The 72089-nt window shown below is 32.6% G+C and overlaps 3 protein-coding genes across 4 annotated transcripts; all 3 read left to right on the forward strand.

Moving 5' to 3' along the window:
* The first annotated feature begins 18385 nt into the window (after positions 1 to 18385).
* On the forward strand, positions 18386 to 18934 carry LOC137805524 (secreted RxLR effector protein 161-like). The gene has a single exon (XM_068605466.1). It carries the CDS (start codon positions 18386 to 18388, stop codon positions 18932 to 18934), a length of 549 nt encoding a protein of 182 aa, XP_068461567.1.
* Positions 18935 to 39088: 20154 nt separating this feature from the next.
* On the forward strand, positions 39089 to 45699 carry QQT2 (P-loop containing nucleoside triphosphate hydrolases superfamily protein). Of its 2 annotated transcripts, none has more exons than XM_068607447.2 (7): positions 39089 to 39428; positions 39907 to 40057; positions 42732 to 42867; positions 42978 to 43204; positions 43538 to 43828; positions 44874 to 45079; positions 45175 to 45699. In XM_068607447.2, exons 2-7 carry the CDS (start codon positions 39956 to 39958, stop codon positions 45458 to 45460), a joined length of 1248 nt encoding a protein of 415 aa, XP_068463548.1. In that variant the 5' UTR covers positions 39089 to 39428; positions 39907 to 39955; the 3' UTR covers positions 45461 to 45699. The 2 variants fall into 2 exon arrangements, with proteins under 2 accessions (XP_068463548.1, XP_068463549.1); XM_068607448.2 differs by having other exon boundaries at positions 39133 to 39428; positions 39914 to 40057.
* A 1780-nt stretch (positions 45700 to 47479) lies between these two features.
* Positions 47480 to 52682, forward strand: GALK (Mevalonate/galactokinase family protein). The gene is made up of 13 exons (XM_068607449.1): positions 47480 to 47855; positions 48012 to 48190; positions 48314 to 48360; positions 48761 to 48855; positions 49016 to 49098; positions 49668 to 49736; positions 50361 to 50546; positions 51018 to 51152; positions 51327 to 51461; positions 51667 to 51737; positions 51944 to 52021; positions 52226 to 52367; positions 52460 to 52682. Exons 1-13 carry the CDS (start codon positions 47693 to 47695, stop codon positions 52568 to 52570), a joined length of 1494 nt encoding a protein of 497 aa, XP_068463550.1. The 5' UTR covers positions 47480 to 47692; the 3' UTR covers positions 52571 to 52682.
* The last annotated feature ends 19407 nt before the right edge of the window (positions 52683 to 72089 follow it).

Below are 72089 nucleotides of genomic sequence, written 5' to 3' on the forward strand. Positions count from 1 at the left end.
TTCTTGCTTAATTTCTGCTCGGTCTTCTCTTTTTATAATTCCTTTGTTGATTCAATTTGACAATATTTGGTTCAACCAAATGAGTTTGGGATTTGGTACTTGTTATTGGTGAGTTCTTGACTTAGAACCATGATCCAACTTCTAAGAAAGTGCCTCTATATTTTCCAGCTCAAGGTGATTCCTCAAAGTGTCAAGAATCTTGTTCTATGTGGCTATTGGAATCACATCATGTGGTATCATGAGTCTTAGGTTCATTCTTGTTAAATTGTTGAGTTGTGTGCACTTTATTTCAAGAGCTCTTTAATTTCTTGCAATTTAAGTTTCTGTTTTAGAATTTTACTTGAGTATTCTTGCTGTTTTTCTTTTGCTCCAAGTGTTTGTGGAAAGGTTTATGGCACTCATAATTCTTATGAGTATGGTTGCTCTTTTGGAATGACATTATCCTTCCTAGAGTTTACCTTAAGCTTCCTTTCATTTGTTACAATTTGTGTTGTGTCTTTTAATTTTTGAATCATGTCAAGTTTTGTCTTAGTCATGTTATTCCATATATGTCATTACTTCTAGTAGTACTTTTATTGTTTTGATTGTTTCTTGCTTTGGTGTCATATATTTTCTGAATTGATGTTGATCCTTTGTGCATTTTCTTTTTAGAATTGAGTTCATACTTGTATTCTAGACCTATACAAGTTCCAATACATCATTTTCTATTATGTCTTTGCTAGTTCATCATCCTGTTTTTTTATTCCTATTAGGATTCCTCTGTTTCTGAAAAAAAGTGCTTACTGTTTTTCCTTATTGCAACTGATTTACGTACTGTAAAATTCTGAAATTCTGGATTTGAGATATTCAAAGTGTTAGAAAAGAATAGAAAAAAGAATCATTCAAAAATATGAAGTACACAAAAAATGATAAATAAAATAAAAAAAGTGTACATTCCTGCCGAAAAAAATACGGTAATCTGGCAGTGATTTTAAAAAATTTATTTCTCTCAATTGGCTTACTGTTTTTAATTGATTCCAGTGCCATTTTTGAGTTAACATCTTGAAGTTTCTGTGGTATAAATTTCATAATCCAGTTCGCTCTACAACGTTCCAGTTAAATCAGTGAATATCAAATACAGTTTGCATAAAAAAAAAAAATTTCCAGTAGCTAAATTTTTTGTTTTCTTCATCTACTCTAGTGCTTTTCCTTAGGTATTCTTTTGTGTGCCTACTTTTCTCATTGAGTTCTTTATTTTCTTGATTGTCTTTCATTCTTATTCTTTGAGTTTGTCTTACATATAGTATTCCTTTTGCAATTACCTTTTCCTTGCTTATACCTTTTCTTGTTTGTCTTTATTGTTTCTTTGGTTTTGTGGTGGTTTGCTCTTAAGATTGGTGTGCTTGCTTTGACATATTTCATTTGAGGATTCCAAGGCCTCAAGATCAGATTGGAGCAAGAACATTATTTCTTTGAGAGTGATATCTTTTTCAGCCTTAAATTCACTTCGGCAGTTTCAATTGCAAAGCTCACTGTTTTTGCTAATTTTTTAACTTGTTTGCTGTTTTGTGTGTTTGCTGTTTTTAATTACAAATGGCTGGATTTTCAAGTGATGCATCCTACAAGCAGAATTCTCCTTCCAAAGCTTCAATTCTTGGTGAATTACATGAAGCTCAAAGAACAATTAGAAGGTTGGAGGAGAAATTGCACAAGATGGAGGTCCAACAAACTAGACCATCTCCTTCTATCCATGATGAACATCATTCTCATAGACCATCTTCAAGAGCTTCTTCAAATGATGTTGGCCGTGAAGATGAGCATAGGAGAAAGAGACCTCCACCCCAAGTCCATGGACAAAGACATCATCACCAAGGGGAAAGAATTCACTATGGCAATGGCTTCTACCATGATGCAAAGTCCAAGCTTCCTTCGGTCAAACTACCTTGTTTTAATGGTTCTAGTGATCCAAATGTGTATTTAGATTGGGAGGCTAAGTGTGAACAAATTTTTGAGATCCATGAGATCCAAGATGAGCATAAGCTCAAGCTAGCCACCCTAGAGTTTAGTGATTATGCCATGAAATGGTGGCATGGAATTGTAAAGGACATTATCTATCACAAGGGTCCTCCCGTGGACTCTTGGAACTCTTTAAAGGATCATATGCGCGCTAGGTTTGTGCCCCCACATTTTAGGAAAGACCTCATGTTGAGACTCCAACGGTTTCAACAAGGCACGCTAAATGTGGATGAATATTATAAGGAGCTTGAGACGCTTGTGCTTAAAATTGAATTAGAAGAAAGTGAAGAAGCCATGGTTGCTAGGTTTGTGAGTGGTCTTAGGAAGGATATCCAAGACATTGTTGAGTTACAAGAGTATTCATCATTGGGCTCTTTAGTTCATCTTGCAATGAAGGTGGAAGCCCAACTTGCTAAGAAAAACTCTTTTAAAAATGCTTCCAATAATGGATACTACTCCAAGTCTTGGAGAAACAAAACTTCTTTTTCTAAACATCCTTCCAAAGATTCTTCTTTCAAACCCAAGGAATCTAAGCCATCAACATCTAGACCTAAGTCTCCCACTAGAACATCTAACACTAAATGCTTTAAATGTATGGGTTATGGTCATATTGCTGCAAATTGTCCTTCCAAACGAAGTATGTACATGCATGAGGGCATTGTAGTTAGTGAGCATGATTCGGATTCTTCAAAGCATTCATTGCATTCTCATGCATCTAGTGAGGAAGAGAGCGAATGTCCACTTGAAGGGGACTTGTTAGTTGTGAGAAGACTTCTTGGACAAGTTTCACAACCTTTTGATGAAAGTCAAAGGGAAAATATTTTCCATACAAGATGTCTTATTCAAAACAACATTTGTTCCTTGATAGTGGATGGGGGTAGTTGTGCAAATGTGGCTAGTGCAAGAGTAGTAGATAAACTTGGATTGCCTACTATCTCTCATACAAAGCCCTACAAGTTACAATGGCTTAGTGAAGTAGGAGAAATAATTGTTAATAAACAAGTCCTCATCCATTTCTCCATTGGAAAATACAAAGATGAGGTATTATGTGATGTTGTGTCCATGGAAGCCACTCATGTTCTTTTGGGAAGGCCTTGGCAATTTGATAGAAAAGTTTTACATGATGGCTTCACCAACAAATTATCTTTTGAATTCCATGGTCACAAGGTTACTTTAAAATCTCTCTCTCCAAGAGAAGTCCATGAGGACCAAGTTATCATGAAGAAAAAGAGGGAGAGTGAAAAAGATAAAAAAGATAAAAAAGATAAGAGTTCTAAGCCTACACTCCTTGTGTCTAGGCGTGACATTGAAAGGGAAATAGTGGCTCATCATCCTCTTTTTTTAGCCATCCCTAGAACTCTTAGCATAGAATCACTTGTTGATAGTCCTCATTGCTTGGAAAATTTGGTAGAAGAGTTCAAAGATGTGTTTCAAGATCATCCAAATGGACTTCCACCTTTGAGAGGGATTGAGCACCAAATTGATTTGATACCGGGCTCTTCTTTACCAAATCGTCCCGCATATAGGACCAATCCAAGTGAAACCAAGGAAATTCGCCAACAAGTTGAGGCTTTGATTGAGAAAGGGTGGGTGCAAGATAGCATGAGTCCTTGTGCTATGCCTATCATCTTAGTGCCAAAAAAGGATGGCACATGGCGAATGTGTTCGGATTGTAGGGCCATAAATAACATAACCATTAAGTATAGGCATCCCATACCTAGACTAGATGATTTGTTGGATGAATTACATGGTTCTAAAATCTTTTCAAAGATTGATCTTAAAAGCGGCTACAATCAAATCCGTATCAAACCGGGTGATGAATGGAAGACGGCTTTTAAGACCAACTTTGGTTTATATGAGTGGTTAGTTATGCCTTTTGGTTTAACTAATGCACCAAGTACCTTCATGCGCCTCATGCATCATGTTCTTAGACCTTTCATTGGTAAGTTTGTTGTGGTTTACTTTGATGACATTCTCATTTATAGCTTATCTTTGAATGATCATAGGTTGCATGTTAGGCAAGTTTTGGAAACCCTTAGGAAGGAACATTTGTATGCTAACCTTGCTAAATGTATGTTTGCTCTTGATCATATAGAATTCCTAGGGTTTGTTGTGAGTTGTAAAGGGGTCCATGTGGACAAAACAAAGGTGGTGGCCATTCAAAATTGGCCTACACCGAAATCTTTGAATGAGGTCCGAAGTTTTCACGGGCTTGCTTCTTTCTATAGAAGATTTGTCCCAAACTTTGGTACCATTGCCGCACCACTCAATGACATAGTGAAAAAGGATGTGGTCTTTCATTGGGGAGAAGCACAACAAAATGCTTTTGATACTTTGAAAGAAAAATTGACTAATGCTCCCATCTTGGCCCTTCCTAATTTCACTAAGACATTTGAGATTGAGTGTGATGCTTCAAGCATAGGTATTGGGGCTGTTCTCCTTCAAGAGGGCCACCCCATAGCCTATTTTAGTGAGAAATTGAAGGGAAGTCATCTCAACTATTCCACCTATGATAAGGAATTATATGCACTTGTTAGGGCTTTGTTTACTTGGCAACACTATCTTTTTCCCAAAGAGTTTGTGATACATAGTGATCATGAATCTCTTAAATATTTGAAAAGCCAAAACAAACTTAACAAGAGGCATGCTAAGTGGGTGGAATTCATTGAGCAATTTCCTTATGTGATCAAACACAAGCAAGGCAAAATAAATATTGTGGCGGATGCTCTTTCTAGAAGATACACCTTGCTAAATCTTTTAACCTCTCAATATCTTGGTTTTGATCACATTAAGGAACTTTATCATGATGACCTTGATTTTTCTCTCCTCTATCAAGAGTGTCTTAAGGGAGGACACAAAGACTTTTTTATTCAAGATGGCTTTCTTTTTAAGGGAAAACGTCTTTGTGTTCCCCAATGCTCTATTAGATTATCTCTTGTTAGAGAAGCTCATGAGGGGGGCTTAATGGGACATTTTGGGGTTGCTAAAACTTTGGATGTGTTGCATGAACATTTCTTTTGGCCTCATATGCATAAACATGTTCATAGTTTGTGTGATAAATGCATAGCTTGCCGCAAAGCTAAATCTAAAATGCATCCCCATGGTCTTTATACTCCTCTTCCTATCCCTTCAATGCCTTGGGTAGATATATCTATGGATTTCATCTTAGGCTTACCCAAGACATCAAAGGGCAAGGACTCCATTTTTGTGGTAGTGGATCGTTTTTCAAAGATGGCTCACTTTATTCCTTGCCACAAAGTGGATGATGCATGCCACATTGCAAACCTCTTCTTCCAAGAAGTGGTTCGCTTGCATGGGATTCCTAGGTCTATAGTGTCCGATAGAGATCCTAAGTTCTTGAGTCACTTTTGGAAGACCTTGTGGGGCAAGCTTGGAACTAAGCTTTTATTTTCTACCACTTGCCACCCACAAACTGATGGTCAAACCGAGGTGGTGAATAGAACTTTAGGACAACTATTGAGATGCTTTATTTCGGGGAATCCTAGAGTGTGGGAGAATTTACTACCCCATGTTGAGTTTGCATATAACCGAGTAGTAAATTCTACCACCTCCCATTCTCCTTTTGAGGTGGTCTATGGGTTTAATCCCCTAACACCTCTTGATCTTCTTCCTATTCCCCTTCTTGACGATGTCTTGTGCAAAGATGGGGATGAAAAGGCTTCTTTTGTGAAAACTTTGCATAAAGACATCAAGAAGAGAATTGAGAAGAAGGTTGGCAAGTATGCTGAACTTGCCAATAAGAGGAGAAAAGCATTGTTGTTTGATGAGGGCGATTGGGTTTGGCTTCACTTGAGGAAGGATCGTTTTCCTACTCAAAGGAAGTCCAAACTAATGCCTCGAGGGGATGGACCTTTCCAAGTCCTCAAGAGGATTAATGACAATGCTTATGAGTTAGATATGCCTGATACATTCTTAGGTAGTCATACTTTTAATGTCAGCGATCTAACTCCTTTTTCTGTAGGTCTCCAGAATTCGTGGTCGAATTCTCTCCAACTCGGGGAGTATGATGGAGATCAAGCCCAAGAGAACATGGAGGCCACTCATCAAGCTCAAGAAGAGGTGGAGGCACAAATGGAGGACGCCCATGGAGGTCAAAGTCCACCTCAAAGGATTACAAGAAGCATGTTCAAAGCCTTGGGAGCTAGAGGACATTTATTTTCTCTTTTTGTAGTGTCTTTAGTTGAAGGTGCTTAGAGGGAAACCTTAGAAACCTCTTTTGTTATAGCATCTTTTAGGTTTTAGTTAGGAGCTTTAGGGGGGTGTATTAGTAGATAGGTGTAGGAGTAGAATAGGGGGTGCCAAAAGTGAAGGAAAGGATCACACCTTCCTTGCTTTGCTTTTTAGCGCCGGTTCTAGCTTGTTTTGGAGGGAATTTTGATTTGTTTTAGCTTTCAATTTTCAGCACCTTAGGCTATAAATAGAGGTGCCTTCCTTGTAAATTTCAGATTTGAATTCATCTAAAGAAACTATACTCAAAATTGGAGTGAGCATTTGGAGAGCTTTTGAGCTTCTACTCTAGTCTTATCTTGAAGGACCATGGTTTCCTCAAGTGGCGGCTTCCACACTCATCTAGGAGCATCCATACTTCTAGTGGCGTGATCATCCAACCTATCTTCCATCTTCATGAGCATTCTCTTCTCCTTCCTTTCTTCACTTTCAATTACTCTTGTTGTCTTGTGTTCTTGAGCATGTTTTGGTTCGGCTATTCCATTTTCCAGCACATGTGTTCTGTTTTTGTTTTCAATTCCTTTTATGTTCGGTTCTTATGTGTTCTTGCTTAATTTCTGTTCGGTCTTCTCTTTTTATAATTCCTTTGTTGATTCAATTTGACAATATTTGGTTCAACCAAATGAGTTTGGGATTTGGTACTTGTTATTGGTGAGTTCTTGACTTAGAACCATGATCCAACTTCTAAGAAAGTGCCTCTATATTTTCCAGCTCAAGGTGATTCCTCAAAGTGTCAAGAATCTTGTTCTATGTGGCTATTGGAATCACATCAAGTTGGAAGATTCAAAATTGAAGAACTTCATGGGCTTATTAAATACTGACAAAGCTAAAGACTTCTCTTTAGGAGTGGATGGTATTTTGAGATTCAAAAATAGAATATGTATACCAGAGGATAATGAACTAAAGCAAATAGTGTTATCTGGAGGTCATAAAAGCAAACTCAGTTTGCATCCAGGAATGACCAAGATGTATCAAGATCTCAAGAAGGCTTATTGGTGGCATGGCATGAAGAATGATGTGGCCAAGTTTGTAGCTGCTTGCTTGACTTGTCAGAAATCAAAGATTGAACATCAACGACCTGAAGGCATGTTAACTCAGTTAGACATTCCAGTGTAGAAGTGGGACAGTATCTCAATGGATTTTGTTACCCACTTACCACGTACTTTGAGGAAGTATGACTCTGTTTGGGTCATAGTGGACAGGTTGACAAAGACGGCACACTTCCTACCTATAGACTTGAGAATCTCTATGCGAAAGTTGGCCCAAATTTACATAGATGAAATAGTCAGATTGCATGGTGTACCCTCCAGCATAGTTTCAGATAGAGATCCCAGATTCACCTCTAGATTCTGGCAAACACTTCAAGAAGCTTTGGGGACTAAACTCAGACTTAGTTCAGTGTACCATCCTCAAACTGATGGACAATCAGAGAGAACTATCCAGTCCTTAGAGGATTTGCTTAGGACTTGTGTGTTAGATCATTTGGGTAGTTGGGATGAAATTCTACCTTTGGTAGAGTTCACTTACAATAACAGTTACCAAGCTAGCATAGGAATGGCTCCTTTCGAGGCATTGTATGGGAGAAAGTGCAGGACACCTTTGTGTTGGTTTCAGGATGGTGAAAGTGTGTTAATTGGACCAGAATTAATACAAAAAACCAATGAGAAAGTCAAAATGATTCAAGAAAGATTGAAAACATCTCTCAGCAGGCAAAAATCTTATGTAGATCAAAGAAGAAGACCTTTAGAATTCTCGGCGAATGAGCATGTTTTTTTGAGAGTTACACCGTTCACTGGTGTAGGAAGAGCACTAAAATCCAAGAAATTGACTCCTAAGTTCATAGGACCTTATCAAGTTCTCAGGAGAATAGGCCCCGTGGCTTATGAAATTGCTTTGCCTCCTCCTTTAGCTAGCCTTCACAATATTTTCGATGTATCTCAGCTAAGAAAGTACGTACCTGATCCCAGTCACATTCTAGAGTCTGATTCTATCCAGGTGAAAGAAAATTTGTCGTTTGAAGTGAAGCCAATCAGAATTTTAGATTCGCAAGTTAAACTACTTCGTGGAAGAAGTATTCCCTTGGTGAAAGTATTGTGGGATCTCATATCTGGAGACTCCACTTGGGAAATTGAAGGGAAGATACAAGCATCATACCCTAATCTCTTTCTTGGTAAGTTCATTTTCGAGGACGAAAATTTTTGTAGTTGGAGATAATGTAAGAACGTTAAAAAAATAAAAATTAAAAAAAAATAATAAAAGAATGAAAAATAAAGGTGCAGAGAAGTTGTTTTGCCCAACACCACGGTTTTTTTTCCTTCTTCTTTCTTTTCTCTCTCTCTTCATATTCTCTTCTCTCCCTCTCTCTTATTTTTCTCTCCTAATCTTCATCTATTTTAGAATCTGATCATACCACGTTGTAGCAGAGGAGTTAAGGAACATTTCTACCCGATCAGATTTTCAAATAGAGTAAGTTCATTTTTACTCTAAATATCCTTTGTTCTCTATTTTTCCTTAGGATTTAGTCATCAATCTTTGTGGGGTCAGTTGAGAAGTTTAATCCTCTCAACTTATTCTATTATATACTGAATTTTTGTTCTGTTTGGATAACTTTAATGTTGGGATTTGAAGAAGATTGTATAATTTGAGAAATTGATCATGTAACTTGGTTTTTCCCTTTTGATTTAATTGCGTATATTATAAAATTCTATTTTCACTAGCTTACCCTTGCTTTTCTTGCTGTGTTTGAACTGCGATGACTGTACTACGTACACGAGCAGATGATCTTACAGGTGTCTGAGAATCAGAAGAGTTTTAAGGCGTTGATTTTGAAACTTATATTGTAAATATTTTTATTTCTATATGTCCTAATCATGTATTAGGAATGTCTTGAAAAACTTTGTGCTTGTATAGAAATAAGTAGAATCTGTATTGTAATAGTTAGAGGTATTTTTCCGAGGTGTTACAAAACATACAATTCCTAAATATGTAATAATAATAATAATAAAATATAATACAATAAAACAATTAAATATTATAAATGAGTAATTGATGTAAAATATTTTAAAAAAATAATATTGATTAAATTTAAATATTGGAACATATCTCAATGATAAAAAAATATAAATAAATTTAATTTACTGATAACTTAGTGAGTTATCATTTAACAAAATGCATTAAAATTTTCAATTTTTAATAAAACCAAAGATAAATAATTTTACCCTTTATTTTAAAAGTATAATATATTTATTATATAGATTTAGTTTGATAAAAAAATTGAATATAATAATAAAAAACTTTAGTTGGCATGTTATTATTCGAAAAACACTATATCCAAACAAATATTATGAGCATTTACAATTGGTTTCTCAAGTCATTTTGATAATAAATTTAATATTTATTAATAAAAATAAATTTTATATTATAAAATAAACTAATTTTGATAACTAATTTAAACTATAATAATAATATCATAAAATAATTATAATAAAAAATACTGTTAAAAAATTGTATATATTTATTTGAATTATATTTTTTAAAATGATTTGATATAATATAATAGGTAGATTTTAGAACATATTAAATAAATATACTGTGTAAATAAAACATTACATATTAGTTATAACAAATAATTTAATAATTTCAAAATATAAATAATTCAAAATTTCAAATAAATAAATAAACAAATTATTAATATAATAAGTTCTAGTCATTATTAGCACTGTTTAGTGTTGCAACCATCTTTATTTTATTAGTAATGAGTTTTTATGTTTTTTTTATGTAGAGTTTGTAGAAGTAGAATTAAAATTTAATTTGTGACTTTATTTGAACATTTATTAACATATTTTAAGAAATTCTTTGTTAAATTATACCTATTTGTAATATTTTGTATTAATGTAAGCTTGATTAGATAAATAAATCAAAAGATAATGATAAAATTATTTTGTTCCAAATAATGTGAGATACTAAAAATAAGTAACTAAGATTTTTAATTTATTGAGATTGATTTTTGTTAAAGAAAAATGAGAAATATTCGCAATAGATTAAGAAAGATATTTGTAATATTTATTTGAAGAAATTTATTTAGGAAAAAATGAATTTAATTGATAAACAGAAACGATGACAAATAAAGTATTCCATAAACCTAAATTTAATTCTTTTCATTTTCGGATACAATATATTTCGTTTAATGGTTATGACTAAATATTTTTAATAAATAGTAAGAACTGTATAATTATTTATAGACATTTAAAAAACTAAAAGTCAGTGATTTAAATACTTTTTATTACTAATTAGGTTTTAAAAAAATTTAGAAAAAAATTTATGGTAAAGTAAATTTAAATTTTCTTATTTTATTTCATATAAATATTTTTTATATTTGTGTATTGCAAGTAGTATATTTTGTTTCATAAATTAAATATTAATTTAATTTTATAATTTCGTAAAGTTTAGTTATTCATTTTAAAATAATGTTGAAAAAAATCGTATAAATTATACAAAATTTACATATTTTTTTATGAAAATAGAGAAATCAATTAAATAATTACAATTTTTTTTATATGAATGTTAGGTTCAGTGTATTCACAATTTAAATCTTCAAGATTATATTTTTATATCTTCCAGATATATTCTAAATGAAAAAAAATAAAAATTTCAACAGTCATAATACACTTTAGTTTCATACAATCCATGAGTTCAAGCTTTACCTGCATAACTCTTATCATTTCAATAAAAAGTGGTCTCACTATATTTTAGATTTATGTAATTAAGTTTTTTTTTTATGTTTCAAAATTGGAGTTGCAAAGGAAATCGAATTTTACCTACAAATATTCTACAAAATAAATGATTATTTCTTTGCTTAACATTATTACAAGAAAATAAAGAATTAGCTGTTAAATATTTGTGTGGACCAATTGATGTGATTCCAATAGCCACATAGAACAAGATTCTTGACACTTTGAGGAATCACCTTGAGCTGGAAAATATAGAGGCACTTTCTTAGAAGTTGGATCATGGTTCTAAATCAAGAACTCACCAATAACAAGTACCAAATCCCAAACTCATTTGGTTGAACCAAATATTGTCAAATTGAATCAACAAAGGAATTATAAAAAGAGAAGACCGAACAGAAATTAGGCAAGAACACATAAGAACCGAACATAAAAGGAATTGAAAACAAAAACAGAACACATGTGCTGGAAAATGGAATAGCCGAACCAAAACATGCTCAAGAACACAAGACAACAAGAGTAATTGAAAGAGAAGAAAGGAAGGAGAAGAGAATGCTCATGAAGATGGAAGATAGGTTGGATGATCACGCCACTAGAAGTATGGATGCTCCTAGATGAGTGTGGAAGCCGCCACTTGAGGAAACCATGGTCCTTCAAGATAAGACTAGAGTAGAAGCTCAAAAGCTCTCCAAATGCTCACTCCAATTTTGAGTATAGTTTCTTTAGATGAATTCAAATCTGAAATTTACAAGGAAGGCACCTCTATTTATAGCCTAGGGTGCTGAAAATTGAAAGCTAAAACAAAACAAAATTCCCTCCAAAACAAGCTAGAACCGGCGCTAAAATGCAAGGCAAGGAAGGTGTGATCCTTTCCTTCACTTTGGCACCCCCTATTCTACTCCTACACCTATCTACTAATACACCCCCCTAAAGCTCCTAACTAAAACCTAAAAGATGCTATAACAAAAGAGGTTTCTAAGGTTTCCCTCTAAGCACCTTCAACTAAAGACACTACAAAAAGAGAAAATAAATGTCCTCTAGCTCCCAAGGCTTTGAACATGCTTCTTGTAATCCTTTGAGGTGGACTTTGACCTCCATGGGCGTCCTCCATTTGTGCCTCCACCTCTTCTTGAGCTTGATGAGTGGCCTCCATGTTCTCTTGGGCTTGATCTCCATCACCAATTATAGATGCGATTTTCATCACGGATGCAAAACCCACACAAAGACTATGGGACGCAAAACGGACGCAACTACATTTTAGTTTTATAAAAAAAAATTATTTTAAATTTATTTAATGTATAACATTATAAGAAATATTTTAATATTTAATTGTTTATTTTATTTATTTTAAATTTAACTTTTTAATATTATAATAAATTATTTAATTTTAAATTTTTTAATATAAGTTAGTTAAATTAAATTTATTAAATTAATCAAGTGTTTGATTTTAAAATTAGTTAAAGAAATTTTCTTAGAAATTTTAGGAAGAATTAAAAAAAATATAGAAAAATAATAATTGAGTAAAAGAAAAGACGTATTTAAATTATTTAATGTTATAAAATATTTTATTATTTTAAATATTATTTATTTTAAATTTATTTGATTTATATATTTTCATAAATATTTTATTTTTAAAATTTTTGATATAAATTAGTTAAATTAAATTTATTAAATCCATGAAGTGTTTAATTTTGAAATTATTTAAAGAAGTTATCATAAAAAGTTTATAAAAATTTAAAAACATGTAGAAAAATAATAATTGAGTAAAAAATAGTAAAAAAAATTATGTATTTGAATTTTGTAAATATTATATAAAATATACATAAATTTAAGAATATAAATTTAAGATGAAGTAATTAATTAATGTAAAATGTAATGGATGTATTTAAAAATAGAGAGCCAATTTTATCTAAAAATGTTTTATTTGCCTTAAGAAAAAAAAAGTTAGATAAATTTTTTTATTAGTAACTTAAATAAATTTAAATTTTATGAATGAATGAACTAGGGATTTTGCTTTGATATCCATTATAATTTTAAAGATGTTACTTCTCATAAATGAAAGATAAGAGCATATTAAAGAATTAACGAAAATGTATATGATACAAACATATTAAGACTAAGTGCGTGGGTAAGTAACTTATTCTTAATTGTTAGATTGCTATAATATCCAAAGTGTCCCAAAGTTGACCACATGCTCTATAAATGCCATTTTTATAGTTACTGAGCATGATCTCGAAAAGAAATTGATGTTTTTCAACTGAAGCACATAATAATGTAGTAAGTTTTAAGCGATGAAATGACACATATGCAATATTCCTTATAAGTGTGTTAATACAGTTTCCTAATGCACTAAATAATATGTCTTTGACATAGTAATTTTAGTAGACTTAGTTCTTAATAAATGTAACATAAATAAGTAAATTTCGACTGGGTTCGATATAGAATGAACTTAAAATCATGGAATAGAGTTCATGATTAGATTTTGGATTATAAGTTCATTACCCTAGTCCATTGTCATTTTGGGTGAAACATATGTACTTGTTTTTTTTATTGCAGTTAGTAAGGTAAGAGTTGAACTAAGAAGTGTATAGTAAAGGCGGAAAGAGGGTATCATGAGCAATTTGATTAATATGACTCATTGATATTCGTGATAGTATATAGAATTAACTTGGAGTCATGGAATAGAGTTGATGATTAGATTTTGGATTATAAGTTCATAACCCTAGTCCATTGCAATTTTGGGTGAAACATTTGTACTTGTTTTTTTATTACACTTAGAAAGGTAAGAGTTGAAGTAAGAAGTGGATTATAAAGGTTAAAAGAGGGTATCATGAGCAATTTCAATAATAGGGTTCATTGATATTCGTGGTGTTGAAGATGGGAGCTTTGATGTATCAAATCCACATGAAGCTTGAAGTCGTGCTGCTTTCTAGGTTAGGGTTTAAGAGTAAGGTGTTTAGAATCTTTGTAAGATTAGTTCTTAAAGCCTGCACAAAGATTGATTAAAACTGTTTCAAGAAACTAAGTGTTTTTCCAAGCAAAGAGAAAACAATCGATTGATTTATCGAAATAACCGGTTGTTTGTCACTTAGCTGACTGGAAGTTGTGAAACTGTTTTTTGAATCAGTTGTGTAACTGTTTGACTCATTCAACTGATTGAATCGTGGTTTCAACCAGTTAAATGTGTGTTTTCATAACAGTATTTTGAAAACCTGTTTTAACTGATTTAGTTGTTCAAATCTGCCTTAAACGGTAGCTTTTCAAAGGCTATAAATATAGTTTTGTTTTCAAATCATATATACAAGAGAAATTCAACAAGTGTTGTTTCAGATTTGAGAAAGAGATTTGATTTTAAGAAAGGATTTTAAAAAAGAAAGGTTGCTATCAAGCTTTGTTGTGTGGTAACAAGTGCTGATCATAGGATCTCTGGTTCTATAAATCCAGGTGTTTTCTATCTTGGTTAGTATCTTGTAATTGTTCATATTACATACTGTTTGTGTTTGAAAAACCTGTAAAGACAGATGGTGTTCTGTCTAGAGGTGTAGTGTGTGCAAAGGGGGTGAGTAAGCTTTGTGGGATTCAAAGTCACCTCTTTGTGGTGTGGTTTTTATAATCTGTGATTATTTACATAGTGGAATACTCAGTGGTTTGATTGAGGACTGGATGTAGCTCAGTGATTGAGTGAACCAGTATAACTCTTGTGTGTAAATCTCTCTTTCCCTCAGACTCTCTAACTGTTTGATATTTTGCTGCTATAAACAACCGATTAAACCGTAACTTTAACCGGTTGAAATTCTGATACCTATTTCTGTTAGATTGTTTGATTGCCTTCCTTAAGTGCTTATATGAGTTGTTTGTTAAGAATTCATTATGAAGCTAGTATTTGCGAAAATCTTTGATAAAACAATTCACCCCCCTCTTGTTTAAGCCATCATTTCTAACAATTGGTATCAGAGCTAGGTTCTTGAAAATGACTCAAGTCCTTGTTTCTATTTTCTGGAAAAAAAAAATTGATGGTTGATAAAAGGCTTTTTGGGGAAGGTGCTTCTTTGAATAAACCACCTTTGTTTTGTAATCAAAATTATCCAATTTGGTGTATAAGAATGAAATTCTTTATTCAATCCTTAGATAAGAACATTTGGAATGTTATTTCAAATAATACCTATATGCATATGTCTGAAATTAATTCTGCATCATCTAAAGAACATCTTGACTGTATAACACATCATATTATTGTTTCTGCTTTAGATTCTGATGAATTACTTAAGATTTCATAATGTACATCAGCTAAGGAAATGTGGGATACACTTGAGAAATGACACCAGAATTGAATGAGTGACTTAATGGATGAAGAAGAATTCTCTGCTGATTCAATCTCATCTGAAAACAAGATGGAAGTCTACTTAATGACCAAGGGAGAATCAGAAAAAAGTCACGTAAGTACAACCTCTTCTAGCAAGTGTGAAAGTTATTTTCAATTACTTGATGCTTTCCAAGAAATCCATGAAAAAGCTAAGAGATTAACTTTTTCAAATAACCGATTGAAATGTGAAAACAATAAGTTGAAAAAGAGAATCACAGTTCTGGAAAATTATTTGAATCAATCAAAAGCTGTTTTAGAAAATTCTGAACTGATTTATGAAAATCCCTCATGCAAATGTGATCCAAGTCTTTGCAAAAACTGTGAATCCCTTCAAGAGAAAGTTTTATATCTTGTGAAAACAAGTGATATCATTTCAAAAGGAAAATCAAACTTTGAAAATGTGTTGGCATCTCAAACATGTGTTTTTGGGAAATCTGGCTTGGGTTTTAACCCTCAAAGTAAACAAAGTGGATGTACAAAACCGTTTTCAACTTTCCCCCAAAAAACAATTGGTTAAAAAGTTGAAACAACCAGTTGTTTGTTGTTTCTACTGCATGAAAAAGGGACACTTTGTTAGGTTCTGTAGAATCATAAGGTTTTCTGTTCCTAAGGGCATTCTGAAATGGGTTCCTAAGGATCCTAATGTTCCTTGGAAACATATTAACACTCATGGACCCAAATGCATAAGGGGACCAAATCTAACAACTTGATTTTGTTCTTTTTGTAGGATTGTTTGGGGAGAAAATAGCACCTATGGTATCTACATAGTGGTTGTTCTAAGCATATGACTGGTGATGCATTCAGATTCATCAACATCTCTCTCAACCAAGATGGGCATGTAACCTATGGTGACAATAACAAAGGAAAAATCCTTTGCAAAGGTACTATAGGTAATGAAGATAGCTTGCTTATTCATGATGTGCTTTATGTTGAAGGTTTGAAGCACAACTTGCTCAACATTAGTCAACTTTGTGACAGAGGATATCAAGTTACCTTTAGAACTAATTCATGTGAGATTCGTTTGCCAAATTCAAAAGATGTTTTGCTCATTGGTAAGAGTTCTAACAACATTTATTTGTTTGACATATCTAGCTTTACATCAATAGGTTGTCTTCTATCAAAACATGAGGAATCATGGCTTTGGCATAGAAGAATTGCACACATTCATATGAATCATTTAAATAAACTGGTTTCAAATGAACTTGTTCATGGCTTACCCAAACTCAAGTTCGAGAAGAAAGATGTGTGTGAAGCATGTCAAAAGGGGAAACAAACAAGAAAATCTTTTAATTTGAAAAATTGTGTTTCAACTTCAAAACCCCTTGAGCTTTTGCACATGGATCTTTTTGGTCCTTTTAGACTATGAGCCTTGGAGGAAATCTGTATGCTTTTGTAGTTGTAGATGACTTTTCCAGGTTTACTTGGACTCTTTTCCTACACTCAAAGAAGGAAGCATATCCAGAATTCAAGAAGCTTGCAAAGAGACTACAGAATACATGTTGCAACAATATAGGAGCTATTAGAGGTGATCATGGAGGGGAATTTCAAAATGAGAAGTTCATCAGCTTTTGCAAACAAGCTAGGAATCTTTCATAACTTCTCTGCACCAAGAACTCCTCAACAAAATGGAGTTGTGGAGAGAAAGAACAGATCTCTAGAAGAGCTTGCAAGGACCATTTTGAATGATTCTGCCCTACCCAAATGCTTTTGGGTTGATGTTGTGAGTACTTCCTGCTACGTGATGAACCGTGTGCTAATTTGGCCTATCCTAAAGAAAACATCTTATGAGTTACTGCATGGAAGAAAGCTAAATGTAAGTCATCTGAAGGTCTTTGGTTGTAAGTGCTACATTTTGAACAATGACAAAGACAACTTAGGTAAGTTTGATGCTAAATCCGACAAAGGTATCTTTCTTGGCTACTCTTTAACTAGCCATGCTTATAGGGTTTATAATAAAAAGCTTATGACTGTTGAGGAATCTATACATGCTGTTTTTTATGAAACTAACAAGTGTGAACAAGGTTTAGCAAAGATCAATGCTGATGAAGATGATCAAAACATCTTCTTAAAGAATCTTGACAACAACACAGAAATTCAACCGGTTGATTATGCAAAACAACCGATTGAAAATCTGCAGCTGGATGATCTGCCAAAGGATTGAAAGATCCCAAGAGACCTGTCTGTTGATAACATCATTAACCAAATTCAAAAAAGAAGTTTCCACAAGAAGGAGTATGGCAAATTTCTGCAACCATACAACTTTTATTTCCAATTTTGAACCAAAATCAATCTGTAAAACACTCAAAGATGAGCACTGGACAACAACAATGCACGGGGAGCTTAATCAATTTGTGAGAAGTGATGTGTGGATTCTTGTTCCAAAAACTTCTCAAATGAATGTCATAGGTACAAAGTGGGTGTTCAGGAACAAATCGGATGACTCAAGCATCATCACAAGGAACAAAGCAAGGCTTGTTGCCAAAGGGTACAACCAAGCTGAAGGAATCGATTATGATAAAACCTTCGCACCTGTAGCAAGGTTAGAAGCTGTAATACTTTTATTAGCTTTTGCTTGCATGAGTGGTTTCAAATTGTTTCAGATGGACGTGAAAAGTGCATTTCTCAATGGAATCGTGAATAAAGAGATCCATGTTTCACAACCACCTAGTTTCGAAGATCACAAGCATCCCGAGCACGTTTACAAGCTAAAGAAAGCCTTGTATGGCCTCAAACAAGCTCCACGACAATGGTATGAAAGGCTAAGTAACTTTCTTTTATCTCATGATTATGAAAGAGGAAAGGTTGATAAAACTTTGTTCATTAAGAAAGCTGATTTTGATATTATCTTAGTACAAATATATGTGGATGACATTATATTTGGCTCTTCTAATGCAAAACTTTGTGAAGATTTTGTCAAAGCAATGCAGGGGAGTTCGAAATGTCCATGATGGGAGAACTTTCTTTCTTTCTTGGACTGCAAGTTAAACAATCCAAAGTGGGTATCTTTGTATGTTAATCCAAGTACTACAAAGGCATTCTTAAGAAGTTTGAAATGGAAGCATGTAAAGCTGCAACAACGCCTATGTCAACAAACTGCTACTTAGGTGCTGATGCAGCTGGACCAGAAGTTGATCAAACCATGTATAGGGGTTTAATAGGTTATCTTCTTTACATAACTGCAAGTAGACCAGCTATTATGTTTGTTGTCTGCCTCTGTGCAAGATTCCAGTCTTGTCCTAAGGAATCACATCTAAAAGTTGTGAAGAGGATTCTGAAGTATCTCAAAGGCACAATATCCATGGGTTTATGGTATCCCTCTCATTCCCCTATTCATTTAGTAGGATATTCTGACTATGATTTTGCAGATTGCAAATTAGACAGGAAAAGTACGAGTGGAACATGTCACGTACTTGGATCTAGCCTCATTTCATGGCACAGTAAAAAACAAGCATGTGTAGCTTTATCAAAACTGAAGCTGAATATATTGCAGCTGGAAGCTGCTGTGCACAGATTTTGTGGATCAAGCAACAGCTTGAAGACTTTGGATTACAGATTAACAAAGTACCTCTACTTTGTGACAACACAAATGCCATCAACTTGATAAAGAATCAAGTTCAACACTCAAGGACAAAGCATATTGAAATAAGGAATCATTTCATCCGTGATCATATCAACAATGGAGATTGTGAAATCAAGTTTGTTTCAATAGAAAGTCTGCTTGTTGACATCTTCACCAAACCTTTATCAAAGGACAGGTTCAATTCCTTAAGAAATTAATTGGGAATAATTGATATGCATGCCTTATCTTAAACTGTTTTTTATCCTACCTTTTGTCTATTTGATGAGACAAATAGGGGGAGAAGTTTGGTTTGTAATGTTCTTAATAACTGCTTTCTTTATTACTTTGAACATTGTTGTGATGAACTGCTTAACTGGTTTAAATTTGAAGTTTTAAACTGCTGAAAACTCTGGTTTACAGAATTTTAACCGGTTATCTCTATGAAATAATCGACTGTTCTTATGCATTCTTGTATGATTACTGGTTTCTCATCTGATTGTGGCTAATGTTCCTTCTGGAAATCACCTAGTGAGAACTGGTGTATGGTGCATATCTGTTTTGGATTAGATTACCCTGTGTTTGTTCAATGAATGTAGGATTCAATAGATTCTAAACAAAGAACATTCCTAAAAGCATTCCAAGGATTTGTCTCCATCAAAGAGGGGGAGATTGTTGAAGATGGTAGCTTTGATGTATCAAATCCACATGAAGCCTGAAGCTGTGCTGCTTTCTAGGTTTGGGTTTAAGAGTAGGGTCTTTAGAAAGATCAGTTCTTAAAGCCTGCACAAAGCTTGATTAAAACTGTTTTAGGAAACTAAGTGTTTTTCCAAGCAAAGGGAAAACAACCGATTGATTTATCGAAATAATCGGTTGTTTGTCACTTAGCTGGCTGGAAGTTGTGAAATTGTTTTTTAAATCAGTTCTGTAACTGTTTGACTCATTCAACCGATTGAATTGTGATTTTAACCTGTTAAATGTGTGTTTTCATAATAGTATTTTGAAAACATGTTTTAACTGATTCAGTTGTTCAAATTTGCCTTAAACGGTAGCTTTTCAAAGGCTATAAATATAGCTTTGTTTTCAAATCATATATACAAGAGAAATTCAACAAGTATTGATTCAGATTTTAGAAAGAGATTTGATTTTAAGAAAGGATTTTTAAAAAGCAAGATTGTTGTCAAGCTTTGTTGTGTGGTAACAAGTATTGATCATAGGATCTATGGTTCTGTAAATCCAGGTGCTTTCTATCATGTTTAGTATCTTGTAATTGTTCATATTACATACTTTTGTGTTTGAAAAACCTATAAAGACAGAGGGTGTTCTGTCTAGAGGTGTGGTGTGTGCAAAATGGATGAGTAGGCTTTGTGGGATTCAAAGTCACCTCTTTGTGGTGTGGTTTTGGTAATCTGTGATTGGTTACATAATGGAATACTCAGTGGTTTGACTGAGGACTGGATGTAGCAAAATGATTGAGTGAACCAGCATAACTCTTGTGTGTAAATCTTTCTTTCCCTCAAACTCTCTAATTGTTTGATATTTCGCTACTATAAACAACCAATTAAATCGTAACCTTAACCGGTTGAAATTGTGATACCTATTTTTGTTAGATTGTTTGATTGCCTTCCTTAAGTGCTTATATGAGTTCTTTGTTAAGAATTCATTATGAAGTAAGTATTTGCGAAAATCTTTGATAAAACAATTCACCCCCCTCTTGTTTAAGCCATCATTTCTAACACGTGAGCCAGAAAATTTGAAATATTTATGTAGGGTGTGTAAATTAAATAAGGGCTGCACAGAGTAAAAAATTTGGGCAGCATATGGGGTCAGAAAATTAAAAATACTGATGTGGGGTATGTAAATTAAATAAAGGTTGGAGAGAGTAAAAACTGTTGTGCAGTCCACCCCTGGTACTTTTGTGCATCCCACCCTTGGTACAATTGTGCAAATTACCCCTAGTATATTTTTGCATACTACTCCTTATCCCATTGTTCACACCACAACTTCTTCATCTGTCTCGACAACTGCTACCTCTATGCAAGGACTCTCTGACCATGTTAACCATGGTGTTGCTGCTTCTTCAGAGCACGACCTCCACCCTAAGGATGTCAAGCGTGACCCTACTGTTAGGGTCATCATCTGACTTCTTGGTAGAGGGTAAGTCATCCAAAATTTATATTTAATTTATCGTTGTATTACTATGTCTTTAATTCATTTGTTTGTATTGTAGGTGGACGCCAAATAATTTTGCTAGTGGGGTCATTGGACATTGCATTTAGTTTCATTGCCACCCCGAGCATTCTCTGCTGCTCAATTTTCGCTCACCTCCGCAACGTCGTAGTGTAAACTTTCCTGCACCGTGTCTTTTGTCATTCACCATCGCGATTTAGCTCTAGCTGTTATTCCATTGTTCTTGCCGAAAGTAAATATTTAAAGGTTTAGAATTTTTTGATACAATGTTTTGCATTATAGGGATGCAATGTGTTGGTGTTATGTGTTGGTTGTTACTGTTGTTGTTATGTCATTTAAACCGAATGAGTTGACACTGTGATGATTAACAATTGTATGTCTGTGGTTTGACTTTGCATTTTTTTGATAAAAATGAATCTCGATTATGTAGGATTTTGGAATATAAATGTAGGATTTTGGAATATAAATGTAGGATTTTGAATTGAAAGAGGTTGTGAATGTTGAAAATTGTTGAAAATGTAGAAGTGTTGAAATAGGTAGATAAGCGTTTTCATAAATTCACATGTTTGTTCTTATTATTAGTAATATGATAGTGCAAAGAATAAACTGTTTCATTTTTTCATTCGTTATTTAAAATAAATCATGGATGAACAAAATAAATATGTTATGCGTAATGGGAAAATTTATGGGCAAGATTGGGAAAACTTTATGCAGAAATTTTTTTAGTGACCTAGAGATGTTTAAATGAAATAGAGGATGCATAAAGTAAAAAATAAAGAGAGGAGATTGGGGTAGAAAATTTGAAATAGTTATGTAAGGTATGTAAATTAAATAAGGGTTGCAGAGATAAGAAATTTACGTAGCATATTGGGCCAAAAAATTAAAAATACTGATTTGAGGTGTGCAAATTAAATTAAGGTTGCAGAGAGCAAAAAATGTTGTGCAATCCATCCCTTGTACTTTTGTGCAGCCTACCCCTGGTACATTTGTGCATAGAGTAAAAAAATTTGGCAACATATGGCATCAGAAAATTAAAAATACTGATGTGGGGTGTGTAAATTAAATAAGGGTTGTAGAGAGTAAAAATTGTTGTGCAGTCCACCCCTGGTATTTTTGTGTAGCCCACCCTTGGTACATTTGTGCAAATTACCCCTTGTACATTTATGCAGACTACTCCTTATCTCATAGTCCACACCACAATTTCTCTATCTATCCTGACTACTATTGCCTCTGTGCAAGGTCTCTCTGACCATGTTGACCATGGTGTCGCTACTGCTTCAGAGCACGACCTCCTTCTAAGGAGGTCAAGCGTGACTCTACTATTAGGGTCATCATCTGACTTCTTGGTAAAGGGTAAGTCATTCAAAATGTATATTTAATTTAACTTTGTATTTTTATGTCTTTAATTTATTTGTTTGTATTGTAGGTGCACACCAAATAATTTTGCTAGTGAGGCCATTGGACATTGCATTTAGTTTCACTGCCTCCACGAGCCTTCTCCACGTCATTGCCTCTGCGAGCCTCCTCCGCCTCACTACCTCCACGAGCCTTTTCTGCGACATTGTCTCCTCCGCGTCGTGTCGCTTAGCCTCCTTTGCGTTCAGTTTTCCTCCACGTCATTGCTGCTCAGTTTTCGCTCACCTCCGCGATGTCGTAGTGTGAACTTCCCTACACCGTGTCTTTGGTCATTCACCGTCGCGGTTTAGCTCCAACTGCTACTTCATTGTTGCTGCTGAGAGTAAATGTTTGAAGGTTTGGAATTTTTTTTTATTTTTTTATTTTTTGCATTATAGAGCTGCAATGTGTTGGTGTTATGTGTTGGTTGTTGTTGTTGCTATTATGTCATTTAAACCAAATGAGTTGAAACTGTGATGATTAAAAATTTAATGTCTAGGGTTTGACTTTGCATTTTCTGGATAAAGATGAATCTCGATTATGTAGGATTTTGGACTATAAATGTAAGATTTTGCGGTGAAAGAGGTTGTGAATGTTGAAAATTGTTGAAAATGTAGAAGTGTTGAAACAGGTAGATAAACTTTTTCGTAAATTCAAATGTTTATTCTTATTATCAGTAAGATGATTGTGCAAATAATAAACTTTTTCATTTTTTCATTCGTTATTTAAAAAAAGTCATGGATAAACAAAATAAATACGTCATGCGAATGGGAAAATTTATAGGCAAAATTGGTGGAACTTTATGAAGAATTTTTTTTTAATGACGTGGGGGTGTTTAAATGAAATAGCGGATAAGTAAAAAATAAAGACAACAAATTGGGCCAGAAAATTTGAAATAGTTATGTAAGATGAGTAAATTAAATAAGGGTTGTAGAAAGTAAAAAATTTGGGCAGCATATTGGGCCAGAAAATTAAAACTACTGATGTGGAGTGTGTAAATTAAATAAGGGCTGTAGAGAGTAAAAACTTTTGTGCAAACCACTCTGGGTACATTTGTGTAGACCACTTCGGGTACATTTGTGCAGACAACTCCTTATCCAATTGTCCACACCACATCTTCTCCATCTGTCTCGACTACTGTTGGCTCAAGTCTTTCTCACCATTTTGACCATGGTGTCGCTACTACTTCAGAGCACGACCTTCACCCTAAGGAGGTCCAGCGTGACCCTACTAGTACGGTCGTCATCCGACGTCTTGGTAAAGGGAAGTCATCATAAATGTATATTTAATTTTATCTTTATATTACTATGTTTGTAAATTGATTTGTTTGTATTGTAGGTGAACCCCAAATAATTTTGCTAGTGAGGCCATTGGACATTGCATTCGGTCTCACAGCCTTCGCGAGCCTCCTCCATGTCACTGCCTCCGCGAGCCTCCTTCGCGACACTGTCTCCTCCACACCGTGTCACTGAGCCTCCTCGGCATTCGCTGCTGCTCAGTCGTCGCTCACCTCTGCACTGTCGTAGTGTGAGCTCCCCTGCACCGTGTCTTTGGTCGTTCACAGTCGCGGTTCAACTCCAGCTCCTTCTCCATTGTTGTTGTCGCAGGTAAATGTTTAAAGGTTCATAAGTTTTTTATTCATTTTTTTTTTTGGATTATTGTGCTGCAATGTGTTGGTGTTTTGTGTTGGTTACTGCTATTGCTGGTATGTCATTTAAACTAGATGACTTGAAACTATGACGATAAAAAATTGCATGTCTAGGGTTTGACTTTGCATTTTTTGGATAAAGATGAATCTCGGTTATGTGCGATTTTGGACTTTAAATGTAGGATTTTGGAGTGCAAGAGGTTGTGAATGTTGAAAATTGTTGAAAGTGTACAAGTGTTCAAACAGGTAGATAAACGTTTTCATAAATTCACATGTTTGTTCTTATTATCAGTAATATGATAGTGTAAAAAATAAACTTTTTAATTTTTTCATTCGTTATTTAAAAAAATTCATGGATGAACAAAATAAATATGTCATGCGAAAGGGAAAATTTATGGGCAAGATTGGAAGAACTTTATGAATATTTTTTTTTTTTAATGACGTGGGGGTGTTTAACTGAAATAGCGGATGTAGAGAGTAAAAAATAAAGACAGCAGATTGGGCCAGAAAATTTGAAATAGTTATGTAGGGTGTGTAAATTAAATAAGGGCTGCAGAGAGTAAAAAACTTGGGCAGCATATTGGGCCAGAAAATTAAAAATACTGATGTGGGGTGTGTAAATTAAATAAGGGCTGCAGAGGGTTAAAACTTTTGTGCAGCCCACTCCTGGTGCATTTCTGCAGACCACCCCGGGTACATTTGTGCAGACTACTCTTTATCCCATTGTCCACACCATATCTTCTCCATTTGTCCCGACTACTGCTGGCTCTGCAAGGCCTCTCTGACCATGTTGACCATGGTGCTGCTGCTGCTTCAGAGCATAATCTCCACCCTGAGGATGTCCAGCGTGACCCTACTGGTAGGGTCATCATCCGACTTCTTGGTAGAGGGTAAGTCATCCTAAATGTATATTTAATTTTATCTTTATATTAGTATGTCTATAATTTGATTTGTTTGTATTGTAGGTGGACGTTAAATCATTTTGCTAGTGAGGCCATTTGACATTGCATTCGGTCTCAATTTAGAGGTCCATATCATCATTATGATGCCATGCCCGAAGAGGACAAACTAAAATGCTGGACTAACTTTCAGGTAATTTTAATTTTTAATTACAATTTCATATAGATCAACCAAAATGGGAAAATTGAAACAAACCATTTTCTTGTTTTTAACAGACTAGAGTCACTTAGGCACCTCAGGATGAATGCCAAATTAAAAAGGTCTACGAGTTTAAAGTCAGAAAAAGACTTTGTGACATGTTGACAAAAGTTAGGACAAATGATGTCTGACCTATTTGGATAGGTGAGCAAGCATGGGTTGAACCAATTCAAAGATAAATCAACTCAAAATAAAGCCAATAGGGGTTCAGCTCGTGGTGGAGCACTGCACTCCACAGGTCGAAAATCACACTCAGATATTGCAGTGGCCTTGGTAAGTACTTGTCACCGCCTTACATGAAAATCATTTTACATTTGCAACCTACACTGCTTTTACCTGTACAACATTATTAGGAACGTCAATATGGTCGTCCTTCAAAACTTGATGAACTATTTATGGTCACCCACACAAACAAAAAGGGTGAATCGACTTATGTAAGTTATTCTTTTAACTTTTTTTATATTTATATTTTAATTTCCTAACATTTTCATTTCCTAATGATCTATATAGGAAAACTATCATGAGCGCTTGAGGGCCCTTCAAGTAAATAGTTCTCTGGACTCTAGCACTAATGTCCACCAACTTGATCCTGCAACTAAGCTTCAAACTTGGAAGGAAGCTGCTAGAGGAAAGGGTAGAGGTCGGGTGTATGGTACGACAGACATGGCTGCTAACTTCCGCCAAGGAGTCTCTTCCCTCACTCAAACCTCTGTTTTCGGCACTTCACAATTTGAGCATGTGATTGAAAATCAAATGCTTCGTGCTGAACTTAGTATGTGGAGTAAGAAGTATGCACACTTGGAGGATGAGATGAAGGTTAAAAAGGAAAACTTATCTCAATGAAACGTGACAAAAATGCTACCAATAGCACAACTCAATTCAATCATGAGTATGATCCAAAGCAGGATGATTTGTTCCTTAAAGTGCATCCTATACTGTAAGTTTAACTATTTGACATTTTTATTATATACTAAGTATTTTAATTACTTCATTTATTTATTTATTTTGTTTGTATTTTTTACAGGTTTTCATAGATCACATCACTATGGGATTCATTTTAGTGCTTTTAGTTAAATTTGTAAAGTACAATTTTAATTTTAATATTTTTTTAAGTATTCATATCAATTTAGAATCTTTGAATGGATCAAAGACTTTGTTTAACTATTTGTATTATTTATGTACGTTGGATATGTTTGTGGATGTATTGTGAATGATAGTAATTTGTCTGAATGTGATTTGGTTGTTATTTATTGTTTACAGGGTAAACTAGCTAAAAAACAAAATAAATTGTTTTTTTTTCATCCCTTTATTGGCCCACGCCAACTTTTTTTTTATTAATTAATTTTTTCGTCGGCTTTTGCGTGGGCCATCTGATATTTTTTATTTTTTATTTTCATTCTGTTGTCCTAGCCGACGCATAGGCGATATTTTAATTTTGCGTCGGTTTGGCCCATGCATAAGCCACCGCAATTGCGTCTCTTGGACGTCCACTTAGGTGATGCAATTTGTGTCCGTTTTGCGTGGGTTTGGCCCACACAACATGCGTTGAACTCGCTGGCCCACACTAATTTCCATTTGCTTCCAATGATTTTTTGTGGGACTGTTGGCCAACGAAAATCCGACGCTTATGCGTTCCTTTTTGGTCTGTTGCGTCCGTTTTTTGCCCACGAAAGATTATATTTTTCTTGTAGTGCATATATTTGTTGACCAATGTCAAAAGAGCGATGTCTTCCTATCATTATTCTCATCCATTTATTTTCTAAACAATGTTTATAGTTTTCATATTCAACTATTGTTTATTAATAAAAAAATTTTGATTCAGTTGATTTCTCATTCTTAAAAATATAATTATTGAGAAAATTTGTATTAATGATATGTACCTCCAGTAATTTATGATTTGGTTACCATCAATCAATCTAATAATCCAGGAATAATTAGATGATGTTATAAATTAAATTGTAGCCTAATTACTATGACTAATTAGGTACTGGTATGCATAGTATTGTGCATGAACTTAAATATTTTAAGGCTAAAAAATCTTCACACAATTTTATTGATATTGACAATCTTTCCATACAATAGTTCCACCCATTAATCCGGAAACAAATAAAAAATAAAACTACTTATAAATTTCATAATCACCCATAATTTCTATAGCTAAAACTCATAATAGTATGAATTCTAATAATGCTATAATAAATTGTAATAAACAATATTTATACATTGCTTTAGATTCCCAATACTCCTTGTAGTAGTTGTTATTAACTCCGTGTTTTTGGAAGCACAAAGATGTTTGTCAATTAGTCTTCCATCTTGCAATATTCTAATAAATTATGACTTCCAACATCCACCTTGCCATGATAATCCAATGTGACAATGTCTGTGGAATTTGCTATGATTTGGTTGATTAGGAAAGCCTTGAAGAAGAGAATATGAAATGAAAAAAGAGAAACATAATAGAGGATTAGCGAAAAAGTGTGAATAAAAGAATAAATTGTGTAAACAATTATATTTATAGCACACTTTTAGTTTACACATATTAGTAATCCATTGTAAAAAGAGTTATGTCCTTACAAATATCATGATTCAAAAATAATAACTTCAAAAAAACATAACTTAATTCAATCTTATTAATTAATATACTACGAAAGAGTTGAAAAGACTTTCATTGGGGTATGGGAACAACAAAGTCAGAATACTTGTGTGAAATGACAAAAAAACAATAAATAATAATAAATGTGCAATGTACCTGACAACATTGAAAATGAAGAGTCATTTACCTCCACACAAACCTAAAGTGGACTTAAATATCAAGAAAACAACGAATTAATACAACTTATACAATGCATTAAACAATAAAACTAATCAAATATCTATTAATGTCATCACTACATAATACAAAAATATCCAAGATATCTTCAAGGGGTATCGAATAAAGAATCGAAAAGACTTTGGTTGGAGTATAGGAACGACATAGTCAGAGCATTTATTAGAAATGACTAACGCAATTCCAAAAGCACTAAACATGGAAAATGAAAAATATTTTACCTCATACACAAATGTATTTTGCCTTCTTTGTTTATTGTATTTTTCATATGCAGGAAATGAGAGAAAAAATGTTCATCAAACATAAATGGAACAAAAACAAACAATTCGTACCAAAAACAAAGAATAAAATTTTTTATCTTCCGCCTTCATCATTCCACTACTTTCTCTCTTAAAGTCTTCCACCGTCGAAGTTGCTTGGTTTAATGTTTTATCTTATGCTTCAAAGTTCAATTGCCAAACATTCCCCAAAAAGATGAAGTTTTTCCCTCAAACCCAAGATCTGTTATGAGAATTCAATAGAAAACCAATACCAGTAATCACATATACATTAGATTTCAAATTCAAAATTTCAAATTCAAAATAGAACAAATGTTTAGCATAAAAACAATACTTCACAGAACAAAAATAAAACATTTAAATAAGATGAACATCAATATGAAAAAAACACAAAACAAAACAAAACATTTAAATTGGATGAACATCAATATGAAAAAAAAAATGTAGATGAGAAATACGATGAAAAAACAAAGCATAACAAATGCTTGACATAAAATAAATCTGCACAAAACAAAACAAAAAAATTTAAATCAGAATAACATCATTATGAAATGTAGTAAACACAAAAGATAAGCTTACCAATAACTATTTATGACCTTTTGGGGGTTTTGAGAATGATAGGATTCAGGAATGCAATGCAGAATCCAATGAGAAGATGATGTAAATAGTAAAACAAGGTTACAAAAAAGTTTTAGAAATCAAATTTGAAATTTAAAAACCACTATCTTGAAATACGGTTAAGCAAAAGCTTACTTTACTGCAAAATATGATCATAAACAAAAAAATATCGACAACAATGTCAGAAAAAGAACCCATTTTGAAATTGGTAAATAGTTTTAGCAAAACATGAAAGAAGTTAACTTAATGATTCAGGAAACACTTAACAACACATTAACCATAATAAGTGAATCTTTTGCTACAAAACAAATCAAAATAAGATTAAATGGAAGATTACTTTATTGCAAAACATGTCCATAACACCAAAAACTCCAAAAAATAAGGATCACGAAAAAAAAAGATTTTTCAAAGAATTAAAATCTAGAAAAGGTCTAACAGAGTTTGGGATAAATACATAACCTAAGCATGACAATGTTTGTAAAAAACATACAACATAACCAAATATGAGTTTTGAAATTTTGAAATAATGGGAAACCCTAATGACTTCGTGAATACTATGTTAACTTAAGACTATGCATGTATCACCTAAGAAGCACATTACTTATTAAATCCAAAAAAAAAGGCAACAAAGTGTTACAAATAAAACACTTGTGTCTTCATAATTTATTGTGAAGAAAAAAACTTTCTTCTTACAAAAGAAATATGATTATCTTCTATGAATTGTTGTGTATATAATATTTAATCAAATGAACTTTGGACTTTTTTCTAAAACTTATTATCATGTTTGTTGCTTGGTGATGACTTATAATAAATAATAATAAATGTACTCTACACGAACAAGTTTAAGTACAAATTTTAAAAGTGGCATATAAAAGGGATTAGCAGCCTAATTAATATTGTATTTTCAAATATGTATATGAATATATTATGTTATTATTAAAGTTTATCTTGTATGATAAAAAAAATTTATAGAAATTTATTGAGTTACACACACTTGATGATAATTTTGTGAATATTTTCAATTTATAATACAAATTATTGAAACTACATTGATGTAAAAAAAATGTAAACTAAAAACTACACACATAATATATGCAATAAGTTGTAAGAGAATCCCTACATTAAAAAAAACACTACCCACACTCTACAACAAATTAAATTATAAATATTTATAATATTTGGTTTTCAATTCTTTATTGCAACATTAGTTCAATATAATATATAAAAAATAATATATTTAATTATTATTTTTATATAATAAGTAAAATCATATAAAATAAAAATTAATACACATATATACTATTTAAAAATTATAAAAATAACATAATAAAAAATAAAATGCACGACAGGTTGAACATCTATTTTTTATTAATACTTGAAAAGAGAAGTGATGTGACGCTTGTGTGTATTTTTTAATATTTTTTATATAACATTATTAAACTGTAAATTTTATAACAATATTGATAAATTTACAAATATCATTATAACTTTAAACATATATTTCTATATACATATCTTCTAATAAAAAATACTAATTTATAATTTTATGATTTTATAACAATAAATTTTTCTTTGGGTGAAAACCAACCAAACAAAGATTTGATTTTTAAATTTTAGTGTCATTCATAAAAAATAATTCTTTTATTAATGAATATATCTACATTTATTAGATTATAACAACAATTAACCTAGTTTATATTATTTAAATAAAAAACATAAATGAACCTTTTTAATTATGTGTAATGTAACAACACTGTCTTAAAAAAAATAAAAAGACAGAACCCTCCCCTGCACGCACCATTCTTTCTTCTTTCTCCCTCCATCTCTTTCTTTTATCTTCTCTCTTAATTTCTCACTTCATACCTCATCTATTTTAGAATATGATCATACCACGTTGTACCTGAGGAGTTAAGGAACATTTCTACCCGATTAGATTTTCAAACAGAATAAGTTCATTTTTGCTCTAGAGATCCTTTGTCCTCTGTTTTTTCTTAGGATTTAGTTATCAATCTTTGTGGGGTCAGTTGAGAAGTTTAATCCTCTCAACTTATTCTATTATATCCTGAATTTTTGTTCTGTTTGGATAACTTGCATTAGGTCCGTAAATCTTGAAGCTTATCCAGACGGTGGGGAATAAAATTCTAGAAGTTGCTTGGAAAGCAAGCAATTGAGGTAAGGGAAGCTAAATTTAATTTTTAATAGAACCCTAGGCTAGAAGATCTGGATGTGGAAGGGACGTGGTCCCAATATTCAATTTCTCTTGCAGGGATGTTGTGTGTTTATATATTGGGTTGTTTGTTTATATATTATTTAAATTGGAGGAAATATTAGGTTTTGATGATTTAGTATTGAAGCGTTATTTTTTTTATGTCAAATAGACTTTTGAATATTGTGAATTGTGTTTTGAATGATATTGTATGATGAAAATTGTATGAAATTGATGTCATACATTTGGGATAATGTATGAGTTGTTATTTGATGGTACATTAAGTATGAAAAGCCTATGTTTAACAGAGATCCTCTGGCTTCACTGATGACCTAAGTCATGTAGACTAAGATATCAGGTAGTGAGAAGCCGAGAGGGAGTTCATACACACCGGGTCCCACTATAGACACTCGCTATTGGATGTTTGAACTTATCTTGATCCTTTCTATTGGATTCGCTGATAATCTTTGGGTTAGGTGTTAGTCTTTGGTAGGGACATACTTAATGAGTCTTCCAGAAGATGAAGTGGGATTGAAATGAAATCCAATGATTGTGATTGAAAATAGATCCATGTGTGGTCTATATGAATGATGAAATTGATATTGAAATTTTATATGACAACATTTAAAGAAATATTTATAAATGATTTTTTTGATTGGTTCTTTTTGAAAAAATTAGATAAGATATGAAATTTCTTTTCATTAGCTTACCCTTGCTTTTCTTGTTGTGTTTGAACTGGGATGACTGTACTATGTACACGAGCAGATGACCATACAGGTGCAAGAGAGCCTTAGAGGTTTCAGAGTTTTGTTTTGAGCTATGGACATGTAAATATTTGTATTTCTATAAATCTTAATCATGTATTAGGAATGTTTTGAAAAACTCCAAGTTTATATAGAAATTGGTAAAACTTTTATTGTAATAGTTATATGTAAATTATGGGATGTTACATGTAAAACACGTCATCATAATTTATTGAGTCTTAAAAAAATACATAAAAATAAATTATTCCAATACATTTTGACACATTAATGGTATATAATCTATAATAAAATATTAAATAAATTATAAAAACCTCATAAGATATTTTGTTTTACAAAAATATTGTTATTATAGTGATTATGTGTTGATATAAATTTTTTATGGTATCCTATTATTGGAAAAAAAAATTAGAATAAATATATTATTACATGTTAGTTTAAAAAATTAAAAGAATTTAAATTGCGTATTTGTATTTTATATATTTGTATATTAATTTTATCTCTTGAGAGAATAATTCTCTTTGATTTATATAAATAAAAAATATTGTTTGTAACGACGTTAGAAAACAAAGTGAAGAAAGTCAGAGACCCCACGATGTCGTTTCAATTTTCTTCTTTCTCTCTCCATCTCTTCCTTCTCTCTTCTTTCTTCTCTCTTCGTTTCTCACTCTATACCTATTACAAAGTGGACTTTAAACCTAACTCAACCCCATAAAACCGGCTCATGGGGTGAGGTTTGCACCCACTTATATATAGTCGACGTGGGATCTCCAACACACCCCCTCACGCCGAGCATGATAGCTCGTGTGTGGGATAACATATTATGGGTGGTCCGATAACGGCCCGATAGCGGGTGACCTGATAATCCCAACAAACATTCGCTAGGATAGGCTTTAAATTGCTCTGATACCATATTACAAAGTGGACTTTAAGTCTAACTCAACCCCATAAAATCGGCTCATGTGGTGAGGTTTGCACCCACTTATATATAGTCGATGTGGGATCTCCAATAATACCTCATCTATTTTAGAATCACATTGTAGCTGAGGGTTAAGAAACATTTATACTCGATTAGATTTTCAAACCAAGTAAGTTCATTTTTGCTTTAAAGATCCTTTGTTCTCTGTTTTTCCTTAGGATTTAGTCATCAATCTTGGTGGTGTCAGTTGAAAAGAATATTACTCTCAACTTGTTATAATATATACTGAATTTCTGTTTTGTTTAGATAACTTGCAATTGACCCAATCTTGAAGCTTATTCAGACTGAGGGAATAAAATTTTAAAAGTTGCTTGGAAAGCAAGCAATTAAGGTAAGAGAAGCTAACTTTAATTTACAATGGTACCCTAGGCTATAATATCTATATGTGGAGGGGACATGGTCCCAATATTCAATTTCTCTAGCAGGGATGTTGTGTGTTTATATATTGTGTTTATTGTTTATATATTATTTAAACTTGTAGAAATATTATATTTTGATTGTTTAATATTTAAGTGCTATTTTTTTATGTTAAATAGGATTACAAATATTGTGGATTGTGTTCTGAATGATATTGTATGATGAAAATGGTATGGAATTGAATTCATACATTTGGGATAATGTATAGACTGATGTTTGTTTGTGTATTAAGTATTGATGCCTATGTGGTAATAGAGATCTTTGAGCTTCACTGATGATCTAAGTCATATAGACTAAGATATCAGGTGGTGAGAAGCTGATGGGGGAGTTCATGCACACCGTGACATATGAGATGCACGACTTGGGTTGTATTGAACTTACCTTGATCCTTTTTGTTGGATTCGCTGGTAATCTTTGGATCAGGTGTTAGTCTCTGGTAGGACTTACTTAATACGGGTCTTCCGGAAGGCATTGTTTGTTGAATATTTTGGATGTGTAGATCCATGTGATTGTTTTATTTTTGGGACTTGGAGAAGATTGAATAATTGAGAAATTGATCATGTAATTTGGTTTTCTCTTTTAATTTTATTGTGTATATTATAAAATTTTATTTTTACTAGCTTACCCTTGTTTTTCTTGTTGTGTTTGAACTGTGATGATTGTACTACGTACACGAGCAGATGATCATACAAGTGTCGGAGGGTCTAAAGAACTTTAAGGTGTTGATTTGAAATTTATATTGTAAATATTTGTATTTCTATAAGCCCTAATAATGTATTAGGAATGTTTTGAAAAACTCTAAGTTTGTATAAAAATATGTAGAACTTGTGTATTGTAATAGTTAGAGGCATTTTTGGGGTGTTACATTTAATGGTATCAGAGCGGTTCATCCTTAGGATAACCTGAGAGTAGTGGGTTTATTGTGTTTCTCCTTAAGTCTAACTTTAAGGCTTAACTAAAAGTTTTTAATAGGATCTTTAGCAAAGTTATTTTCTTGAAATCTTGTTTATGCTTGAGTCAAGTAGTTGTTTTGAATAAAGATGAAAGCATTAAGAATGAAAATAATCTTGATAAGGTGGTGAGGGTGCACACTCATGGCTAGATCAAGATTATTTTCTATCTTAATTCTAAATAGTTATAGTATATTTTAGAACTAAGTCTTGATTGGTTTTTACCTGTTTCGTATGATTATTTCTTTGAAGTTAATTTGTCTTAAAGATGTAGTTGGAAATTTTTAGTAATTTCTAATCCAAGTCTTTATGTGCTTAGAAGATGGCATGTATACCACCTACCTCTCCTCCACCAATAGATATGATGTGAGTTGAATCAAGCATAGACACTTTTTAGAATATGAAAACCACAATATATGTGAAGAATGATGACAATTAGGAGTTATAATCAAAGACAAACAAATCAATACAAGTGGAGGAACTTAAGGAAACATCATTGGAGAATAAAGCCTTCCAAAAGATGAACCAAACTCAAGATTGAGTGTCATTCCACATTGAACCGAAAACAACACAGGGAATTGAAACACAATTACCGAATCAAATTAAGCTACAAGTGCATAATTGAAAAGGAAAACACAAGAGGAATAAGAACAACCGAATGAAATGAAGAACACAACATAAGAACACAAACTACCGATTGAAATTACAAAGACATAATTCGGAAAGGGAAATGGAGATGGAATAAGAAAGACTTATGTGAATGTAGTCATGGAAGGGATGAACACGCCACTTAGAGATGAATGTTCCAAGAAAAGTGTAGGAATGTCGCCACTTGGAGCTCCTCGATCACTCACAAGATGAGACAAGATGAAGGAGAACAAGTCTCTCATAATTCTCTCTCAATTTGAGTAGAGTAACCTTTCTTATAATTCCAATTCTGAATTTACAAGAACATGGTACCTTCTTTTATAGTAGAAGAGGGCTGAAAATGAAATGGCAAAATTCAAAATCAAGACCATTCAAATTCGGCGCCAAATCAAGTCACAAGGGATGTGTGACTTTATTTCTATCTTTGACACCTCCTAAAACTATACATACACCTACTTTTTATGTCACATGGAAGGTGTGACTTATCTTTGTATTTTTACACCTCTTATATCTATATCTACACCTCTCTTTATGTTCTACTAAAAAGACTACTCAAAAGTAATTACAAAAAGAGACATCCAATGATGCTCATTTCTTAAAGCCTTGGCCTTGCTCCTCATGGGTTGGGCTTGGGCTTCTTGGGCTTGGGCCTCATGTTTTGAAAAGACTAATAAGAAGAACTTAAGATGTTTTGGCCTTTGTCCATTCCTCCTATTAATGAGGTCTTTAATTGCTTGTTGAGATGACCCTTCAAGTATATCATCCTTGGTCATCTTCATGTATTTTTTATTCTCATCAAGATATGTCCAACTTAGCTCGGACAATGGAGATGATGGCAACAACCTTGTAACAACAGAGTGTTATTATGGCACAACAGCATCAGACTGCCCTTATCAATTAGAAATCGCTAGATTAGCAGCAGAAGGTCCCAGCTTCATCAACAACCCCATACTTTTAGTTTGGAGGACTTTCTGAGACACAATCCACCTAAATTTAATGGGAAGGTAAATCCATATGAAGCATACCAGTGGGTGAGAGACATGGAAAGAATCTTTGAAGCTACTCGATGCCTAGAAGAGAGAAAGTTATCTTATGTCATCTATATATATGCTCATTGAAGAAGCTAAGTTTTGTTGGATAGGTATGAAGCAGATGATGGAAGACATAGAAGAGAGTTTCAAAGTAAGATTCATGGAAGAGTATTTTCCTAATAGTGTCAGATATGATAAAAAAATTGAATTCATGCAGTTGGAACAAGAAAATTTTTCAGTCACTGAATATGCTACTAGGTTCAATATTTTTTCAACTGGTAGGACTTACTTAATACAACTATTTCGGAAGGCGTTTTTTGTTGAATATCTTGAATCTGTAGATCCATGTGAGATCTATGTGATTGTTTTATTGTTGGGATTTGAAGAATATTGAATAATTGAGAAATTGATCATGTAATTTGGTGTTCTCTTTTGATTTAATTGTGTATATTATAAAAAATTTATCTTCATTAACTTACCCATTTTCTTATTGTGTTTGAATTGCGATGATTGTACTACGTACACGAGCAGATGATCATACAGGTGTTGAAGGGTGTGTTGATTTGAAACTTATATTGTAAATATTTGCATTTCTATAAGCTCTAATAATGTATTAGGAATGTTTTGAAAAACTCAAAGCTTGTATAGAAATATGTAGAATTTGTATTGTAATAGTTAGAGGTATGTTTGGAGTGTTACGTTGTTGTCATCATCATTATGTAAAATAATTATATCTTGTTGTCGATTAGCTTAAACAATATGAGTGATTGGTCATCCTTCCATTATTTTACAAATTCAATTTTCTATGAAAGAATGTCAATTATTATCTTGTAAAATAAACATATATTATTACGTATATCGACAATTATCTCTTTATATAGTTAAATGTCTAATGTCTAAATGTTTTGTGTTTTTATCTTTATTGATCTCAATACAAAAGAATGAAATGATAAAAATATAGAAGAAAAAGATAAAAAGAAATCTAAAAGAGAATGAGAGATTCTTATAATTATATTCTTAGGATTAAAAAAAAAATGATAAATATATTTTCAATCTTCCTTTTCGTCATTTATATTCAAAAATAAAATTGTGTCTTCCAATTTTTTTTCTAATTCAATTTTTCAGTTTAAATTTGTCATATTTTAAAATTATAAAAAAATATGTAAAAAATCTTCTTTATATATTGTTAGAAATAATAATATTATTATTAATTTATTATTATTATAACTAGTGAAACACATGTGTAGAGCATGTGTATTGATGTTTTTATTAGACTAAAAAATATATAATTTTATTAATTTTTTAGTTTTATTATTTTATGAATAATTAATTAAAAATATAATTTCAAAATACATATAATTTTGTAAAAATAATATTAAAAAATTATATACTACTAAAGAAAATATTCAATTATTTATTTTGTTAAAGAAATAAATATTTGTTTATTTATTAAAAGATAAAATTGTATAACTATAAATAAATTTTAAGATAAAATGATAAGAATTTGTGTATATAAAGAGAAAAATATTTTTTAATGTTATAATAATAATAATAATAGGATTATCTTTATAAGTATTTTTGTGTACACAGACCATACTATTTTATCTTTTAGATTTTATAACTATTTTCAAACTCAATTAGTTATTCACAATAAAGCTATAAAAATAAAGAAATAAAGTTTACTCTTATATTTAATTTTTATGATTACATTTTATTCTAATTTTCATAATATTTCATATTTTTATTAATTATTATAATAATAATTTTGTAATTTTAATTTTTATTATCATAAAAGAAATGTTGATACACTTACACATGTTTTCACTAATATAACATATAGAAGATTTTCTTTTTACACCTTCGTACTTTTCTTATGCATTTAATTTTTTTTGTTCTGAATCTTGTTTCCATAAACTTCTTACATTTTCTTTTGATTGGACAATTTCAAAGTAATTTCTTTGCACAAAATTTGTTTATATTGTGTAATGTGAAAGGTACTTTGACTTTTATATTACATAATTTAATTTAAAAGTTGTTATTTTTACGTAAAAACATTTGTAGATTGGATAATTTAAAAATTACTTTGAACTTTCAGGTTTTAAAAAACTCCTAAATTATAAAAAAAAATTTAAATTATACAATTTAAAAATTATTTATTAAAAATATAAAGATGAGACATATATTTATTGGAGAAAATATGACTTATATATGTAAATTAGGATAACCGCGTAATTTATTTTGTTTGATTGTAATTTTAACAATATTTAAAAGATAAAACTTGGTGTTATATTTTAATTAGATATTTTATTTTATTTTAAAATAATTAAATATTTTTTTGAAATATAAAGATTATATAATTTGTAGTTTTTATGTTTATAAAATTTTATATATTTTTTAAAATTTTATTATGTTCTATTTTTAATTAATTACTTATAAAATGATATATTTTAATATAATAAAAATATGAACACATTTGCACAAACTCTTGTATTTTAACTAGTTTATTATAAAGTATTTTTATTTTTTTATAAGATTATAAAGCATTTTATTTTTTATAAGAATAATATTTTAAAAGTTTATTATTTAAATTTAAATTTTATTATGTTCTATTTTTAATTAATTACTTATAAAATGATATATTTTAATATAATAAAAATATGAACACATTTACTCTTGTATTTTAACTAGTTTATTATAAAGTATTTTTATATTTTTATAAGATTATAAAACATTTTATTTTTTATAAGAATAATATTTTAAAAGTTTAATATTTAAATATATTAGTTTTCATAACATTACAATTTTCATAAGTAAACAATTAATCTTTAAATATTTGATTTATGAAACAAAATATCTTTTTAAATAACTGGTTTATGAAATAAAATATCTTTGATTGACTTAATGGATAATAATTTGTGTGTGACATTTTTATCATTTTATGTCTAGATTTTTTTTTTTAATTGTTTATATTTGTTCCATGTGATATAAGTATATCCTAAACATCCAATAGAAAAAATAATATAATTTATTTAATTTAAAAAAATGGTTTTTAAAACTACAATATTTATATGTTAATAGTAAAAAGGTGTTATTGATTTATTTATATTCCCTTGAACTTCATTTGTTATTGTTGATCTGACAATTTAGGAGGGAAAGATTGAAGAAAAAATACTATTGATTTAATTTTACCAATATCACATAAGTCTTACTTATTTGTGAAGTATTTTGTTGTGTCACCCCTCCATGTATCTGATGTTTTGAAGGGCTCAAACGTGTTTCAACTGCTGCTGGTATATCGCGCCGCTCCAAAATCGCGTTCACTGAACCCTAAAAAACCCAAAATCGAACCTCATTCACTGAAATCGCGCTGCTTGCGTCTCCGCCGCTCACACTTCCGCCGTCAGCGGCGCCACTTCTGTTCTCACAGCTCGCGGTTATGCAGCTCCCCTCTCTGTTATTTTCATTTTTCTGATTGTGCTGTAGTGTTCCTCTTTTCTATTTAATTGTTTTAATTTTTCAATGAATGATTTTGTTGATAGTTTCTTTGTATTAGAAGTTTATGAAGTTATTGGTTGTTCTATGCATGAACATTATGAACCTATTTTTAATTATGTTATGTAGTAAATATAATTGTTTATATAGTAGTAACTCTCACCAGTCAGTTAGGATCCTCGTGTTACCATTTGTAATTCCTCTCTGATTCTCTTACTGTCCTGGAGTTTCACAACATTAAGGAGAGTAGACCTAATAATATTATTGACACATATGCATAGAATATGAATCAGCTGCTGTTTATTGATGAAAAATATAAGTTTGTTCTGACAGTGTGGCTTATAGATTTTCTATGATTCAAATGCATATTATGCACATATGAACAAAAGATTTTTAAAATTGTGCTTGGCTTGTTTTAGGGGTCAGGCCTTTGGAGACTCAGGATTTGGTCCTAGATTTGATGCACCAATGCATCCGTCAAATAAGGGGTCATCCAGTAATGCTTGTCTTCATGACATGGGGCCACCAATGCTTCCAATATCTGGTGAAATGGCATTGCCTACAAATGCAGTAAGTACAGTTTTTTGTTCACCCTAAATCCAAATGTCCAATGCAAAATGCCTCAGTTTCTTTTTGAGATTAACTTCTGAGTCCTTATTGTTGTTTTAGTTTTGCATGTTCTTTGAATGGTATGTGTTTGTTAGCTCTTTGCAGCTTACTGTGTTTAGACATGTACATCTGGGACACAGTTATTTATTATTGTCAACTAATGTGAATAAGGATAAAAACTAAATGTTTGACTTTCATGTGGTCATATATATATATATATACATACATATATATTATGACATTCAAATACATTTATGGTTGACTTGTGTTTTTTTTCCCACAAAACTCCACTATGTCAAGAATGAAACTGCAGTTTCATTACCTTGAGTAATTGAATTAACTTAGTCAAGAGGGAGAGCCTTGAAGCAATAGTAAGGTGCTGACTTGTTTTAACTTGGTGGTGACTGGTTCCAACCCCTTCGATAATCCCCACAAGGGGGAGCTAACCTTGAGGCTTTGGGGTTATTGGTTCAAATACCTTAAAATAACCTCTGCCTGTGGGGTGAGGTTTTATAAATCTACCCTCCCCAAATCCTACAGGTGGGAGCCTTTTGAGTTGATTTAATATTTATTGGTTCCATGAAGGCGTCCTTTATGACATGATAACGTCTATTTGCTAAAGGGGATGGGCCAAATTTTCAATAATTTGAAAACAGATTAAAATGTATTCTCTGGAACTCTTTCTTTGTCAGTCTATCCTATTATTGGTTAACAAGTCTCCATTTTTTCCCGACACAAGCATGTGTGCACACGTACACTTGTCAAACTTGAGTTTGAGTAAAATTTGTGAAACTTGCTTATACTTGTCTCAGTATATGCATGTCATAATACTCTTGACACAACAATAATTATAAAAATCAACTTCATAATGAAACAAAGTGGCAAACCATAATAATAAAGTGTGATACTAGCAGCAAATAAGATCGAGCAACATAAGTGATCAGATTATATACAATTTTTTAAAACTGTAAGTTACTAAGGTGAGAACATTTCATTAGACAACTATGCAAAACATAAGTGATCAGATCATATATATAATTTCTTAAAACCTTAAGTTACTAAGGTGAAAACATTTCATTAGATGATTAGACAACCATGCAAAACACTGTCTTTAAATCATTTGAGCCTGTTAAAACACTGTCATTATGGTGTCAAAATTTTTATTTTATTTGAAACTAATTCACTTATTGATTAGAGTTTACACCAGTTTACTTGAATGTCAGGAAAAGAATTTGATAGTAATTTTTATCTTGTTTTTGTGCAAGGCTGCTTTTCACTATTTACTATTATGACACTAATATTAGGTTAGATCTACTAAATAGGAAATAATCCCCCCTAAAGAGGGGGTGAAGGTAAACCCATGTAGATTTTATGCTTTTTTGCAAACCCTAGAGTGCACTTTTGGGACTAAGCAGTCAATTCACATAAGACACGGAGAGCTCTTGCTGACATGGAATAAAAATCTTAAATATTTTTTTATTAAAAAAATGGAGGTGTGACAAGCATTATTATAAAATATATGACTTGTATTTGTAAATTAGGATAACTTGTATGTATTAATTTATTTTGTTTGATTGTAATTTTAATAATATCTAAAAGATACTTAAAACTTTTTTTAGTGTTATATTTTAATTAAATAATTTTATTTTTTAATAAATAAAAATAATTTATTCAATAAAATAAATATTGAATAAATTGATTATTTTAAAATAATTAAATATTTTTTTGAAAATAAAGTTTATATAATTTTTTAGTTTTATTTTTATAAAATTTTGTATGTTTGTTAAATTATATTAATTTATATTTTTAATTAAGTACTTATAAAATAATAAAATTATATATTTTAATATAATAAAAATGTGAACACATCTGCAAAAATTCTTGTATTTTAGAGTTATCGTAAAGTATTTTTTATTTTTTTTATAAGAATAAATTATCTTTTAAAAGTTTATTATTTAAATATATTAGTCTCAGTAGAAAAGTTGTATATAAATTCAAAAGTTTCATATATAAGGAGTACACACCAATAATAATTTATAACCAAATATATTGGTTAAGGAATATCCAAAATTCTGTAAAAAGAAAAAACAAAATTTCAAAGATTCATAACCCTGAACGGTCCTATGTAGGCAGTGACATATGACATATTGTGTTGGTTCATAAACCCTCCCAGTAAAAAGTGATATAAAATCCCAACTTTGCTCTCCCTTTCTCTCGCCCTTGTCAGAACCTAGTTTCAATCCTCCCCAAATCGAAATCGGAGAGCCCCTACAATTAGAAATGATCACCGGTTCAGGAAGTGTTAAACTCCACAATGCACCCATGCAAATTGATTCCGACGACTCTTCTGGTGGTCAATTATCAATACTCTTCTCTCTTTTCACTCATTTTTTCATTTCCTTCAGGAAACTAGATAACTATAAATGAAATTTGACCCTACCCTGCTTAAGTCAGTTTAAAGTTACATTGTGTTGTGGACTTCATGCGACTAGGTCGTATAGTCTCATAGGATTATTAAATTTTTAATCTATTATTCTATAATAGATTAACCTTAATTCACATTTATTTTTAATTTGGTGATTTAAATTATAAAATGTGATTATGAGAATTCTTTATCCTCTGGTTGGTTTTAAAGGTAGAAGACAAGGAAAAGGAAAAGGAGGAACTGACAGAGACTATGAACAAGCTGAATATTGAAGGACCGTCTTCTGGGAATGGACTTCCTAACTTCAGAAGAAAACCTGTCATCATTATTGTTGTTGGAATGGCAGGTGATTCTGCATTTATATTTAACATGCTGGGTTGGAATTGTTTTTCATTTGTAATATTGTGCTTTATTATCAATGAAGTCTTGGAATATAAACCTTGTTTGTGTTTTTAGGGAGTGGGAAAACAACACTCATGCATAGGTTGGTTTGCCATACACATATGAGAAACATCCGGGGTTATGTGATGAATCTTGACCCTGCTGTCATGACACTCCCATATGCTGCTAACATTGATATAAGAGACACTGTTAAATACAAAGAAGTCATGAAGCAGTTTAACCTTGGCCCTAATGGTGGAATTTTGACTTCCCTGAACTTGTTTGCCACCAAGTTTGACGAGGTAAAGTTGGTTTATTAGTCTTTGAAACTACTTAGTCGTGACATATCTTACTTGGTACTCACTTTTAAATTATGTATTACGCACAAGTATGGCAGTGACACAAATAAAATTGCTGCTTGCCTATAATGGAAGTATTTGATCCTTTCATTTTTAATTATTGAGGTGGAGAGTTTTCCTTCAGTTTTGTTTGATCTTATATTTTGGTTTTACTTTTGCTAATTAAGCTCTTGGCGCCAAAAAAGGAGATTATATTGTGTACATGATCAGTCACTTGCTTAGGTCCTTGTTTGTTTTGGTTATCACTACAATTTTTAATATGTTCGATCTCTTCAGGTAATTTCTGTAATTGAGAGACGGGCAGATCAACTTGACTATGTTCTTGTAGACACCCCTGGTCAGATTGAAATATTTACCTGGTCTGCTTCTGGTGCTATCATCACAGAAGCTTTTGCATCCACATTTCCCACTGTAGTGGCCTATGTAGTTGATACTCCTCGTTCAGAAGATCCTACAACTTTCATGAGCAATATGTTGTATGCTTGTAGTATCCTCTATAAGACAAAGTTACCTCTCATCTTGACATTCAACAAAGTTGATGTAGCAGCACATCAGTTTGCATTGGAGGTATTGTTTGTTTTTGATGATTTTTCTTTTCTTGTGCCTAGATGAGTTGCAAATGCTGTGTTTATTAGATTAGTCACTTCAATTTTTTTAGTTAACAGACTATTTTTATCTATCCACTCACTAACATCAAGTTGTGGTTAACTAGGACAATCTGTTTGTGGAGTAATTAATATGTTACTTCTAATTATGGGTCTGTTTGTTTAAACTTTTCTCATCAAATAATAATTTATAATTTTTTTTAAAGATTTAACAAGTATTAATTTTTTTGTTTTGTTTTTTATGCGTTCTTATCCTTTTAAAAATAACCAGAAACCGACAAAAATCAGAAATGTGATCATAATCAGCTCTAGTATAAATCATTTACTTATTTATTTTTTATTGTCAACAACATAGTGTGAAGCTCTGTTCATTTTAATCTCTAAATAACAATTACCAAATTATGTATACCAAATTCATTATTTTCTAAACATTGTATGATAACATTCAAGTTGATGGAATCATTCACCTATGAAGTGGGAGTTGGATATAATTGTTCTCTTTGGATGGATTTCTGAATTTGGCATATTTATTTATATCTCTCCCTTCTATTGAATGTCTATGACTTTAAAAAGCATTGCCTTTATCAACACCAATCACTATGCTTAGTAAAACTTGACATTGCTTTCAATTGATGAACTTGAAGTTAGGGGGCCAATAAGTAGTTTAGATTTTTAGAAATTGCAGTGAAATGGAAAACAATATTGATGGAGATAATTATTAATTTCACCTCTCATGCTGGGAAATTTATTGTATAGAGGGATTGAACATATTGCAATTATTATGGGGTTGTGGACTCTTTCCTTTGTCTATTTAAGCTGAATTACTTTTGTTTCTGCTCTCAAAATATATAGTTGGCCTCAAAACTAATCTATTTGTAATTGTGTTTCTGCTTCTGTTTTATCTATTCTTTTCCTGGCCTATCAAACATACATTATCGGTCTTGTTTTTTATAGATTGTGCCAAATTTATTTTGATTCATTTTGTGTGTGTGAAATTCATTATCTAGTGGATGGAGGATTTTGAGACATTCCAAGCAGCAGCAAGTTCAGATCAGTCATACACATCAACTTTAACTCAAAGCCTTTCTCTTGTGCTAGACGAATTCTACAACAATTTGAAATCAGTTGGAGTTTCTGCAGTTTCTGGTGTAGGAATGGAAGCCTTCTTTAAAACTGTAGAAGCCAGTGCAGAGGAATACATGGAAACCTACAAGTATTGGCTTATTTTCACTATTACATTACTATTGATTTAGCATATACAGCAGGGTGTTTGAAATAGCTAACCAAGTTGTATTGTACATGGTTCAGGGCTGATCTTGATAAAAGACGTGAAGAGAAGCAACGTTTGGAGGAAGACCGCAGGAGGGGTGACATGGATAAACTGAGGAGGGACATGGAGAAATCTGGGGGGGAAACAGTAGTTTTGAACACTGGTTTGAAGGACAAAGAGAAAAGTAAAAGTATGATGGATGAGGAAGATGAGGTTGAGGAGATGGATGATGATGATGATGATTTGGAGAGATATACTGAAGATGATGATGCTATAGATGAGGATGAAGATGAAGACGAGGAGGTTGATAAATTCGGCTTCTGATGGGATTAATCACCAGTTGGACTGTATAAGAGTTTGTATAGCACTTTTTCAACCTTAAAAGTTGATTACCAATTATTTAACCGAATATAGTTCCATTTGCTCTAGGTTTATTTGCTTAATGTTTTTGCAATGGTTGCAGAGTTAATTGTGGTTGATTTTGATGCAACTTGTTTTTGTATTTATAAATGACTTGAACATTTGCTTCTTTAGAAATCTGGTGATTTTGTCTTGTGTGACAAGGGAAGTGGTTCTTATAGTCATTTTCACATCCAACAAAGTAATATTTTCTTTTTCACATTTTAACTGGTATTTTTTGTTTGGAAGATAGCTTTATACAATGAAATTTTGGGCCAGATGATTGTATATTAACTTATGTTATTCTGTATTTCTATTCTTTTTTGGTTTTCCATAATACTTTGTATTTTGACTACACACAGAGTATCCTCAACAGAATCTTTGAGTTTGTTGAAATGTATGTAGCAAGTTTTCTCTCTCAAGGCAAACAATGTGCAGTCTCTCCTTATGAGAAATGAATTAAGAGAAAAGACATTAAAGTAAATCAAAGGAAACAACTGAGGTAGAAGTAAAAGGAAAATAGAATTGGATAGTTTTATTTGAATGGAAAGAAATAAGAATTAAACAAGTAGACAAATTTGTCATGCTATAGCACACACCCAAACAAAATGAAGAGGATATTAAATTCAACAGAAATATTATTTTTCCTATCAAGTAATTTTTAAATTAAAATTATTATACAAAACTTAAAAACAATTAGAAACTACATATTGTAATTTTTAAATTTTAAAACTTGTTCAAATAAAATCTTTATTGCTATCAATTATGAAAAGCATATTGAGTAAATGAAAAAAGTTATTAGAAACATTAAAAGTCTCTCTACAATTATTCAATATCTAACTTCCATATTATTAATTCAATTAAACGATTTAAACTAATTAATATGTTTGATGGCATTTAAATCAGTCTTAAACTTTAGACATTAATTTAGAAATTAAAATAATATATTTAATATATTAGAAATGATTAAGAATAGAGATAGTGACATTTGGAAGAGAAATGAGGTGGATTATCCAAAGAAGAAGATGGAAACAGTGTAGACTAATCATAGACCTTTTCATTGTAGTAGTAATGATGCAGGAATCTAAAAACAGCAAGGAAGACTCTGCATAAAATATTCTAACAATAATTGATGTAATCTTGAAATTCATTAGAGCCCCACATGACTTGAAAAGCATTGGAAGATAGTAATTCAATAATGATTTGTTAATTAGTCCACAATTTCTTAACTCAGTCTAAAAGCCTCAATAGAAAGCCACAAAGTCTCTGATTTGGAATGCAGGTTTTCTTCTTTTTTTTTAAAAAGCAAATCATATTGGCAATTAATGTAAAGAATCTCAATCCTAATTACTTGTCTTATTCGAATTAAAATCTCAATATTTTTTTTAAGAGAAAAATAGAAAAAATTGATTAAATATAAATAATAAAGAGAAATAAAAAAAAATATTATTTAATTTATCTACACGTGTGTTCACTTTTTTTAAATATTTTTAAAACTTTATTTTGTTATAAATGTTATATTATAAATTTGTAATAAATATAATTTTATTAAATTAACATATAAAGTAAAAATATATAAATGTTATTACAATTTTAATATATATTTTTAAAAACGAATGCACTAATTACATTCTTATGATTTTATAACAATAAATTTTTTTCTTAAAATAAAATTTAGTGTTCATGATTTATTTGAGCTTTCTGTAATTTTTAAGAAGTAATTTTTTTAATAAATAAATTTATATATATATTGAAATAAAAATATATTATTAAATTATAATAAGATTTTTATTAAAAATAATTATGAAAATAAATATTTTTTAATTTTATTGTTAGTAATTTTTTATTATATAAGTAATTTTTTAATTTTAAAAAATAAAATTATTAGAAATTGTGTAAAAAAATGTTTATCTCTTTATATATGCTTATTAATGATACAAGTATGGGTTATCCTGAGATTTTTCAAAATGGTCACTCTCACAATCCAAATAACTCATTTGAGATTGTAAATGATGATAATTGATAAATTAAAGGACGTTTAAAAAAGCATGTGTTTCTGTTACAAGTTCTGAAACACAACGGGTTTGATAGGGATAGAGAGAAAATATAGATAAAGAGAGAGAGTTTATTTGTTTGTAGTTGAAAAACGAAAGAGGAATGGCAAAGCACGAGGAGCTTCCGATCCCGATTTACGATAACCTAGAGTTTGTTTATGGCGGTGGTTCAGCGCTCGAAGAAGCTCAGCTTCGTTTCGATCATTTGAAGTCCAAATTCTTCGAAGTCTTCAGTCATCATCCTCAAGTATTCGCCCGTTCACCTGGTTCCTCTTCCTCTCTATCTCTGAATTTCTAAATTTTTATTTTCTTTTACTTCTAAATTCAGTTATTTAATGTCGGTGATATGGTTGAATTGTTAGTTTGTATGATAGAGATTAGATGTTTGAGGTGTTTTATGATAATTTTGATTTGCGGTGCAGGGAGAGTGAACTTGATTGGGGAGCACATTGATTATGAGGGCTATTCGGTGTTGCCTATGGCTATTCGGCAAGATACGATCGTGGCGATTCGGAAAAACGAGGCGGAAAAGGTTCTTAGGATTGCTAACGTGAACGGTGAAAAATATTCTGTTTGTACTTATCCTGCTGATCCTCTCCAGGTGGATTATCGAATCTCTTTGAGAATGCGTGTTTAATATTCTTTATGATTTATCTTCACAATAAGATAGTCCTATTTTGTTGATAATTTGATTTGGTGTTCTTTGATTGTGCTTTTGATGCAGGAAATCGACTTGAAGAATCACAAATGGGGCCATTATTTTATTTGTGGGTGAGTTTATTTCATATACATTTTGTTCTCTTGCCATTCTTTCGGTTTTTTGAGGAACCATAGTTGCAAGCTTAGTTTTAGTTAGATGTATGTGCTTTGTGTGTGTCCTCTTTAATGAACCTTGCTTAACAGTTAACACTACCAAGATGATGAGTTTGTTCGTCATTTAAGTTATAGTCTTGCACTAACGTGCATACTGGTTACTATTCAAATTTATTTAAATTATGAAAAGTAGTACTTGCAAGTTTGTTTTAATGATGTTATACCATTGGTAGTCTGCAATAGGAAATCATCTAGATATGGATGGAGGAGCTTATGGATAGATGTAGTGGTTTTCTTTTTTTGGTGAGTGTAGCACTATTGTTTAATTCAGTATTAATTGATATTGCAATTTCTGTAGGTACAAAGGTTTCTATGACTATGCGAAACTGAAAGGGGTGGATGTTGGTGAACCTGTTGGACTTGATGTTCTTGTTGATGGAACAGTGCCAACAGGTGTGTTCATTAATTTTGAATTTGAATGGAGCTACTATACACATTCAAATTTACTTCAAAGTGAATGTGCTCGGCATTCTGGTTCTCTATTGGAGACGACAATTTTTTATGTTGACGGTCTTAAATTAAAAGGTTAAGGGGCAACACTTTTTTTTCCCAGGTTCTGGGCTATCAAGCTCTGCAGCGTTTGTCTGTTCATCCACAATTGCTATTATGGCCGCCTTTGATGTGAACTTCCCAAAGGTATGACTTTTGGGCTGAAATGCTCATGTGTATGTGGAATAGTTTGTGCTTTAAGGAGGAAATTTTGTTCAGCTCTTATGAACTTTGAATGGATAAATTATATGTAATAGCTTGTCAGATTTTAAAATTTTCATATTAATTATTAATCATTCAGAATCATGACAAGATGTTACTGGAGTTTTATATCATTTTAATTGACGAAGGAAAAAATAGTTGAATTTTGGAACTGAAATAATTTAACGTATTCACGCTTAGATGGTCAGATCTAATTCCTATTTCAAATTATTTGTTGCCAGTGAAATTGACGTTTTTGTAAATCTCTATGCTTCCATGATTTATTTGTTTTAGTGAATTTTGTTCTAGTGAATTTTGTTCTTTTTGTTACCCAATCTTGCTAAAAATTTGTATATTTGTTCTAGACATCTAAGATAATTCTTGATTATTCCTTTTAGATGGATAATTTACAACTGCTTTTGTTGATGCCTGTCTTTATTTTAAAAATATTTTATTTTGTTTATTTAATGTTTTTATATTCTGTTTCTGACTAAATGATCATATGCTGTTGACAGAAAGAACTTGCACAAGTTACATGTGCTTGTGAACGACATATTGGGACACAATCCGGTGGGATGGACCAGGTTCTTCACATTTTTCATTACAGATACTTTCCTTTGTTATTTTAATGTGAACTTGTCCCAATTACCTATCTATGTATCTTCTTTCCTCCATATCTCATATGGGATCGTAAGTTCGTAACTACTATGTTACAACTTCTTGCTGATTGACACACTCATGGACCAATGTTTGTAATTGACACTTAAAATATAATGTCTCAGGTGAATAATTGAACATGTGTATATGGTCCTGCTGTTCTGTTTACTCCATCAATCAAAACTAAACTATGTAAAATATTTTCTATTATCTGCTATTTGATTTCACTTTACAATTTTATAAAGTATGAATTTTGAAACTCTAGCTACTGTGTATAACGCTAGATGTTTAAATTAAGTTGCTTTAGGGTATGAAGTGATTCAGATAGTTATTAAATTCCATAATCTAGGGATGATCCGGACACCATGCTTGTGGCCACAATTTGAAAACGATGGTCTCACTTTAAAAGTATGTTGCTATGTTGCATAATTGACCGAAATGCATTAAGCTGCTTCCAACTGCATATGGAGTATTATTCAATTTGTGTTTCTCTTCCAACATTCTGACGTTTTACCTCAACTAAAATCTTTTTCTTTGGTTTTACTTGACAGGCAATCTCTGTCATGGCCAAGACTGGGTTTGCAGAGCTTATTGATTTCAACCCAATTCGTGCAACAGATGTGCAACTTCCTGCTGGTGGGACTTTTGTGATAGCTCATTCTCTGGCAGAGTCTCAGAAGGCTGTTACTGCTGCGACAAATTATAACAATAGGGTTCTTGAATGCCGTTTGGCTTCTGTGAGTATATTCCAATCTTGTACCCTCTACTTAATTACTGTTTCTGGAGCAAAACATCTTTACTGCACTATTTTATATAACCTCTCAGGGTACATTTTTTGGATGCAAATGCGTAAGTAGTTTGGTAGAGTCCTTTATGACTTCTTGTAAACTACCAAAACCTATTGTTTGTCACCAGTACACTCATAGTGGCTTTGATTGGTCAACTAGATTTAACTTGTTTAAAGTCTTTCATATGCTGAAGTGTGAACATTATTTTACCCATTTTTATTATTGAATTGAACAAGGAAAAACCTGTCCATTTTAAATGTTTCTGGAAATTTCATGTTGGACTTAATCATTAATGTGTGTATGTGCATGCATCAAAGGCTAGTTGCTTCATGTTGGACTTATTCATTACATGTGTATGTGCACTAAAAAACCTGTTGCTTATATATATTAACTAAAAATTACTGTTGTGATAATTTTCAGATTGTCCTAGCTATAAAGCTAGGAATGGATCCAAAAGAGGCAATATCAAAAGTGAGCACATTGTCTGATGTTGAAGGTTTATGTGTATCATTTGCTGGTATTCATAACTCATCTGATCCTGTACTTGCTGTAAAGGTAATTGAACTTGGTATTATGTAATACTTAGAATTGGCCTTGGGTGACTATTTTTTATTTGAGGAACATTTTATTTCACTTAACGGATTTCTTTGAATTTTAATTTTTTTTTTCTGCGTTCATAGAAATCTCAATCCTGTGATAACTGTTATAAAAACTTTTCATTCGGTACAGGAATATTTGAAAGAAGAACCATATACCGCTGAAGAAATTGAAGAAGTTACCGGGGAAAAGCTGACCTCATTTTTGAGCAACAATGCAGCTTATTTAGAAGTCTTAAAAGTTGCAAAGCAATACAAGTTACATCAGGTGTTTTTAAGCTTCATTATCTAATTTACTTGCACTTGTTTAGAAGGTTTTTTGCATGACATACTTCAATTACGAAATATCAAATATTTTTTTGTGCTTTTGTATTTCACAAGCCAATAAGAATTCCATCGAATCGAAATTATTAACAGCCAATGTATTTATCCCTTTTATACGCTGTTGTTTATTTGACTCATTTTGTTTCTAGAGAGCTGCTCATGTGTATTCAGAAGCCAAGAGGGTACATGCTTTCAAGGATGTCGTATCCTCAAATCTAAGGTGAGTGTATTTGACTCTAAACTATACAGTTAGTCTTGAATATGAGTTGGATGAGGACCACTCTAAATTTCTTCTATACATGGTCTTTATTTTCATATAAAAATGCCTGAGAACTAAAATCCCATCGGTTTGCAACTTTGCATATAATGTTATTCTTTTGTAAGTGAGCTATAGATTACTTTTATGTAACTACTCCATTTTTTCAGCGACGAGGATAAGCTGAAGAAGCTTGGTGACCTTATGAACGAGAGTCATCATAGCTGCAGCGTTTTATATGAGTGCAGGTACTAAAATAGAGTATTGTGTCTTAGTAGAATAATGTATGCATTGTCAATTGTTTGGTTTCTCTGGATGGATTAATTTACAGGGCCTGATTTTTCATGCGATATTTTCCAACCTTAAAAGTATCTGAACGAATACTTTATTGTAAGATATAGTTTCCTTTTTCAGCAATTAAAATTGATATTTTCTTTTATCCATGGAATCAGCTGTCCAGAGTTGGAAGAACTTGTAAATATTTGTCGTAACAATGGTGCTCTTGGGGCTAGGCTTACTGGAGCTGGGTGGGGTGGTTGTGCAGTTGCTTTGGTGAAGGAGAACATAGTTCCACAATTTATCCTTAATTTAAAGGTTTGTTTTAATATTACACTTAAGAACCCTAATTAATCATTGGAGATCTGGGATTTACAGGCAGTGAATGCTGAATTTTATATCCATTGCAGGAATGTTTCTACCAGTCTAGGATAGACAAGGACGTTATTAAGAAGACCGATCTCGGCCTTTATGTATTTGCTTCCAAGCCATCAAGTGGTGCTGCTATATTAAAGTTTTAGTATATTTTTCACCCACTTCCCTTCCCTTATGATGGCTGAGCTGAAACCTTTTCCTCTCAAAGATATAAATAAACACGGACTATATATCGTAATTTATTCTTTATCTTTAAAATATTTTGTTCATGATTTTTTGCTTTTTCTTCTTGACAAATAACTTTTGAATGTTTTTCCTATTCTTGTCTTGGATATCCATGTCTCTAAAACAATATTTAATTATTCACTTATATATTTTTTTCCTTTATCTTCCAACAACTTTATATACACTACGAAAACACAGGAGCACCAACAACTTTATATACACTACGAAAACACAGGAGCAACAACGTACATGTATTCGCATTTTTTTATTTAATTTTATGATAATAGAAATTTAATATACATAAAAAAATAATTTTGGATAAGTCAAAATTGAAAAATAAAATTTAATATGTAAAAAAAATGATGAATTAATTAAACTAATATTTCTTTTTTCTTGTTTAAGTCTCTTCAAAAAAATTCTCTTTCTTCCATTGATAGTTTTGGAATCGAAGAATGTGATGATGTTCATATTGAGATTATGATTGACTTGATGGTATATACAAAAGAATAATAGTTTTACCAAATAATATAGTAGTTGATTGAAATGAAGTGAAGAAAGTGATTAGAAATGAAAGTTCTTTTATTTGATATATGAGATTTTATGTAGAAATGGGGAAGAGTATGTTATCTTTTTCTTGTTGTTGTTGTCTTAAAATAAAATAATGAATTAAGAAAAGAGTGGAGGAGTTAGATATAAAAGCTATACATTAATAATAATTTAAAAAATTAAAAAATAAATTTATTTTTTAAATAATTGATATAAAATGACAAAATATTTTATTATACTAATAAAAAAATATATTAAATAATGATAGAATAAAAAATTTATGTAATAAAAAACAGTTTTAATAGAAAATCCTCTTGTATAAATGTTTTTAATAAACATTCTTATTATGTATTTTTTTTTCATTTCATTTGACATATTGACTCTCTATCAAATCTAAGCAACAATTGAACAAAAATATTTAAATAAATAAATTTACATATAAAAAAATAGAAAACTATAAAAACAATTATATTCTAATTCAAATACGAACACAATAACTGATTTTTTTTCAAAATATAAAATAAATTAGTTTTATATAGAAAAAATAAAAATAAAAAAATATAATAAAAATGTTATACTAATTCAGATTTTTATGAATAAAATAAAATCTTAAACTTCAACTAACTTAAACAACAATTGCATTTTTGTCAAAAGAATAAAATAAAATAACCATTAAACAACAACTGATTTTGTATAGAAAACAAATAAAGATAAAGAATGCAGTCATATACAAATAATAATTGAATTTTTTTCTGAGATAAAATAAATAAAATATTTAAACAACAACTATTTTTTATAAAAGAAGTAAAAGACAAAATTAAAGAATATAATAACATTCCGAATAACAATTTCACATTAAAAAATATCAATTTCACATAAAAAAAAAAATATAATAACAATTATTCAGTAATTGATTTAAAAAAAATACAAATATAAATAGCATATTGACACAGTAAAATATTATAATATATTCTATAGTCTTAAAGCAAAATAGGTATTAAGTATATGTTTCTTTCTAATAATATCATGTTTACATACAGGGATTAAGAGTATATAACTTATTTGAATTTTTAGGATTTAGACATAAGAGTGTTGATGAAAGATGATTTTGAAGTTTTGATGTCTCTAAATCTATGGTGTTTGATGGAAGGTTGGAGTTGTTGTGTGTGTGTGTGGGTTTTGGGTAGAATGATGTGTAATCCACTATTTGTTTGAATCTAAAACAGTTTGGATCAAAACTTTTTTGAAAAATATTGTTTTATGAAGAAGTGGAAAAACAACCTATTGTTTTATCGTTTCAATCGGTTGTTTATCACTTAGAGTTTTTGAAAAAAGGTTTGAAGCTGTATGACTTGGTTGACTTTGTTGTCAAACCAATTCAATCGGTTGTTTCGAGAATTCAACCGATTGTTTGTTGAAAATCCATAACAAAATTTCTATTATGTTTGCAAATCAACTTTAAATGTTTTCTAACTGAATAGGCTTCTGCTTTAAATGTTTTTAACAACTTTTAGAGTATTTAAAAGAGGTTGTTATACTCTCTTAAAGTTTGATAACAATTTTGAGACATTTGTGAAAGTGTGAAAACATATTTGAGTTTTCAAGATTTGCATTCAAACTTTTGGGTTTCCTCAAAGAAGTGGAATAAGATTGCTGTAATCTTTTGATTTGATCTTCATCAGGTGTAATCCTTTCTGAATCTATTGTATTTATAAATATTGGTGTGTAAGTGCAAAATCTGAGGGTGTTATGATTTCTGTAGTGTTTGTGTGCCAAAGGAAGTGTGTCTTGAGGTGTTCAAGATCACTTCTTTGGTGGTGTGTTTGTAATCTAGATTTTGATTGCATAGTAGATACCCAGTGGTTTTTAGGGACTGGATGTAGCTCTTGGGATAAGAGTGAACCAGTATAAATTGTTTGTGTGCTTTTCTCTTACCCTGAACTCATTTAAATTATGCTTTTAAGTTGTTTTTGTTAGAATGTATGACTTTAAACTAGAGGGGGGTGAATGGTTTAAAGAGGGTTTTCGCAAACTTTTTAGTCTAGAATGAAATTTCTTTAAGAAAATTTGATTCAAAATACAGTTTGCAAAAAACACAAAGCAATTTAGCACATCACCAGAAAAACAATCGGTTGTTTATACCAGTTCACAAATATAAACTGAAATTAAAGAGTTCAAGGGATAGAGAGATTGCACACACATGTTTATACTGGTTCACTCTTAAACCAAGAGCTACATCCAGTCTTCCCTGAAACCACTGAGCAATCCACTAAGTAACCAAACCTAGATTACTTAAAACACCACCAAAGAAGTGACATTGATCCCCTCAAGACACACACTTCCTTTGGCTCAGCACAAACACTACCAAGAATGTTGATCTTGACAACCTCAAGAGCACACAACACTTCTCAACTTTACACATAGAGTTTTCACACAGTACAAAAGGATTACACTTGTTACAGAAAGATCTGAAATCAATACAAGTTGAAAATCCTATTCCACACTCTCTTGATCAAAAGCTATCTCAAAGCAATCTTTTGTTGAACCAAGTAGTGTTCAAGCTTTGAAGAATCCAAACCCTTTGAAGGATGTTGAAGGCTAGGATGTGTTTGCTGTTGCTGAGTTGACCTAGATAGGATCTGGGGTAGTTTGAGTTTTGTAATCCACTCTAGAATGAATCCAAAGCATAGGCATTCTCAATCTTTTAAAAGAAAAGTGTTTTTTCAAACTAAGTGAAAAACAACCGATTGTTTTGTCGAAACAACCGATTGTTTTATACTTAGGTGTTTTTAGAAAAGATTGAAAACTGTTTTTCAAATGGTTGAGCTGTTAAAACCAAAACAACCGATTGATTCGTGGAAACAACCAATTGTTTGTTTTGGTACCATAACAGAAAAACTGTTTTAGCTTTGACTGAGCTTTAAATGTTTTAACTGTTTACGCTCCAGTCTTTAATGCTTTGACCAATCTTTAAATGCAATGAATGAATTTGTTAAGATTTGATAACAAACATCTTTGAATAAATTTAGAAAAACAGATTTGAGAAATAACAATCTTTTGAGATTTTAACACAAGTTTTTGAGTTTTTCAAAGAGTTGAGATTGCTTAGAGATTGAGATTGATGAAAGAGTGTGAGATAGGACTTATGCTTGTATTGATTCCAGATTTGTTTCTGTAACAAGTGTAATCCTTGTATTCTGTTGAACAAGTTTATTTGTATGTTTTGATGAGAAGTGTTGTGTGTTCTAAAGGGGATCAAGATCCACATTCTTAGTGTTGGTGTGTTGGCCAAGAGAAGTGTGTGTCTTGAGGGGATCAAGGTCACTTTCTTGGTTGTGTTGTAAGTTATCTAGGTTTGATTGCTTAGTGGAATTCCTCAGTGGTTTCTGAGAAGACTGGATGTAGCTCTGGGTTTAGAGTGAACCAGTATAAACATCTGTGTGCATTCTCTCTATCCTTAACTCTTTAAATTCAGTTTTGATTTTGTAAAGTGGTATAAACAACTGATTGTTTATGCGAAACAACCGATTGTTTTTCTGGTGCTGTTGTTTTTGCTTATTGTTTTGGCAAACTGGATTCCTTATCAATTGTTTCTTGAGATAATTTCATTCTTGACTTAAAAGTTTTTGAAATCCCTCTTTAAACCATTAACCCCCCTTTAGTTTAAAGCCATCCATTCTAACAATTGGCATCAAGAGCTTGGTTCTTGAAAGTTATTCAAGATGATCCTAAAACTGTTTTTTTTAATGGCTGATAGACTACCTTTTGGGGAAGGTTGTTCAATCAACAAACCACCTCTGTTTTGTGGTTTGAACTACCAATTTTGGAAAGTAAGAATGAAAATCTTTATGGAATCACTTGACAAAGGAATTTGGGATGCAATTGAAAATGGTCCTTTTGTCCCAAAGTTTGAAAAAGATGGATCTTTCATTGAAAAGCCTTGGTCTCAATGGACTGATTCAGAAAGCAAGAAGGCCAAATTCGATTGCATTGCCAAAAATATAATAACCTCTGCTTTAAATTCTGATGAGTTTTTCAGGGTCTCTCAATGCAAATCATCAAAAGAATTGTGGGACACCTTGGAAGTAACTCATGAAGGTACAAATGAGGTAAAAAGAGTTAGGAAGCATACTCTAATCCAAGAGTATGAGATGTTCAGAATGCTCAAAGCTGAAACAATTGCTGAGGTGCAGAAAAGATTCACGCACATCATCAATCATCTCATGAGCCTTGACAAGACCTTTGAAAAGGAAGAGCTAAACATCAAGATCTTGAAATGCCTTGATAAAGCATGGCAACCCAAGGTAACTGCTATTTCTGAATCTAAAGATCTAACATCCTTGAGTATGGCTTCTTTGTTTGGTAAGCTTAGGGAACATGAGTTAGAGATGAATCGACTCAATGTTCAAGAAAGCGAAGACAAGCACGTAAGGAGCATAACCTTAAAAGCTTCCAAGCACAAAGGAAAACAAGAATCCAGTGATGATAGTGATGAGGAAAACCTTAGCTTGCTGCCAAGAAAGTTCAGCAAATTCTTGAAGAGGAACCGCAACAAGGACAACAACAAAGATAAGTATGGAAACAAGAGATCAAATGATTTTAATTCCAATAACTATACTTGTTTTGGCTGTGGTGAGCAAGGTCATATAAAGGAAAATTGTCCAAACAATAGCAAGGAGAAAAAGCCTAGCAACAAGGAAAAGAAAGGCAAGACAAAGAGAACCTACATAACTTGGGATGAAAATGAGGTATCATCATCAAGTTCTTCATCAAGTGAAGATGAGAAAGCAAACATCTGCTTGATAGCTGAAGAAGATGATGAATCTTGTAGCTCAAGTGAGGTAAGTTCATGTGCTTCTTTAAATGAACAAAATTATAGTGAATTGCTTGAATCTTTTCAAGAAACTCATGATGAAGCTAATCGATTGGTTCTTTCAAACAACCGATTGAAAGAACTTAACAGCTGGTTGGAAAAGAGAGTGAAATCACTTGAAGATGAGATTGAAAAATCAAAAGACGATTTCAAAAATCTAGAAAATCATTTCAAAAACTCTTCTTGCAAGTGTGACACTGTTATTTGCGAAAATTGTGAAAATCTTGAGAAAAAGGTTCATTATCTTGTTGACGCTGTGGACAAGCTTTCAAAAGGGAAATCTAACTTTGAGAATGTCTTGGCATCTCAAAGCTGTGTTTTTGGAAAGGCTGGTCTAGGTTTCAATCCACAAAACCAACAAGATAAGTTTTCAATTTTTTTTTAAGAAAGTCAGTAAAACAACCGATTGTTAAATCGAAACAACCGGTTGTTACATGCTTTTATTGCATGAAAAAAGGTCATTCGGTTAGATTCTGCAAGATAAGAAAGTTCTCTGTTCCTAGAGACTACATGAAATGGATTCCTAAAGGATGTGAGGTTCCAAATGAGAAAAGAAATCAATTGGACCCACATTTGTGAAGGGGCCAAATCTTGTTGCTTAAACTCATGCTTGTGCAGGAAGTCTAAAGAAGTGTGAAGGACTGAGTCATCTGATCAAGTTTTTGGAAGAAAAAGACCAACATTGAAGCTGAATCAATGTTCTGCATCTGTCTAAAGGCCTTCAACAGTTAAAAGAGGCTTCTTGATCACAAAGCACATGGCTCATTGAAAGAACAACATAAAGGATAAAACCTTCCTTTCTCTGTTCTTAATTTTTATTTTAAAATTCTTTTTCATGTTTAAATATTTTCTTTAAAATTCTTAACTTCATCTGCTTTGAACTCTTTCTGCTCATGGTTAAAATTCAAAATCAGTTTTAACTGCTGTAGAAAAACAACCGATTGTTTCTTCGAAACAACCGATTGTTTTGAGCCTGTCAACATTGTAAAGAAATCAATTTAATTTCTATTTTGAATTTTTATCCGTTGCAAATCAATTTAAAGAGAGAATCCTTGGTCAATGAACCTATGTTGAAAGCTGATCACGTTCAGAGAGAAGTTACAACAGTCATAAAGGAATATATTCCAAAATCTTGGAAATTCAAGAGCCTTAATGACTAGTCAAAGATCACATGTGAAGACCATGTGATTTTAAGCTTTTTCTGACGTTTTTTGTGCTGGGCAAGGTCAAGTCCTCTCTCTCTGAAAATCTGGTACCCACTCATGACATTGAATGCTTTTTAATTCTATTACTGCTATAAAATTTGTTGCAGTTGATCTCTTCCACAAGAACAACCAATTGCAACATATCTTGCAACATCTCTTGCAAAATCTGTGAGTGATCTTTTCTCTGTTTTCTTCTCTGCCATCATGGACTCAACTCCTCCCACCTCAAAGAGAGTCAAAATCAGAGCTGTAAGGTCCGGAGGAAGGCTAGAAGGATGGTTTTCTGGAGACAATGACCTAATTGAGAGATATAGGTTTGAAACAAGCACCAAAGTGATAAACAACCCCAAGGTTGTGTGCTTTGATTGGTTGAAAAGCCAAAAGCTGGACAATGTAAGGAGGCTGCTCAAAGATCAATCTCTTAGAAAGTTCCTGGAGATGAAGGGAAACATCTATCCAGATTTAATAAGGGTGTTCTACACAAATCTCAAGTTTGAGGGAAACAACCTAGTTTCTCATGTAAAAGGTGTAGATATGGAGATAACCCATGAGGTATGGGCTGCTGTTGCTGGTCAAAAAGTACTCAGGCCTCAGGATTAACAAGGGAAACCTTGGAGTAGTGCAGGATTTCAACAAAATCCAATACTACAAAAGTTGCTTGAAGAACCAACATGCTCAAGTTAGGACTTGCTCGGTTGGAGGCCTAAAGCTTGATGAAAGGTTGCTAGCCCTCATTGTGACTTGGATGTTGAACCAAGTGGTGTTCAAGCTTTGAAGAATCCAAACCCTTTGAAGGATGTTGAAGGCTTGGCTGTGCTTGCTGTTGCTGAGCTGTCTTAGTTAGGATCTGGGGTAGTTTGAGTTTTGTAATCCACTCTAGATTGAATCCAAAGCATAGGCATTCTCAATCTTTTAAAAGAAAAAGTGTTTTTCAAACTAAGTGAAAAACAACCGATTGTTTTGTGGAAACAACCGATTGTTTTATACTTAGATGTTTTGAGAAAAGATTGAAAACTATTTTTCAAATGGTTGAGCTGTTAAAACCAAAACAACCGATTGATTCGAGGAAACAACCGATTGTTTATTTTGGTACCATAACAGAAAAACTGGTTTATCTTTGACTGAGCTTTAAATGCTTTAACTGTTTACGCTCCAGTCTTTAAATGCTTTGACCAATCATTAAATGCAATGAATAAGTTTGTTAAGATTTGATAACAAACAATATCTTTGAATAAATTCAGAAAAAACAAATTTGAGTAACAATCTTTTTGAATACAAGTTTTAGAGTTTTTCAAAGAGTTGAGATTGTTTAGAGTTTGTGATTGATCAAAGAGTGTGAGATAGGATTTCTGCTTGTATTGTTTTCAGATTTGCTTCTGTAACAAGTGTAATCCTTGTATTTTGTAGAACAAGTTTGTTTGTGTGTTTGCTGAGAAGTGTTGTGTTCTTGAGGGGATCAAGATGAACATTCTTATTGTTGGTGTGTTGGCCAAGAGAAGTGTGTGTCTTGAGGGGATCAAGGTCACTTTCTTGGTGGTGTTGTAAGTGATCTAGGTTTGATTGCTTAGAGGATTTCCTCAGTGGTTTCTGAGAAGACTGGATGTAGCTCTGGGTTTAGAGTGAACCAGTATAAACATCTGTGTGCATTCTCTCTATCCTTAACTCTTTAAATTCAGTTTTGATATTTGTTTTCTGGTATAAACAACCGATTGTTTCTACGAAACAACCGATTGTTTTACTAGTGCTATGCTTTTAGCTTTGTGTTTTGAAAAACTGATTTCTCAATCAAGGTTTTTACGAAGTAATTTCATTCAAGGCTTAAAAGATTGCGAAAACTCTCTTTAAACAATTCACCCCCCCCCTCTTTAGTTTAAAGCCATATATTCTAACAATTGGTATCAGAGCTTGGTTCTTGAAAGTTATTCAAGTTGATCCAAAAATCTTTTTTCTATGGCTGGAAAACAATCTTTTGAGGAAGGTGCTTCAATCTACAAACCACCTTTATTTTGTGGATTGAATTACAAGTATTGGGAAGCCAGAATGAAAATCTTTGTGGAATCTATTAGTCAAGGAATTTGGGATTCAATTGAGAATGGTCCTTACATTCCAAAGTTTAAAAAGAATGGTTCTTTCATTGCAAAACCTTGGTCTCAATGGACCAATGATGAATGTAAAATGGCCAAGCTTGATTGTTCTGCTCAAAACATAATAGCTTCTGCACTTGATACTAATGAGTTTTTCAGGGTGTCAAAATGTAAAACTGCTAAAGAGATGTGGAAACACTTAAGGCTGCTCATGGAAACAATGAACCAAAGGAGGCAAAGTCAAAAAGCCAAGCAAGAAGGAAAAGAAGGAAAAACAAGAAAAGCCTCAATCTTTGCTTCATGGCCAGAAAGGAAGATGACTCAAGTAGTGTAAGTTCATCTAACTCATCAAACTCTGAAAATTATGGTCAATTGCTTCAAGCCTTTCAAGAAACGCATGAAGAAACCAATCGATTGGCCCTCTTGAACAATCAGTTAAAGGAAAAGAACAGTTGGCTTGAAAACAGAGTAAAGACACTGGAAGAGGAATTAGAAAATTCAAAAACAGATTTTGAAAATATTGAAATCATCTAAAAAAAACTCCTCTTGCAAGTGTGATGCTCTAGTTTGTGAAAATTGCGAAAATCTTGAAAAGAAGGTTCACTATCTTGTTAAAACTGTGGATAAACTTTCTAGAGGCCAATCCAACTTTGAGAATGTCTTGGCATCTCAAAACTGTGTTTTTGGAAAAGCTGGATTGGGTTTTAACCCTCAAAACAAACAAGATAGATTTTCAAAATCATTTTCGAAAATGCCAGAAAAACAATCAATTGGACCATCGAAGCAACCGATTGTTTCATGCTTCTATTGCATGAAAAGAGGCCATTCTGTGAGGTTCTGTAAAATCAGAAAATATGTTGTTCCTAAGGGCTTTATGAAGTGGATTCCTAAGTGTAGTAAAGGTTCTATTGATGAGTGTAAACCAAATGGACCCACATTCATAAGGGGACCAAATCTTTGTACTTGAAAATCCTTTTTGTAAGGAATCTTGGAGGAGAGCAAGCAATAGTGGTACTTGGATAGTGGATGCTGCAAGCACATGACAGGGGACAAATCAAAGTTCTTGAGCATCTCCTTTAAGCAAGAAGGTCATGTCAACTATGGGGACAACAACAAAGGAAGGATTCTTGGGAGAGGATCCATAGGAGACAAAGACATCTTGGTCATCCATGATGTGCTCTTTGTAGAAGGCCTAAAGCATAATCTTCTGAGCATTAGCCAACTATGTGACAAGGGATATCAAGTGATGTTCAAATCAAACACATGTGAAATCTGTCTACTCAACACCAAAGAGGTAATGTTGGTAGGTAAGAGAGTAAATAATGTGTATCTTCTAGATATCTCTTCACCATGTTCAATTGGTTGTCTTCTATCCAAGCAAGATAAATCTTGGCTTTGGCATAGAAGAATTGCTCATATTCACATGAACCACTCGAACAAGTTAATTTCAAGGGATCTTGTGATTGGGCTACCAAAGCTCAAGTTTGAGAGGGATCACATTTGTGAAGCATGCCAAAAAGGGAAACAAGTGAAAAGTTCTTTCAAAATAAAAAAACGTTGTTTCTTCTTTAAAACCCCTTGAGCTACTTCACATGGATCTCTTTGGACCCTCAATAACTATGAGTCTTGGTGGAAATTATTATGCTCTTGTTATTGTTGGTGACTTTTCTAGGTACACTTGGACTCTTTTCTTGGAATAAAAGAGTGATGCTTTTTCTGGATTTAAGAAGCTAGCAAGAAGGTTGCAAAATACAAAGAACAGCAACGTAGGCTCTATTAGAAGTGATCATGGACGAGAATTCCAAAATGAGAAGTTCAGCAAGTTCTGTGAGAAGATGGGGATCCTGCACAATTTCTCTGCACCAAGAACTCCACAACAGAATGGAGTGGTAGAGAGGAAGAATAGGTCTCTTGAAGAGCTAGCAAGGACAATGCTTAGTGAATCATCTCTTCCTAAGTACTTTTGGGCGGATGCAGTGAGCACTTCCTGTAATGTGATGAATAGAGTGCTTATTAGGCCTATCTTGAAGAAAACTCCATATGAACTCTTCAATGGAAGGAAGCCTAACATCAACCATCTCAGAGTGTTTGGTTGCAGTTGCTTCGTTCTCAACAATGGAAAAGAAAACTTGGGAAAGTTTGATGAGAAAGCGGATCTTAGCATCTTCATAGGGTATTCCCTCACAAGTCATGCATATAGAATCTACAATAAGAGGTTGATGACTGTAGAAGAATCAGTTCACGTTGTCTTTGATGAGGTAGATCATAGGAACATCCAAATCCCGAAGACCAGTGCTGAAGAAGATGAACAGAGCATCAGTTTGGAGAAGCTGGAAATTTGTGCAGAAAAACAACCGGTTGATTCGCAGAAACAACCGATTGAAATTCTGCAACAGAGTGAGCTGCCCAAAGAGTGGAGGATTCCTAGAGATCTGTCAGTGGAAAACATCATAGGGCAGATAAAGGAAGGTTTCTCCACACGTAGCTCCATCTCAAACTTCTGCAGGCACACAACTTTTGTCTCTCAAATTGAAGCAAAGTCAAGTGAGGAAGCTCTCAAGGATGTGAAGTGGGTTGAAGCTATGCATGAAGAGTTGAACCAGTTTGCAAGTAACGAGGTATGGTTTCTTGTCCCTATAACTGATGAAATGAATATTATTGGTTCGAAATGGGTTTTCAGGAACAAGTTAGATGAAGATGGTGTGATCACAAGGAACAAAGCAAGGCTAGTTGCCAAGGGCTACAATCAAGAGGACGACATAGATTATGGTGAAACCTTTGCTCCTGTGGCTAGATTGGAGGCTGTAAGGCTACTGCTGGCGTTTGCTTGTATGAGTGGTTTCAAACTCTTCCAAATGGATGTCAAGAGTGCCTTCTTGAATGGCTACATCAATGAGGAAGTTTATGTAGATCAACTACCGAGTTTTGAAGATCATAAGTATCCCAACCATGTCTTCAAGTTGAAGAAAGCTTTGTATGGACTGAAGCAAGCTCCAACACAATGGTATGAGAGGCTTAGTAACTTTCTGCTATCTCATGGTTATGAAAGGGGAATGGTAGACAAGACTCTCTTCATCAAAAAGTCAAATGCATAAATAATTCTTGTGCAAATCTATGTTGATGATATCATCTTTGGTGCTACACAAGATAGATTGTGTGAAGAATTTATGGCAGCAATGAAAGGTGAGTTTGAAATGTCTATGATGGGAGAAATGTCTTTCTTTCTTGGATTGCAGGTTAAGCAAACAAAGGATGGAATCTTTCTATGTCAATCAAAGTATTGCAAGGAGATTCTCAAGAAATTTGAAATGGAGAGTTGCAAAGAAGCAAGCACTCCAATGCCATCAAGCTGTTATATGGATGCTGATGCTGCTGGAAAGAATGTAGATCAAACAAAATACAGAGGATTGATTGGCTCTTTGCTTTATCTAACAGCTAGTAGGCCGGACATCATGTTTGCGGTGTGTCTATATGCAAGATATCAAGCAAATCCTAAAGAGTCACACTTCAAAGCTGCAAAAGGAATTCTGAAATATCTCAAAGGAACATCATCTGTTGGGTTATGGTATCCTTCTCACTTTCCAATTCATTTAATTGGTTATTCAGATTCAGACTTTGCAGGTTGCAAGCTAGATAAAAAGAGCACAAGTCGCACTTGCCACCTTCTTGGCTCAAGTCTAATCTTATGGCATAGCAAGAAGCAAGCATGTGTTGCTCTCTCTACTTCTGAGGGCGAGTATATTTCTGCTGGAAGCTGTTGTGCACAGATTCTGTGGCTCAAACAATAACTTGCAGACTTTGGATTACAAATCAACAAGGTTCCTTTGATGTGTGATAACACAAGTGCCATCAATCTTACCAAAAATCAGATTCAGCACTCAAGGACCAAACATATTGAGATAAGGCATCATTTCATCAGGGATCATGTAATCAATGGGAACTGTGAAGTGAAGTTTGTGGAGACCAAACTGCAGTTAGCTGATATCTTCACGAAACCATTACCAAAAGAGAGGTTTTTCTTCCTAAGAAATGAGTTAGGTATCCTTGATCTTAATAATCTCTCCTAAATCTGTTTTGATACATGCTAAAGTCTATTTGTGAAGACCAATAGGGGGAGAATTAATTGGTTCTTGTATATCTTTATCTGAAACTGTGTAATCTGTTAAAATCTCTGATATAAAACTGTTTTCTGCTCCTGCTGATAGAAACAACCGATTGTTTCAAGTAAACAACCGATTGTTTATCAGGTTTTATGCTTTAATTGTGTGAAAATCTTACCTGCTGCTGCACGAAGCATTATACTGTATATATGCTAGTTTTGCAGGTACTGCTTCAGATTCAATTAGATCAAACACAAGCACCAGGGATTTGTCTTCATCAAATAGGGAGAGATTTTTGAACCAAGTGGTGTTCAAGCTTTGAAGAATACAAACTCTTTGAAGGATGTTGAAGGCTTGGTTGTGCTTGTTGTTGCTAAGCTGTCTTAGTTAGGATCTGGGGTAGTTTGAGTTTTGTAATCCACTCTAGATTGAATCCAAAGCGTAGGCATTCTCAATCTTTTGAAAGAAAAAAGTGTTTTTCAAAGTAAGTTAAAAACAACCGATTGTTTTGTCGAAACAACCGATTGTTTTATACTTAGATGTTTTGAGAAAAGATTGAAAACTATTTTTCAAATGGTTGAGCTGTTAAAACCAAAACAACCGATTGATTCGAGGAAACAACTGATTTTTTATTTTGGTACCATAACAGAAAAACTGGTTTATCTTTGACTGAGCTTTAAATGCTTTAACTGTTTACGCTCCAGTCTTTAAATGCTTTGACCAATCATTAAATGCAATGAATAAGTTTGTTAAGATTTGATAACAAACAATATCTTTGAATAAATTCAGAAAAAACAAATTTGAGTAACAATCTTTTTGAATACAAGTTTTTGAGTTTTTCAAAGAGTTGAGATTGCTTAGAGTTTGTGATTGATCAAAGAGTGTGAGATAGGATTTCTGCTTGTATTGTTTTAAGATTTGCTTTTGTAATAAGTGTAATCCTTGTATTTTGTAGAACAAGTTTATTTGTGTGTTTGTTGAGAAGTGTTGTGTGTTCTTGAGGGGATCAAGATCAACATTCTTAGTGTTGGTGTGTTGGCCAAGAGAAGTGTGTGTCTTGAGGGGATCAAGGTCACTTTCTTGGTGGTGTTGTAAGTGATCTAGGTTTGATTGCTTAGTGGATTTCCTCATTGGTTTTTGAGAAGACTGGATGTAGCTCTGGGTTTAGAGTGAACCAGTATAAACATATGTGTGCATTCTCTCTATCCTTAACTCTTTAAATTCAATTTTGATATTTGTTTTCTGGTATAAACAATCAATTGTTTCTACGAAACAACTGATTGTTTTACTAGTGCTGTGCTTTTAGCTTTGTGTTTTGAAAAACTGATTTCTCAATCAAGGTTTTTACGAAGTAATTTCATTAAAGGCTTAAAAGATTGTGAAAACTCTCTTTAAACAATTCACCCCCCCCCCCTCTAGTTTAAAGTCATATATTCTAACATTGAATTCTAACACCAAGGGGAGCAATCATTCTGTTCTTACTAAGGAGGATTTGGTGTACATCTTCTGCATCATGAAGAAGATCAAAATCAATTGGATCCACATCATCAAAGAGCACATGCAAAAGGCAATGAGGTTAAATGACTATCACTATCCATATGCTGTTTTGGTATCTAAATATCTACTCTATTTTCAAGTGAACCTAGAGGATGAAACATCTGAGTTGGTCAAGTCAACTCAAGAGTTGAACAATGGATCTCTCAGCAAAATGGGTTTTACCAAAGTAGGTGGCAAATGGATTAGCAAAGATGGTGACTTTGGTGCCTCATCTAGTGCTGTTGCTGATCATGAACAAGATGAACCTGCTGATATGGATTTTCAACATGAAGATCTACCTGAAGCACATCAAGATGTTGGACCTAGTGCTGGTGCTGGGAATCAAGAAGAAAGGATGCAAACCATGTCTCCTTTTGAGAGACTCATGATGAATAGGCTTTATAGCTTTGAGGAGAATCAAAGGAATCTCCATGATCTTTGTGTCAGCAATTTGCAGAGGATTGATAATAGGTTTGACAACATGGATGCACGCTTCATGACTCTAGATGAACAGATCGAGGTTGTACAGAATCAAATCTTTGATCTTCAATATGCTGATGATGATGAATGAAGAAAAACAACCGGTTGATGTATCGAAACAACCGATTGTTTTTTTGGTGGATGTATCGGTTTTTCTTTTTGCTGCTTTTGTTGTTTAATTTTGATGTATTCAAAACAATTATCTTGTGTTATCTCTTCTCTTTGTCTATTTGTGAAGACAAATAGAGGGAGATATATGCTTTGTTTGATTTTCTACAAAACAGTTTGGATGAGTGAAACCTTATAGGTTTTTGCTCCTATATTTGTTTGTTGTTTACTCTGATATTATGCTATGAATTTCTATACTTGTTTCTGTGCTAACCAAATATCAGAAGTTCTATGCTTTGCCTAAAACTGTATCTTGCAGAAACTGTTTCAGATTCAATCAGGTACAACACAAGTATTAGGGATTTTTCTTCATCAAATAGGGGGGGATTGTTGAACCAAGTAGTGTTCAAGCTTTGAAGAATCCAAACCCTTTGAAGGATGTTGAAGGCTTGGTTGTGCTTGCTATTGCTGAGTTGTCCTAGATAGGATCTGGGGTAGTTTGAGTTTTGTAACCAACTCTAGAATGAATCCAAAGCATAGGCATTCTCAATCTTTTAAAAGAAAAGTGTTTTTCAAACTAAGTGAAAAACAACCGATTGTTTTGTCGAAACAACCGATTGTTTTATACTTAGGTGTTTTTAGAAAAGATTGAAAACTATTTTTCAAATGGTTGAGCTGTTAAAACCAAAACAACCGATTGATTTGAGGAAACAACCAATTGTTTGTTTTGGTACCATAACAGAAAAACTGTTTTAGTTTTGACTGAGCTTTAAATGTTTTAACTGTTTACGCTCCAGTCTTTAATGCTTTGACCAATCTTTAAATGCAATGAATAAGTTTGTTAGGATTTGATAATAAACATCTTTGAATAAATTCAGAAAAACAGATTTGAGAAATAACAATCTTTTGAGATTTTAACACAAGTTTTTGAGTTTTTCAAAGAGTTGAGATTGCTTAGAGATTGAGATTGATGAAAAAGTGTGAGATAGGATTTCTGCTTGTATTCATTTCAGATTTGCTTCTATAACAAGTGTAATCCTTGTATTATGTTGATACCTAGCTACTGGTTCAGTGGGATTCCTCACACAGCTTCTATAAAATTGCAATTGGTTGAATCCTTGAATTCTAGCAGTGTTTCCTTTGCTCACTTTCAGTCCTGAATATTTGATTCCACCCACACTGCTCCAGATTTCCCTAGTGATCTTCAGCTTCACTCCTTTTACATGGGAAACCAGATTTTTACCATCTTGTTCAAGGTTGCAGTAAAACACCTTCACAAGATCTGGATAAACATTTCCATTCATCTCCAGAAATCCTTTCAGCTTTTGATGTTTGAGCAAGTCTTTGGCTTCTATCAAATTCTCCTCTCTCAGCCATGAGAACTCAAGCAGCTTGGGTACATTGATTTGCTTCCTGCCAGTCTCATGTATGAACCTTGTCATTGCCTCTGAATCTCCAGTAAACCAGTTTTCCAGGATACCTTGGCTGCTTTGAGATTGCTCCTTGGATTTCTTCTTTCTATGTGAAGAGGATGCCATGCTTAATCTATTTTTCCCTGCATCAATATATTACCATACAATTCTAGAAGAAAAACATTACAGATTATTATTCAAAAGCAGAAACAAAACCTGTGGTGAAGCAATGTGCACCTGGACAGCTTATAGTGCAAGTGAGATGGTGTGAGGGACGAGCTAAATTGTGCTAGATTTATATAGGATGATTAAACCAGAATTGAAAATCACAAATTTTAAGTCAAGGCAATGTAATCAGATTTTGGAAATAATGAATTTTGAAGAAAAATCAAATCCCACAGATATGCCGCAGATTTTATTCCAATGGTGCAGCAGGTTCAGGTGTGGATTCATGTAAGAATATCTTGGAACCTGATTTTGGTACATCAAATCTGTTGCATCTACACAAAATCCAATTAGTTAGGATACCCACACATTGATTTGCATGGATCTGCTGGTCAATAACCGTAAAAGCAGTCAACACTAAAGTGAGAGAGAGAAAAATAAATCTTTCTCTTTCCTAGTCACAGCTGTGATTTCTGAACCAGGGAACGAAACATGTTAAAACAGAAAACAACAGATTGAAATTTTCACTGCAGAGGACAATTCAAGCTAATAATACCCAATTCATTTAAAAGAAAGTGAAACCTGTCTTTAGCAAGTGGTTTAGTGAATAGATCAGCTAGTTGAAATTCAGTACCAATGAATTGTATATCACATGTTCCATTAGCTGTATGTTCTCTTAGAAAGTGATGTCTAATTTCAATGTGCTTAGTCCTTGAGTGCATGACAGGATTCTTAGACAGATTTATGGCACTTGTATTATCACAATTTATAGGTATGTTATTTAACAGAATACCAAAATCACTTAGCTGCTGCCTTAGCCATAAGGTTTGAGCACAACAGCTTCCAGCAGCTATGTATTCTGCTTCTGCTGTGGAGAGAGCAACACAAGCTTGCTTCTTGCAATGCCAAGAGATTAGACTTGATCCAAGCATGTGACAAGTCCCACTTGTGCTCTTCCTATCAACTTTGCAGCCTGCAAAATCAGAATCTGAAAAACCAATCAAATTCAAGGATACCTTGTTAGGATACCACAATCCAACATCCTTAGATCCTTGCAAATATTTCAGAATTCTCTTTGCTGCATTGTAGTGTGATTCCTTTGGATCAGATTGATATCTAGCACATAGACATACAACAAACATAATGCCAGGCCTGCTGGCAGTTAGATATAATAAGGAACCAATTAAACCCCTATATTTCGTTTGATCCACTGATTTTCCTGCAGAATCTTGATCCAGCTGACAACTTGTTGAAATAGGAGTGTTGATTGCTTTGCATTGATTCATATCAAACTTCTTGAGCAGATCCTTGCAGTATTTTTCTTGGCTTATGAAAATCCCATCCTTGAGTTGCTTAACTTGTAGACCAAGGAAGAAATTCATTTCTCCTAACATTGACATCTCAAACTCACTTTTCATGGTTTTCACAAAGTCTTCACACATCTCTTCATTTGTGGATCCAAAGATAATATCATCTACATAGACTTGCACAAGTATGATATCTTCACTTTTCTTCTTTAGAAAGAGAGTTTTATCTGAATTGCCACGGCTATAACCTTGAGAAAGCAGAAATTCACTTAGCCTTTCATACCATTGCCTAGGTGCTTGCTTCAATCCATATAAGGCTTTCTTAAGCATATACACATGTTTTGGATTTTTGTGATCTTCAAACCCTGGAGGCTGAGATACAAACACCTCTTCATTTATGTAGCCATTTAGAAATGCACTCTTGACATCCATTTGAAACAGCTTGAAACCTTGTATGCTGGAAAATGCTAGAAGAAGTCTGACAACTTCAAGACGTGCTACTGGTGCATAGGTTTCACCAAAATCAATACCTTCTTCTTGGTTGTACCCTTTAGCAACCAGTCTTGCTTTATTTCTAGTGATAGCTCCATGTTCATCCATCTTGTTCCTGTACACCCACTTGGTTCCTATGATATTCATCTCATGCTTTCTTGGAACCAAAGTCCACACTTCATTGTATTCAAACTGGTTCAGCTCTTCCTGCATTGCTGTTATCCAATTGCTGTCTTGCAGTGCTTCTTCCAGGCTTTTAGGCTCAATCTGTGACACAAAAGCTACTGTTCTGCAGAAATTGTTGAGTGAATTCCTTGTTGAGACTCCTTTCTCAATTTTACCAATTACATTGTCAAGAGTGAGATCCCTTGGAGTCTTCCATTCTTTAGGCAGTCCTACATTCACAGTAGATTCTTTGATAGAATCTGAATTAGTTGTATCAAGCTCACTAGATTGATTCTGTTGCACAATGGTTCTTAAATCATCCATACCAGGTTCGTCCAGAACAGATTTGGGCACAGAAAAATCTGTTTCATCAAACACAACATGTATAGATTCTTCAACAACAAGCAATCTTTTGCTATACACTCTATAAGCATGACCATTTATAGCATAACCAATATGTATTCCTTCATCTGATTTAGGATCAAACTTCCCCAGATTATCTTTACCATTATTTAAAACAAAGCATTTGCAGCCAAACAGTCTAAGATGACTAATGCTAGGCTTCCTACCCTTATACAATTCATAGGGAGTTTTCTTAAGAATTGGTCTAATCAATGTTCTGTTAAGCACATAAGAAGCAGTATATACAGCATCAGCCCAAAAATATTTAGGTAAACCAGATTCATTTAGCATAGTCCTAGCTAACTCTTCTAGTGATCTATTCTTTCTTTCAACAACACTATTTTGTTGGGGTGTCCTATGAGCATAATAACTATGTATGATCCCATGTTTTTCACAATATTTATCAAACTTTGCATTTTGAAATTCTCCCCCATGATCACTACGAATCTGTTTTATCCTATTTTCATTTTCATTATGCAGAACCTTAGCAAGTTTCTTAAAGGCTTTATATGCATCATTTTTAGAAGCAAGAAACAAAGTCCATGTATATCTTGAAAAGTCATCA

The sequence above is a fragment of the Phaseolus vulgaris genome, chromosome 3, assembly GCF_051622355.1.
Source record: "Phaseolus vulgaris cultivar YP4 chromosome 3, ASM5162235v1, whole genome shotgun sequence".
Classification (NCBI taxonomy): domain Eukaryota; kingdom Viridiplantae; phylum Streptophyta; class Magnoliopsida; order Fabales; family Fabaceae; genus Phaseolus; species Phaseolus vulgaris.

What these genes read in the sequence shown, in the direction of transcription:
- LOC137805524 (XM_068605466.1), top strand. Translation starts at nt 18,386, where the DNA reads ATGGAAGCATGTAAAGCTGCAACAACGCCTATGTCAACAAACTGCTAC.
- QQT2 (XM_068607447.2), top strand. Translation starts at nt 39,956, where the DNA reads ATGCATCCGTCAAATAAGGGGTCATCCAGTAATGCTTGTCTTCATGAC. An exon ending in TATTGTTGTTGGAATGGCAG is followed by an intron (nt 42,868 to 42,977) that starts GTGATTCTGCAT and finishes TTGTGTTTTTAG; the next exon opens with GGAGTGGGAAAACAACACTC. An exon ending in TTGCCACCAAGTTTGACGAG is followed by an intron (nt 43,205 to 43,537) that starts GTAAAGTTGGTT and finishes CGATCTCTTCAG; the next exon opens with GTAATTTCTGTAATTGAGAG.
- GALK (XM_068607449.1), top strand. Translation starts at nt 47,693, where the DNA reads ATGGCAAAGCACGAGGAGCTTCCGATCCCGATTTACGATAACCTAGAG. An exon ending in ATCCTGCTGATCCTCTCCAG is followed by an intron (nt 48,191 to 48,313) that starts GTGGATTATCGA and finishes CTTTTGATGCAG; the next exon opens with GAAATCGACTTGAAGAATCA. An exon ending in ATCCTGTACTTGCTGTAAAG is followed by an intron (nt 51,153 to 51,326) that starts GTAATTGAACTT and finishes CATTCGGTACAG; the next exon opens with GAATATTTGAAAGAAGAACC.